At 43.0% G+C, this 72,089-nt stretch overlaps 1 long non-coding RNA gene across 1 annotated transcript; it reads right to left on the reverse strand.

Moving 5' to 3' along the window:
• Positions 1 to 23,238: 23,238 nt before the first annotated feature.
• Positions 23,239 to 52,764, reverse strand: LOC120513176. Its single transcript, XR_005630211.1, has 4 exons — positions 52,713 to 52,764; positions 32,544 to 32,604; positions 23,654 to 23,804; positions 23,239 to 23,346 (listed from the first exon to the last, which is right to left on the reverse strand). It is a non-coding gene; the product is annotated as an uncharacterized LOC120513176 (long non-coding RNA).
• Between the last annotated feature and the right edge of the window lie 19,325 nt (positions 52,765 to 72,089).

The following is a 72,089-nucleotide window of genomic DNA, read 5'->3' on the forward strand; positions in this document are numbered from 1 at the left end:
AGGAAAGAGTTCCCCAGAGGGTAGAGGTCAACAGCTGCCTCTGCTGTTGGGGCCAGGATGAGACCAAGGCAAGGAAGTGAGAGATGCTGCTGAGATAAATCTTGGTTGCTGAGGTTGCTTTGGTGATAACCTGGCCTGTGGTGTCCCCATTGCTGTAGGTGGCTGATGACATGCCTTGGGAGGCACAGCGAGTCATAGCCAGGTTCTCATGGACTTTGATCCTGAGCCACGGCACAGAGGCTTGGGCTGCTCTCAGCTGCTGATCATCTTTTCAGCAAGGCAGTCCTGACCCTGACTTCCAACTCTCTTTTGAAACTAGGTCTTGAGATCTGAGATTAACATTTCCCAAGATACCTAAATGGTTTAGGGGCCTATTTTCTGGTATTAATGTATTTTAGCAAAAACAGTTGTAGATTGGTTCGTGACTAAGAAATTAGCTAGCTAAATCCTACAAAAGGCTGTTTGGAACTACTTCTGAATTTCCAAGGGGTTTTGGTTCCTTATTCTCTCCGTGGGATCTGTGGTTCTCCATCCCTATGGAACAGGCAACCACCCATCTTTTCTTGATGGCTATGTAGATAAGGTCCCAAATTTTTCCCCCTTGACGTATGGGATCACGGCACAGAAGAGGCTGAGAACTACTGGTCTATATTTAAAATTTCTTATTTTGTGCCAATCCTGTTATCCTTCTCTTAATATACTGCAGTTTTGTCTTCCCAGGGGGATACTTCCTTTAAAATATTTTCTTATTTTTTTCTTCTTTGCATTTTTTTTGTACTGAGATAATCTGATTGGACACAAACCTTTTTATTTTGTTTTATATAAAACTGACATTTTTAAAGAAAGATATTGCTACATTTCCTAGGACTTTATTGTATTTAGGTCTAATTGTTTACTTAAAATCCATGGCTAAATTCCTGTTGACCCAATAAAAATAAATTATATCAAGAAAAAGATATATTTATAGGATTATGAAAAGAATGGATTATTGCATAAGCTTTTTGTGTAAAGGAAAGACATAATTAACCAATCAAACTGGGTTTGTATGGCCTATTTATCCATTAGGTATTGTGGATGTTTCAATATATTTCCTCTCTTCATTTCTCATTCCCTGCTGAGCCAATAATATTTCCAAAAATACTTAGGCAGAGGGTGAATTCGTAGGTGTCCTACTAAGTGAGAGCTTGTCTGTATTTTTATGATCCACTCACAGTAGGAAAGTTCACATCATTTGAAAAAAAATTAAGAAAAAAGATGCTGAAACCTATGCAATTGTTCTCCTGCAATATCTGGGGCAGAGAGCACAAATCACACCCAGAAACCTCCTGGGACAGGCAGGTGGAGGAGCAGGAAATCAAAGAGCAGCAGTGCTGTGCTGTGCCGATAATGACAATCACTCTGAGGACCTCTGACATCACCAGTCACTCCCAAACATGCAGTTAATAAATATCTGTGATGAAATTATTGCTGAGTCACTGCTCAGCAGTGTTCATCGCCTTTGGCCTCCTCAGGCAAGCAGGAGCTGATCTTGGCCATGCAGATGTTGGTCTAAACCAGTTTGCCATTAAGCAGATTGCCATAAATGAATTCCTTGTGGGAGGGTACTCGGAGACAAACTTTGGCTCCAGTGACTGCATCAGGCGTTTACTGTGTGGCTGTAGGTGCTGCCAAGCTGGTTTGCTACTGATAACCAGAGCGGGATTAGAGGCAGCTGGGAAAAAAAACTTTGGAAATGCCTAGATGGGGAGCAGATATCCATTTTCCATTGAAGAGTAATTCATTAGGACACTGATAAATTTTCTCTTTCCCACTTGTCATTCAGGCCTGTTATTGGGGTGAGGAGCTGTCAGCTCCAAGGATCAGTGGGTCCCTGCCTTTTGTGCCTGTGATCTGCCCTGATATGAGTAGTTACTAGTGAGGGCAGTGAGTGGGTAACGGTGAGAACAGTGACTGGGTAACGGTGAGAGCAGTGAGAGGGTAATGGTGAGAGCAGTGACTGGGTAATGGTGAGAGCAGTGAGTAGGTAACGGTGAGAACAGTGGGTAGGTAATGCTGAGAGCAGTGAGTGGTTAATGGTGAGAGCAGTGAGAGGGTAATGGTGAGAGCACTGACTGGTTAATGGTGAGAGAGCAACAAGCAGACTTCAGATGGTCACAGCCCAAAATGCAGCCCTTGCCCCAGAGATGCTGTGTTGCAAAGGAGACACCACGTTGCTCAATGTCCTTGGTGACTGCTGGCTTTCAGAACGTTGTAGCAATAATCAGTGTTTGGAGGCAGCTGGGCTGAGAGCTGATTTACCCTTTCCATGTGTGGGGATAGGTCTGCCTGTGTCTTTTGTTCTAATTTTTCATTCTTCTCTGATAATGTCAGCCACATTTGGATGACCAGGACACAACTTGACGGTGTAGCCCTAAGGACAGAGCTGCTTTTGACTCAGGGCCAGACATTTTTGATTTTATTTTATTTTTCTGGACTAACACTGTAAGAAGTCAGCATGAAGCAAAGTCATGTCACTGGTTCAATGCATTCCCAGTATGTTCTTCAAGCAGGTTTTGTTTATTTCTCATGGAGGTGTTCACACACACAAGAACATCAAGTGTCGAGGTGCCAACACTGAAACTTTTCCAAAATATCTGTCAGTCCTTTTGTCCTTCTCCCTTCTCCCACCCCTCACCATTCCTTAAGCCTCCAGAGAAATGATGCAGTGAAAGTTTGCACAGAAAACAAGGAAGGAGCTGTAGACAATGCTTTCACCTGCTGTGATGTGCACAATAGCCAGAGGCTGAAAAAACTCTCTTCGTTCTTCTAGGGGGAGAGTCTCATGTGAGCTCTCAAAATAGGGTTTAGCAAGCCAGAGCTGAATTTCATCCAGCCCCACTCTCTGCTGGAGAAGGAAAATCTTGATATTATTAACGTAAGAGGTGAGGTTAGCTCAGGAATCCGTGCCAGAAGGGGCTGAAATCCCTGCTGTACGTTTTGGAGAGCTGGAGCCTGATGGTTGCAGGCCGGGGTAGGTGCCCAGTTCTGTGGAGTTTCAGCTGGAACCAAATGGCTGATGTGCCCTTGAAAATCCCAGCCTGCAATTCCTCCCCTCTGCAGTTACAACAGCACAAAGACAATGTGGTAATGTCTGCTGCGTTACAGAATCCCTTTATCTGGGGAAAAAAAAGTCCTGTCAGACTAATCAGGGAATTAGCAGTATTACAAAAGTGCTCCTCACAAATGCTAAAATACAGACATGACTCAGATTAATTTTCAGATCAGGAAACTTATCTTTCTAGTGTGCAGCACTAGTCTGTGTGAGAGGATTCTGGCTTTAATATGGATTTGTTTGGTGGCACTTGGCAGAGAAACAGAGGGCTTTTAAAAAAAATTATTATTTCAAAATCTACTGGAAAGGATTTAGCAGCCTTTTGGAAACATTATATTTTCTCTATTTTTGGGGAGCTTTTTGACCTTTTTTAAAGAATTTAATTACCCAGAATTGTCACATCTGATTTCTTTAAATACCCATAAGAGGAAAAACTCACAAAGCAAATGAAAGGTTGGTGAACTTTGCTTTATTTTGCTCACAATGCGAACTTTCAAACGATTGGAAAATTATTTCCTTCTATTTTGAATGACAGAAGTTAAAGATAGGAATGACCTATTAGATCACTGCGAGCATTTCCTTGACAATCGCGGTTCTGTTTCATTAACGGGAAGAAAGGAGCCCAAATTTCACCCAGTGAGCAGCTCCAAGGGCCAGCAGCGGGGTGTGGAGACCCTCATGGTGAGGAAGACCTGAGCCAAGGCAGGGGGGCCGGATGCCTTCAGCACCCAGCTTCTGTTTGGTGGCCCCGTGAGATGAATGAGCTGCGTCTGTCCGACGTGGAGGGCCCGGGCATGAATAGCACAAAAAGCACAACTATGACTGCTCCATTTATTGGCCGTTTTGGCAGCATGGCTGAATAGCAAATGGATGTGGAAAACTGCTCGGAAACTCCCAAACAGGGACCCAGCTATGTGGGGGAACCTGCACTTCCTTCACCCTTTGACATTTTATTATTAACTACTAATTTTGCAATCCATAGCCCATTGGAGGAGCACAAAGAGAGCCAGCTTAGCACAATAATCATCTTCTTGGTTAAAAGCACCCATCTATGCTCCAGTGCTCACATGACAAAATTTGTTTTCCACAATGTTTCCTGGGCATGGCTTAACCACAGTAATTTTTAAATAGGGTATTTTTCCCCCCCTTTCTTTCCTTAAACCAGTATTATACTAGTAGGATGTATTTCAGATGGCAGGAAAAGACTTGTTCTTGTCCGGCTTGGAAGTAATCATGGAAAAGTCTCTTATTCTATCTCAAATGGAACAAATTGTTTGGAGCTCCTGCCCACTGGCTCTGCAGTAGCTCCTTGGGACAATCTCATCCAGCTCGAGGATTTTCCATGGCCACTCTGCCCTGGAATTTAAAGGTCCTTGAGCAGTGCCAGAGAGTTTTTTTTCCTCTACATCTCCAGAGGGTGACAGACACAATTACTGCTGTTCCAGTTGCAATTTATCCTGAATCTTTGTGGCACTTTATTGACTTTGGCTGAGGGTGGCTCAGAGCTCCCGTGCAGCAGGGTGATGGATGAGGCACATGCTGCAGTTTGTCACTGCAGGGCTCTCCCAGAGCTATGATGGCACCTCCCAGTAAGCTGAGAGTTGGGTATTCAAACACTATTAATGTTCATCTTCAGAGAGATGCTGAGATCTACCTCTTCTTCACATGGATCCAGAATAAAATCCTCTTCTTTCAGGAGCTGGGAGAGCAGTCAGACCCTGTCCCAAGTGTGCCAGGGGTAGGGAGAATTTAGTGAGAGTCAAACTGTCATAATGTCCTGGTTCCTGCCAAAGGCAGGAGTTGCAGAAGCTGCTGGTTCCTTATCAGAGATGTGAGTGTTATATGCAGAGTTTGGATATGCAGTACAGCTGTAGAGGATCACATCTGGAATGGAGGCAAATCTGAAGAGGTTGTTTGGGCATCATTTTGTCACTGGGAATGTCCTGTCAGGTTAAATCCAGGTGTGTGGCCCCACACTGCATCTGCAAACACAGAGGAAAGAAGAGGTAAAAGGGGGAAGTCTGCTGAGGGCTGGGCATGAGGAGGATGGTGTCCAACTGCTGTGTCCAAGCCCAAGTGACCCCCTAAACAGGACACAACCACCCTGGCTCCACACATCCCTCACAGGCCCTCCTCTGTGGGGCTTCTCTTTCTGAAAGTGGTCTTTCCTCAGTGGCCGCCACCTTGGTGTCACTGCTGGCTCTAAGTGGGGCAGTTACCTGTGCTCTGCAAGGTCCAGCTGATGTAGAACTTTTGCACCTCCCAGGTTCTCCTCCACAATAGTCAAATCCAGGTCCTGGTTGAAAGGTGAAGCAGATTCCCATGTGCTGAACCCTGTGGGAGCTGCAGAGCTACAGGGATTGAGCCTCCTGCTGTCTCAGGTATCAGACCCCTTAGTCCCCCACTGATTTTAGATATTAATTTCTGTCTGTCCCCTCTGTCTCTGTGTCTCTTGAGTGTGGCACCGGAGAAATCCAAGCAGATGCTGTTACAAGGCAGGAAGCTGGGCTCCTCTGAAGCTCTGGGTCTTGTGGGGTGTCAGTCCAGGTTTGTCCTGAGGCTGGGAAGACAAATCCACTTGTTCCTGGAGCACTTGACAGTCTTGTTGTGGGGCAAATGGAGGGGATTTATTTCCATGTCTGTAATGTCTCCTTAAAGGACTCAGATGGAAGAAACAAACCTAATAGGAGAACAAACCCTGTGAGCCTGTGTGTGCCTATTTCTATGCCTGAATAGAAGTGCCCAGTGACTTTTGAGATGCCTTTGAAACTTTAGCCAAACTATTTCTTAAAAGGCCTTATAAAGAGTTCAGTTTGACTCGGTTTTCCCAGCATGGTCTTAGTTGCAGAATATTTAATTATTTTGAAACAGGTAGAGTTTATTTAAACCCTTCTGTATTTGTGGAATTTTCCTGGAGAAATCTCTCTATTTTCTAGATTTTGAGAATGCTGTTCTCTAATAAACTGCAGCTATATTTATCTCAGCACTTGTATTTTCTCCTTGTTATTCTTTGCTCTGACACAAGCTGTCCTGACACAAGGCACAGTTTGAGCTCTCTTGCTTTCCCTCTGTTTCCCAGTGTTTCTTTTGAAATTATATGCAAGAGCACACATTCCACCTTGGCATTTGGCAGCCCCTTCCCTTCTTATCTTCTATTCATGAGCTTTTAGAAATGTCCTGCAGTAGCCCTGCCTGGCTGCTGGGTGTCTAAGGCTTTTAATAGTTCTGCTAAGTTTAATTGTACTTGATTTTGCTGCTTCATTTTTATATGCATGCCAGACAGCTCATCCCCTCAAGAATGTCCTGAAGGCATCCTCTGCCATAATAAATAACAGAAGTGATAGTTAAAGTATACATGTATAAATAAAGTTTGCTCTGATGTGTGAGTTTGCCTAGCAAATATGAAAATGTGACCGAGGGCCTGCACCTCTGCATTCAAATCCTTGCTCTACAGTGAAATGAACTGGAATGTGCTACAGTGATTTTCTTTGATAATGTCTGGCTTATAATTTACTTTTGGCTGAAGCAATCAGTGAGGGAAATCCATTTGAATAGCTTTGTAAGAACGCTTTATTTTTCTGGTGCTGCAGGCTGCAACTTTCACACTCTGAGACTAAATCCCTTTCGCATCGTCCAGGTCCTGGGGAGAGACATTTATTTAAAAGTAGCTGAAATGAAGCACAGAAACAAACTGTAAGTGATTTTTGGCATTACAAGTGCAGTGACTGTAAAGCAGTGGCTCGGCTCCATACTTTAATAGGCTTTAACGTATCAATTATAGTGCTGAGTAGTAATTAGGGCTATAGAGCAAAATGCAGAGTGACCTCTAAACTGTTCCAAAGCTGTGGGAACTGGTGGGAAGGGGGATTTGGGAGCAGACTGAATTCTGGTAATCATACCACAGGGTGCAAAAGAGCAAATGTGACTATTAAAAGTTGAATTTTGTTTCAGCAACGCAGGCAAGCCTTGCCTACTCTCTGAAGGTGAATCTTCCCACAGCATGGAGCTAAGTGGGCTGAGCAGTGAATAACTCCTCTGGGACCATGGGCAGCAGCATGCTGGTCCTGCCAGCCTGCCCACTCCATTAAATAAATTGTGTCTAAAATCCCTGCACTGCTCTGCTGTGCTCAGCTGCTTGGGAGCCTCTCAGGAGGAAGGTGAAAGCTGAGAGCTGGGGAATGCTGCTTCTCCTTACAGTGTGGCCTAAAGACACCCCCAAAAATTCCATGGTACAAAGGAGATGCCTGGCTTCCAGCTACACTCCTTCCACCCTGCACTCAGCTGGTGAAAATATGCTTGTCCTGGCTTAGAAAGGGCACTCCAAAATTTTGGAGGACAGAGGCACTGAACCCCCCCTTCATAGTAATAACAATAATAAAAATAATGGTAAGAGCAATGCAAACCACAAAATTACAAGTTTTCTTCCCTTTCTGGTTGTTTGCTGCTCAAATTGCCCTGGAGACAGAGTGAAATGTCCAGTGGTACTGTGGATGTTTGGTTGTAGGGATGGCAACCTATATCCTCATGTGCCTTGTTAGTGCCATAAACCTGAATGAGCCAAGCCCCAAACCTCCTCTTGTTTTCAGGGTGGAGTTAAAGCCACAAAATACTTCTGCAATGTTTGTAGCCAGTGATCAATTGTAAACTAAAGAAATATTTATTCTGAAGCGTAAACTGAGCAGTGTGAATTTCTTTGCCCAGGATATTCCTCTTGATGTTACTATTTTGATATGCCTAAGTTCATTGGTATAAATAGGGTGCAGTTGTCATCACATTTAACTATAAAAAGCCCTCCTCAGCTGACAGCATAGGTATCATAAAGTCACATCACCCCCTACTAAGCAATTTTCACTTGAGCCATATGCAAGCCTCTGAATGACAATTCTGCCTTTCTAGCTTTGGCTGGCATATAACTTAAGAGCAAGGGAAGGATTTCAGAAACAAAGATTTGTAGGCTTGACACAGCACCAATGAATCATATACTTGAAAACTTTATCCACCATAGCTGAAAACAAAAATCACATACAAGCCAAAAATGCAAAGTGGGCCCCATGGATGTGACATGGTTTGGCTCCCCTCCAGGAGGCTTCAGTAATCTTCTAGCATGGTTGGAAACATGCCAGCAAGTGTCCTTCACCAGGCTGGAGGGAGTGAAACATTCACAAGAACTAATTTCTTCATGTGAGATCCCACAAAGAGAAATGGCTGCTTTACCCTCGTGAAGAGCAAGATGAAAGTTTATCCCATTTTAGGACTTGGTTTTGTCTATTCAGCAAAGTGCTTATATGGGCTCCATGCTGTCCTGCCTGGGCCGGTCGTGGTCTTTAACACATTTATTTTTGCGGGTAGAGGAAGGGCTGATATTTGTGCTTCAGCTGGGGAAGGCATGAATGGCAATGCAGCGTTCCACCCCACACTGGGAGAATGGAAATTAGCACTGCTTGTCTCAGCAGCAGAGCGAGTCAGGAGGAGCTTTACTTGAGCATGAAAAACTAGAGAGAGGAGAGTCAGTCTGTGCGAGGTAGGGAGAACTGCCAAGACTCAACTGGATAAGTAACACGCAGTAAATGCTTAGAGTCACCTTGCCAGACAAATATTTGCCTTTCACTTTGAATGAAGACCAAATCATGTTCTAACTAGTAGGACCAAGAAATTCCACGCATTTTAGTAAGTCGAGTGTCCTGCAGAAACTCCCATGGTAAGCGTATGAGGGCAGACTTTGGGGGATTGCTGGACAGGCAGGAGGAAAAAAAAAACCTTGGGAAGATATTTCAGTGTAGGAAAAAGATCAGAGGGAATGCTGGGAACAGAGTGGAAAAAAGCTTTGTAAATGAGATTGGTGAAATACACCACCACATTCAGTGGATAGCCTTCATATTTATGGTGGTCAGAGGGGTGGAATCCAGGAGCTGAAGAGGTCAAAATCTCTGGGGAAACACTGGAGACAAAACTATGTCTCCTCCCTAAGACCGATTATCTCTGAAAAATATGTTATGCGAAGAATTAAAATCTAGAGTAAAGACCACAGTCCCTGGGCATTTCCAGTCATTTCTAACAGCCATGTAAACTTCCCTCTCTTGTTCAGTGAACCAAATGCAGAAGACAATGGCAGACAAAAGACAGCAGTAGAATTGTCCTCTTGGTGACTGATGTGGCCTTGGTATCATTATTTAAGGACTACACTTATAGGCAATCCTCATTGTTCTCAGGCCATTTGCTCTGTCTGCTGTAATAGCCTTTTATGACCAATTTTTGGAAACAACTGATTTTATCAGCTCTTACTAGATTGTTACTAGTTTAGCAGCTCTGGTTGGATTTCAGTGCATCTATCAGTTTTAATGAAAATAGAAAAAATAAAGAAGGAAAGCTGAGATCGACCAGATCCTCGATCACTGGGCTGTGCAAGAGCAGAATTCAGACCCTGGTTGTGACCCCTCTAAGTGCAGACTACTCTTCCACTTTTTTTCTGTGTATCTTTTTTTTTATTTCAAAGTGAGCCAGAAATGACACCTTCACAATTTCCCTTGGGAAACCTGGGATCCAGAGCTCTCTGCATTCAGTAAGAATCTTTCCATTGACTTTGATGTCCTTTGGACTAGAACTTATATTTCCATGGCATTTCTGGGACGTGTGTCTGAAATTCACTTGCTTCCCTCACTCTTTCTCATGCATCATTCTGGCCAACACATCTCCTGCCATAAATACAGCCCTGAGCACGCTCAGGAGTCCTCCAGTTTTCAGTCAGTAGCAAACACTGTCTGATACCTGTCTAATTTTCCTTCCTAGTTTAATCTCATTCCAGCTGTCTGTATCCCCTTGGGCCCCTGTGGTTCCTCTCCATTCCAGCACCTTTGCAATCATGTTTTGTGACCTTGTATCATGTATGTAAACACGGAAAAGCTTAATTAAAATGAGCAAATTTATCAAAGTATATAATCTACATACAGTCTATGTACTTATATACTTTTCAAAGGCATATCAGAAGCACCTGAATAAAGCCCTGTTTAGTAACTATTAATTAAGTGATGTTCATACAATGCTTTGAACATGTAAAATGGTCAGAGCTTCTGAGTATATCATGAACATCGTTATCACTGGTATACAAAAATCAGGAATGTACTGAAATTCTCTTAATCCCACCCAATTACCGAGGACTGTGAGTTGAAGGGAATCAGCCATGACAAACTAACAGATAGTCTTTCTTCCAGCTGGGCTGTCCTTTTGTCTCCAGAAAATGGTATAAAGTGTAACTCCTTTTACCCATCTTGTTTATTTAAGCACATTTGTCAAAGCCTACCACAGAATGGTTATTCCAGCTTAAAGAAATCCTTCCGGGTCAGAAAGTCCTTTGGATGTCTCACATCCAACTGCTCTCCCTTCCCATTCCCCTCTTTTAAGTCCTTGAAAGTCTGTCAAAGTCTGGGCTGAATTCCTGGAGCCAGTTGGAGTGTAGCTCTCCTTTTGTTCCCCACTGCCAACTGCAGAAAGCTGCGTTCACTGGGTTTTGTAGTCACCAGCTTTAAAATCCCTAAGTCCCATTGCTTCCTTTGAATGGCCAGATGCAAAGCAACGCTTTAAACCTAGGAATGACTTTACAGAGCTTTTCACTTGCCATGTTGGATGGGTGCTGTGCTGTCTCTGATTTCAAGGAAGAATGCCTTAAGCAGCCTGTCTGTTTCTTAAGACTATCAGAGGTAAGGCTAAAACTTGCAAAATAACATCTGGAAAGTCCAGATCGTTCTCTAATATAGAAATAGTATTTTCATCCTTGAGGTCTGCAGGCTATAAATATAGTTCTATCAATGTAATTAATTCAGCTTAAAGGGATGTCTTCCGTTTTTAAGGTATATACATTTAAACATGGTTTAAATGGCAAACTGCTTCAAGTGCTGTAGGGCTGCTAAGTTTTACTGCACTTGAAGGTACAAGATGTTTGGGTAATTTTTGTCCTCTTACTATTCATCAGTGAATTAATTTACTGTTCTGCTTACGGATAGAAGTACAATCCAATACATTAATCATATTGAGATTTTTAAACCTGCACTAGTCTGTTATGACTTGTTCTTCATAAGGCTGAAAAATATTTCTTTCATCAGAATGGCTTAATGCCTATAAACATGTCCTAATTATATTTTCTTGGAATTAATCAAGTTCATTATGTAAAGTTTGGGATCTACATCTGAAGTGAATTTGAATTGTGAGCATCTGCCACATTCCCTTCAGACATTACTGATAAGAATAGTGGTGTGGGATTTTCAGAAATACTCAGTTTTGGCCTAATCCTGTTCCTCCTAATGTCACTTGGAGTTTTACCACTCTTTCAGTGGTGTGGATTTCAGTCAAACCAGAGCACTTCTCAAAACCTTACAGTTTGGACAAATTTATCAAACAACTTGAGAGAAGAAGTCTACACAAGGTGTCACTTCATTTAGAAGAAGATGTAGTTATCTCTGTTTGGTTGGTGGTTTGAGTTTTTTCTCTGTATTTTTTCCCCCTAAAATAGAGGTTTACTGAGCACTTTGGATGAAAAGTGATTAAATAGTTTGCTGTCAGAGACTTAGAGGTTTTTTGCATGAGAAAATCCTTCAGAAACCTACAGAATCCCTCAAAATCACTCAAAAAGTCAATGGGCTTATACAAAGAAGCCCCACTTGTACGGGAACTAAGTCATTCTCTTTGATTTAAAGCCCTCTGAGAGGGTGATCTTTATCTCATTAGTTCAACCACAGTTGTTTCCATTGCAGTTTATTCACAAGAACCAAATCTTGAGGTACTTAATTCAGTTTGGTCAGGTCAAAGAAAGCTTTTTCCTGAGCAATGGTTGCAGGATATGACCAATTTTTGACTCCTGATCTTCCCACTGAAGATAAATGAAATAATGCTTTCAGAACTGTTTGATATTGAGGACTGTAAAAAAAGGAAAGGGTTGAAAATTAAGGAGGAAACTCTTTATCCACCAATCCATCGATATTTTAGCAAGCCCAACCTTCTGAGGTGGTCAGGCAATGTCCACAAACACAGTACCTACCAATTTAAAGGTTTCTTACCCTTGGTTCTCTTTGGTTTAAGTGCTGTGGAGTCAGCAGGGGAATGGGATGCAAGGAGGTGCAATTCTGAGACTTCAAGGAGCCAAAAAATTCCCTCAGACAATTGTGCCTGTCAGCATTTATGAATCTTGCTAATTGAAGGCGCCCTCCCTGCGATCACTGCCTGCACAGTAGCAGGTACATGGGATGGGTTTGCTCTCCCTCCACAGTCTCAGAATTGGCTGTCTGGCTGCAGGTGGGTGTCTAGACTTCCATCATAACCTGTGGAGTTATCCCTGCTCCCAGGAGCCAGCTCACCTATCCAGCCTGCAGCCATGTGATGAATCACCCTCTGGCTGTGCTTGCCTCTCTCTGCTGATGACAGGGAAAGCCCAGATGGGTGACACCCATTCTTGACTTAAGAAGCTGAAATAGGATGAGACGGATCCCACCCACATTGCTCACACACTGCTAATTGCAGTGTCAAAAGATCTGGTGTGTATTTAAAAATACACATATTTAAAATAGCCAGTTCTGGCGCTGCAGGGTGGGCAATGTGATGTGGGGGGTAGGTTTGGGTGCCTGGCCTGAATCCAGCAGTTGTTGTTGTGGGCCACAGTGAGAATGTCCAGCTGACCTTCCTCAAAGTCAACACAACCACCTGGCCAGGAGCTGTGCAGCTTGTGGAGCTGCAGGGGCCTTGGAGGGACCATTCCTCATAGGCAGGGAGGAGAGGGACAGCCAGGGGGGAGGAGAGGAGCAAAGAGCTCATCTACAAGGAGGGACAATGACAGCAGAGCCAAACCCCTCAGCTGTAACCAGCAGAAAAGGCTTTGCCTAAGTGGCAGGACAGTTTCAGCCAAACCAAGAGCTCCCAGGATGAAAACTCTCGTCCTGATCTTCCCAACATCCGTCTTAAAAGTGGCTTGGCTGCAAACAGCTTCTACAGCTGATGCATAATTAAAAAGCCATTTTCATTCATTGCACAGGCAGTGCACAGATCTCTCAAATGTCCATTTGTTGCACACTATCACCAATAGACCATTAAACTTGGCCCTGGGCTGTACTTCTGTGTCTGCCTTTTTGTTAAGCACATGTGCTTCGTCTGTCAATAATTACAAGGAATTGAATCTTGGCTCTTCTTTTCTGGGAACTGCCCTGCTGCTGGAAAAAAGCTAACAGAAACATACTAGTGCAGAGTTTTCAACATTGTGACACTGCTTGGCATGAGAGATAGCTCCTTGTGACAAGTTAAATGCTAATTTTTATTGAAGGCAACAGTAAAATGGGAAATTGGTCTCTGCACTTCACTTAGGCAAGAAATTAGGAAGAAGTCTGCCAGAAATTGCTGTTTCAACACTATAAACTTTGCTTTACAACATGCTGCTGGACCAAAAAAAACCCTTTGATTATTGGAAATCCATGTGGATTGCTGATCACTGGGGAAAATATGTTATTTTCTCCCCTGCACACAGAGACAAATACACATTTCTTGTGGGGAGCTGAGGCAGGCATTATCACAGCCATTGCCGTGGGCAGTGCAGTAAGCCTGGGCCTGGAAGCCAAGATTTTAATCAATCAATGGCAATTCTTTCTGCAGCAGGAATAAAGTTTAAAGGCACAATCAGCACCAAGGAGTTTGGTAACTGTGGCTGACACAAAGTCCTTGGAAATCAGTGACCATCGATTGACCTGTGTGCTGGGGGGTGTGGCTGCTCAAAAAACCTCATATACTCAGAAAAACCTCAAAATACTCATCCAAATTCTGCCAGTCTAATGCCCAAACACTTATTTTATTTTGCATTTTGGTAATTTGCAATGAATATTCATATCTCATCTGGCAGGTGTCCAAACACATGAGATGAGCTTAGAGAATGGCGACAATAAATACAGAGTACAAAGGATGGGGTTTTTTAAAATCAGCTTCTGGGTTGTTAGAAACATTTTTCAGGTTTTTCTTCATAGGCACCAAGACTTAAAAACTTACAATTTCTTCTATTTTAAGGAAAAGCCCTGAACCTCATGCAATCACTTGTCTCCAGGGAGACCATTTAAGAAAAACAAAATACTGAGAGATGAGGGACGATTCAGAATAGTTAGAAGCAATGTATTTGCATTAGAAATATTGATTGGTGTTTTTGGAATTTAATTTTCTGCTCAGCACTCCAAAGGCCTTAGGTACTGAAAGGTGCTCTATTACTCATTTTATCTATAAAGCTCTCCCCCTCAACACATCCTGTAAAAGCACTCAGGGTGTTGCATGGTAATTAAAAGGTGATATTAATATTTCCTGACACGCACTATAAAACATCTTCAATTAGCTTCCTGTAACTATCACACACACAGGAAAGGAAAAGGAATGTATAATAAGAAGAGAAAAAAAAAATATTGGGAAGGTGGTTGCTTTGACTTTCTGCTTGGGTGTCCTTTTTTTTCCACAAAAAAAGTAAATCATCTTTGTTTTCCTGTCTGCTTTCCCAGTTAGACCAAGGCAGCTAAAATCCGCAGATGCTGAGGTTTTTCAGGCTTCTTTCCCACTTGGAGCCTCATAGGCAAATTACACTGTCATACAAAGATTTCCTGTAAGAAAACAGGGGAATTTATTCCTCAGAGTACAGATTCCCCCAGCCTTTGTGCTGTCCCAGCCACTGGCATCAATGACACCTGATTTGAAGTACAGCAGTAATTTTTTGTGCTTCTGTTGTGACATTTTGTAATGTGGGCTGTAGGCAGGGTCACCTGGCAGATGTTTGCATCACTTGTCCTTCCTAAAGGGGAGACAGAGATGTCTCCAAGGGCAGTGCTCTGTGCGGAGAACATGCTTATAAATCAAGGTACCAAACTGGTGAAAAATCCATTCTTGCACAAAGACTCTAGGGCTGTGCAGTGCCATTGAAGGTGATTTTTTGCTGTGGGATTTGAATTTCTGCATTTTCTTTGGGTTTCCTGCTTGTCTTATTGCCTCTCTGGTATTTTTCTCCCTACAAGAAGTTTGGTATCTGCAGCCTCCTCTGTCCTGGTCTCTTCCATGGGACCTGCATGACATCTGTCTGTCAGAAATTTGTAGGCAGAATGATGCCAAGATTAGAAAAAGAACTGAAAGACATCTCAACAGATCCAGGAGAGGTTTGGGTACAGAGAGAGGTGTGTGAAAACCTGGACCACACATAAATATACAGACCCCCCCTGAGCTGATGTTTCTGCTCTGTATTTCAGGACATAGTTAAGATCTCACTTTAATCAGCATCAAGTGGAACAGGGTATTTAGAAAACATGAGCTATAGTTCAGAGTATATTATAGACATGGAAGTTGTCTCACTGGGCTAATTTTACCATATCAAGCCAACCTTCCCTAATGCAGCACTGTGCTCCAAGCAGCACCCATTAATTGCAGGAGAAGACGGAGATTGAAATAAATTCAGGGCATATATTTAAGTGCTGAAACTGTTATCGGATTTTTTACATACAAAGGTTCAAAAGAAGAGCCACAGGGATGGATGCTCACAGCAGTTCAGTGTGAATCTGACAGTGGTTGGTAGAAAAAGCTTCAGAGTGATGTGAGGGATCCAAACAGAGGCTGCTGTGAGATTACCTGCACTCCTTCCTCATTTCCTTGCGTGTTGCACCTTTCCTTCTAGCCATTAGAAATTGGCTCAAGCCCTGGAGAAGGATGCTGAGTAAGCACATCATAATTTTCCCTCTTGGTATTATTTCTGTCACTCTCTGGATACCCTTGGAAATATTCAACCCCTTGTTTGATACTGCTAAGCCCTGTGTAGCTTTCTGTGGAGGTGATGTGCATAAATTCATTGCACCTGCATTTAATCCATGCTTCCTTTGATTGGTTTTGGATTTGTTGCATTTCCACTGCACTTAATGTCACCTTGCTGTGTGGCAGCAGCACGGAGGGCAGAGCACCTGCCCTGAGCCCTGGGAATTTCACAGATACCAGAGATACCCACCCAGGATTGTTTCTAATCCTCCCAGTCTCTTTTATTCACCTGGGATTTTCAGCCATCCCTTGAACATTGTTTTCCTTTGAGCATTGTCTTCCCTCCCACCACCCTTCCCCAAATCCCTCTTTCTTCCAGGCTTAATTCTGTGCTTTGGGTTTGTGCTCTGCCATGATTCATGTGTCAAGCCCAACTCCACGCTCAGCAGTTCAGCAAAGCACTTAGGCCCATGGTAATCTTTAAACTCAGAACATGCTGAAGTGCTCCACTTAACAGAGATCAGATCATTCATGTGCTTAAAGATAAGCATTTGCTTAAGTACTTTGCTGAATTCAGGCCTAAACACACACATTAAATTCATCAGCTAGGACCCTTGACAAATTTTGCCACAAAGGTGCCTATCTCGCCATGGACTATAAACGGAGACTAGATGACTAGTTTAAACTAGATAGCTAATCTTTAGACAGCTAAAATGAGGTGAGAGGAATCCCACCCTCTGTACCTATCTATGGTGTCAGGCACTGATCTCTGTTGGGGGCCCTCCATTCTATTGAGAGGCAATTAATGAGCACCAAAACTGGGGATGAGCCCAGAAGGTGATGGGGAGGGAATTTCTGGGTGCCTGCCTCCAGCAGAGCAGCACCCAGGTGCAGCAGGTTGGAAAGTTAATGGTTTATTTCATTCTCAGACCTGAATTCTGCCCTGCAACAACAACTGGGCAGGTTTTAAATGATCCCTTGTCAGAGATGAGATTTTGAAGTCCGTGTGCTTTGAAGTGAGCTACGTGGCTGTCCTGCTGAAAAATTCCCCAGGAAACCTTCAGCCTTGACCTAGTGGTTCAAAGTTACAGAGATTGAGCTGAAACGTGACTTTAGTGTTATCTGGGCTTTTTGTTTCAGTTTTGATCATTAAACTCGGGGTTGCCACATAGTCAGGAGTGATATTGGGTTTCTGCCAGACCTGCCAGTGGCACGAACACTTGAGCCATTACGTACACAGTAACCCAAGAGTGCTGTAAATGCTCATGTGCCTGCAGAGTTGCCATGTCCCTAATGTGAAGTGCAAGTGAGAGCTGTCAGCTGCATACTAAAATGTCCCTGTGTGGAATAGCCTGGCTTCACAGTAAACAAGGTTTGCACCTTGAGGCCCAGGCTGAGGGTCTGGAGTAGCTGATGGAAATGTTAGGTCCATATCTGCCCTCTCTGCCTGTAGGATGATACATTATGCTCATGAAGCCGATGAATTGGTGTCTGCTTTTTTTCCCCACATTTCATGAGATCAAAGGAAATTAAAAAAAAAAAAAATCCAAACCAAACCAAGACATGGTGTATGTCTCCCTACCTGGCTTCTGTCATTTTGATACCATTTTCCTTGGGAAATTTATTGTAGCTCAAGCCTTGACTACCAAATCCTAATTTTGCCTAGCATGGTCTGCTTGACCATGAGCACAAGAGGCTAATTCTGGTGTGAAGAAAAAGATATTTCTGAAGATATTGCCATTATTCTGCTGAGTTACTTTTTGAGGAATAACATATCTTATTAAGCTTCCAGTGATGTGGACAGTTCCTTCATCTGGGGCTGCTGACCAGCTCACCTTTCAGCAGGACTGTGAGTCCCTGGGCTGTCACCAGGCACAGAACCAAAGCCAAGGCTTTTCAGCCATGCTGAGAAGGACCAAATCCAGATCTGTCTGGCACAGGGACAGAGGAGGAGCCCTTCCTGCATGGCAGCTTCTGTGCTACGCATGCCCTGTGTGCAAAGTCTCTGTCATTGGAGTCCACAGAATTCTTTTAGTCTCTCTTTCCCTTTCCTTGACTCATTCCTCTTATCTGTGTGTCTCTGTTCTTTGTATTCACTCCCTGCATTTGTCCTCCAAACCAGGAGGCTCCAAACAAAGCAGGCTCCAAACAGGAGCCTTTTTTCTGTGAGCATCCCAAATCTAGAGAGGATGCTCTTCACCCTGCTCATCCTGGGCAGAGACCCTCCCCACATCTCTGGCTGGTTACCCCCAGAGAACACAGCAGCACCCTCAGCTTGGATCTGAGATAGCATTTTGACCTCCAGGAAACTCTGCTCTTCTCATGTGATATTCAGTGTTCCCCACCTAAATGTCACTAAAAATAATGGCAGTCCTTGGAGTGGAAAGTCTTGGGATTTCCACCATGCAGTGGTTCATTTAAAAATAAAAATGAATCAGAAGCTCACACTTTTCGAAGCCAAGAACATTATGTTGGCACTGGTGCCTCAGAAGGGAATTAGGAAAGTCTCTCCTGGGCTGGAGTGCTTCCTGGCTGATCTGCAGGATTCCTGTGTGTTCTCCACAGGGACCTGCCCCAGACACAAGCAGGGTAATTCAACAGTGGAGGATTGGATCACTCAGTCTGTGCCCTAGGAAAGAAAAGTTTGTGTCCTGACAATGTGTTTGAGCAGCAGAGTCTGGGCAATACATTGAGGCATTAAGCTCTGCAAGAAATGGAATGCCATAATTACTCAGATTTGGGGGAAAAAAAATAAAATCAGCTAGTGAAAAGCTACATCCCCCTCCAAAAAGCATGTCATTTCTTAACAGTGCCTCTGAAGTGTTAGTTTGCTTTTGGCATTTTTCCCCTTTATCTCAACCCCTCAAATAAGCCATAATGACAGCCAGGGTTGCATGTTACTTCGTGTACTGCCTTGCAAAGCACTGGAATTCCTTAGGTGTCTTAAATTATGGGCTTCTTTAGGACAAATGACTTATATTCTGCCTGATATTGACCAATATGCTGAAAACAGCACAAATATTGGATAGAGTTCATATTGTTATTGCACAGACATTTGTTAGACTATGCAAAGTTAAAGCTTCATGTGTTTTATTGAAAATAGATTTAACAGTCTAATGGGCTCTCATGTGGGACAAATACAATACAATGTGAATACTTGTAGATCTGTATGTCACAACCAGAAAATATAACTCTATAAATCTCTGCCAAAGCTTCACCTCTAATTTAATCTCCTTCATTCACCTGAAATAATTTTTGATAGCAAATTCTTAACATTTCCTTTAATTTTTCTAGTTGGATCCTTTTTCTTAATCTTGTGGACAAGTCTAACAAAACCTTTTTGTCAGCACACTTTCATTGTGTTGTTGACTAGAATTTATGAGAAATACAAGAAAATCTAATCTCAGTGATCTTTTCTTCCTGGGAAAAAGCAAAAGATCTGAGGAGTTTCAGTTAAACAAGTACTGTTACAGGGTGATTCTCCCCTGGCCTGTAATAGGTTTTGTCATTTAAACTTTTGGAAACTGGGAAAGCAGGAATATTTCTGTGCTGCAATAGAAATTTATGTCTCCTTTGCACATGTCTAAATGAGCACAGGAGGGAGGCAGTGGTGGGAATCTGGACTGTGGATCTTGCACAGTCTGGACCACTAAGCTTTTTCACTGATTCCCAGAGTGAGGAATGATTGCTCTGACATTTTTTTCCCTCCTTTCAGTACTGAAATTCTTATGAGAAATCCAAAGCTGCTATTTTTGGCAGGCATGAACAGTATGATTTTTGGTACCTTACTTCAAAATGTAATCTATTTTCTTTTAATTGCCACAACAGCTTTATGGTCCTCAGCGCTATTAAAATGTTTCAGGCATTAAAAAATAAGGCTGTAAAATAATGAAGAGGGCCTTTCATGCAACATCCCGCTCTCCACAAAAGCATAATCACACAGAATATTGAATCCTAAGAGATCATACACTTACCACTTTCCCTGAAAGGAAGCCAGATTCTGCTCTCATTTGAACTGCATCAAATTTAGGCCAGTAAACATGAAAAATAACCCAAACCTCAGTTTTTATGCAAATGCAAATAAGTCATAATATGTGAGTGATCTTTCCAAATGTGTGTACTACTTCTTGACCTCTTCTTTTTGACTTTGTTCCTAATCCAGTAACATTGTAGCATGACTGCAACTGTATGAAGTTGCCAGATCTAAGAACTTATGTAATGAAAAATGCTGTTGTTTTATTCTGGATCTATCTTTATTTTAAATTAAAACAAACAAACAAACAAACAATGGGACAAGCACATAATTTGAATGGAAGCAATTGCTTATGCACTGTGCTGTGCTGATTTGGGCTAAATGGGAATCTCAGGAAATTGCCATTTGTGGACATTGACATTTTCTGAGGTATTTGTAGGTGAACTTTTATTAACAGCTCTGTCCTTCAATAGAGGTTAATAAATCACTGGTGAATTTGCAGGCACTCTCAGAATAGATAGGAAGCCAATTCCTCTGAAAGATTACTCCTCTATTTGTTTAGCCACTGGCTCTTTGCTTGTAACTGATAGGTTTAAGAGCTGGGAATGCTGCATTTCCCTGTATGCTTTAGCTGACTTGGTAGAGATGTTTGTGTTTGATAAACGAGAGGATGATGAGGGGCTGGCTAAATGCAACAGGGTTTTTTTTTTTTTAATCTGCAATGGTTAGAGATGGGAATTCCTCAAGTAGGCAAAGCCACTGGCTTCTGGCAATGAGTAACTGTTTTTTGTCTTGGATGCAACCTGAGCTCGTTAGTGCTCTCTCTTCCTTTCACACATGCACACACACCCTCTTGGGTCAGCTCCAGCCCCCGTGATGGCTCAGGGGGAGCCAAACTGCTGCTTCTCTTCACTTGGCTTAGAAGTCTCAAAATGTGTAAAATGCACGTGTGTGTCAGTGAACCCCCAGCTGCTTGAAAACACACTTGATTGAACTGGGAAAACTTCAAGTGGAAATGTGCTAAATGTGTGAAAAGTGGAAAACATGGGGAGAGTGGGGGAGCCTGTCTGAGACAGCCACTCTGCAGTTTAAAAAGGGTCAAAATGGACCAGGGAAGTTCAGAGGCCAGATTTGTGTTCATGTTGGGTAAACACATGGGAAATTACATTTGGTTTGCTGCAGCAGTAAACAGAGAATAGGTATTAGAACAGGACATAAATATCTGTGTGCACTTGGTTCCTCTGTCCTGACTGGATAGGGCTCATCTGTGGGTACCCAAATATATTGTATGGATAAATTATTTACAAAGAGTAATCTGTTTTTTTATGGAAGTCTGTAGCTAAGTGCACATCACATTTCAGTTTTAAAATCCTGTTGCAATGCTGAGTTTCCAGGCAATATCTCTCTGCTCTGTCCTTGCAGATTTATATTTATGGTATCCATTAGCCAAGGTGTCCATAGGCATTCCAATTGGACTGGCTGATACCCAGGGGTGCCATCCAACCTCAACTATTCTTTGATTCTGTGGCCTCTCTCTTGGACATTGCTGTAGTGTGAGATGGTTTCAATTTGCAAGCTGACTTCAGTTTGGCTTTTCTGCCTTGCATAGAGGTTATTTTACAAAAGTGCTTAATCTAAAAATAATGATTTGAATGTAATGATTAGAAGTGGGTCAAAGAAGCTGGGATGTGAATTGTACCATGGGAGTGTTTGGAGCTTGCATGTGAGCTGGTAGCTCCCCAAAGGCTCTTTGAATGGACAAGCAAAAGGGTTGATGGTTTAGCAATCAAAGTGGCCAGTGATCAAAAGTTGCCCCCTCTCATTATTGGTGGAAAGGAATGGCTTGGGCAATGCTGGGCTGCCTTAATTGTAATCTGTCTTAATGAAGAGTAAATGCTCAGTGTGAAAAATGAAATAAACCAGCTTCTTTTCCCTTAGGCTTACACAACAAAGATTATTTCCCCGTGGAAAGCAGATGTTTAATTGCCCAAGACCAGAAGCAGGATAACACATGGCTGCTGTACCTGTTACAGCTGCGTGTGCTGCATGCTCAAGCTGCTGTGTCACAGCTACAGCTGCACACTGGGTCTGTTCACAAGGTAACTGTGAGAGCTGTCACACTGCCTAAAATCAGACTCAGCTGGTGCAGCAGGGTAACAGGGAAGGGAGTGCAATTGCCATTATTGTTAATACCTGCACAGAAAGAGTGGAAGTAAGTCTGGTATGGAGCCAAAGGCTCCCTCTGTGCAGTACAATTCAATCACCTCAGTGCGCGATACAGAGAAATTGTTTGAAATCTCTCTCCAATCCCACTGTTGCTCCATGAGTCTTTGGTTGTTCTGCCTGGAGGCTGGGGCTCTGCTCCCAGCCTGGGGGTGCATTTCAGCTCTCTGAAACTCCTCCACCAGCAGGAACTTCCCTGGGGATCACAGGACTGTGGGGCAGTGCTGCTGAGCTCATGGGGTGTGTCAGAGCAGAGGAAGGAGAAGGCCCTTCCTTGAGATGGGTAACGTGGTCAGGTCTCAGAAAGTCCTGCATTGGTTAGAACTGGTATTAGCAGTTTGCACTTGGGTTAATCTGGCAGCTGAGCTGCAGCCCCTGCTGTTCTTGTTTGCAATGGACAATGGCTGGTAGAGCCAGCAGTTCCCAAGGCAGGATTTCCATGCCAAATATATTCCCCCTTTATTTCTTCTGTGTCTCTCAGGGCAGGGAAGGGAGGAGAAGTCACTCCACTCTCTGTGCAGCTGGCAATGACATTACAAGAAGCTCAGGGACATTTTGGCACCCTGTATGACTCCTGCAGGGACCAAGCCAGTAAAGATTAACACCTGTTTCCAACAACCACGTTCTTAACTAGCAACTTCCTTCCACAAGACTAACTTTATTTTCTTAGTCTCTCTTTTTGTTTTGTTTCTAGCAACACACAGTTTTGTTGACAGTGAAGTATGAGTGATGTCCCATGTGCCCTGGTGGGTCTTTCAAATGAGCAAGCAGACAAGCTTCCCCTCAGAAACTCCTCCAAGGTGAGACACTCAGGCCACTTGGGATGTCATTGGGACACAAGATTCATGGAATGGGGAATCTGGACTTCAGATCCAGCATACAAAGAACTTCCCCAAACCTACACTTTATAAAGAAACCCCCAAACAAACAACTGTTTGAATCCATTTGAGAAATAAGCTGTCTGTTTTTATTTGAAAATTCTGTCTAGCTTGCTTGAGTCTGAACCCCCAGCAGAGCCTCAAGAAAAAAGGTACAGGAACGGGGAAAAAAAAACACCTGAAAGACTCTCAAGGTTGAGAGTCACAAATGAGGGAAAATATCTAATATTCACTTATTTCTGGTTGCAGAGCTTATTTTTATTAATGCACAGTCCCATTAGCTGGTTGCCATGATACAGGGCAGCTGAGAGGAGGTGCAGAGTAAGGAGGTGAATAGAACTCAGAGCACTCCAGGGAAATGTGAGCTTTTCATGGTTTTTCAACATCTGACCTCCTGAAGTCTCTCTCTTTGTGTTGCCTTTGATGGATGGACATGAAGCTCCCTGCAGAAGTTAGATGTAATTGGCATTGCTTTGGCTTGAGAACTGCCCTCCCAAGTCCCCTGGGGTTAATAGGGACAATTAATATTTGGATTAATACAAATAGCACCAAGCCTGAGAGCGCAGTGGGTGTTATAAGGAGTGTCTGCTTCTGCAGGAACTTGGGAGGGTGGTGATAGGAAGGAAGTGGTGATGGGAAGGGAGGAATATCTCCAGGAGATAATGGGAGCACTGCCCTGCCATGCTTTAATGACAGACACATTTATTCTGAAACAATAGGATGCTTTGGCTGGCATCCCTCTAGACTTACTCCTAGGGTTTTCAATCTCCAGGTGGCATTAATGGCAAGGAAAGCAGCTCCTTCTGGCTTGCCATGAAAGCCTGCTGCTTCTCTGTAGGAGAGTATCTGGCCATGCCCTTGGAAAATTCATCAAAGCTGCCCCGTACACTGATAGCTGGATCTGGAAATGAAGGAAATAGCAAAGAAGGAAGTTTCAGAAATAATGGAAGTTGACACCTCACTTTCTCAGTGTCTTTCTGCTCCCTCCCAAGGTCACTGCTTGTGACAGCCCAACATCTTCACCATGCCCTTTAAGCTTTTGAGTAAGCTCATCGTCTCAGAGACCACTCACATCTTTCCCACCCTTCCATGAGGGAGTTTTTCTGCAGCCCTGTCTCTTTCTGCTCCAGCCTCAGCTGGAAGCCTCTCAGGACTTGCCTTTCCCCTACCAGTGCAATCCTGCTCTCAATGAAATCAGGACACAGAAATCCTCCTCTCAACGTGGCCTCTCCTTTCAGCCTCTCCCTGGCGTGCACACTTGCAAATGGCTCAATTTCCTGCTGGCTCAGTGCAAATTTTTCAGCATGGGGATTTCTGTCTGGTGTTGCTTTGCAGCATGAAGCTGACAGGGATTTATGGCTCAGAAGGGACAGAAACGCTGCCAGGTTAAACTTCAGATGTGTGATCCCACCATGTGTCAATCAAAATCACTCTGCAGACTGATTTACTCTGCATTTCCCCCCCATGATGACCATGGTTGCACCCCATCAAATGGGCACTGAGATGCTTCAAATTCTCCAGCCCCCTATGTAGAGAAAGAGCAAAAATATCTGATATCAGTGGAGCAGGGAAAGGGTAGTGCAAGGAAATTTTGCTGACGAATGCAACTCATTGTGCAATTAACTGGCATAGCCTGATACCCTGTATTCATTTGCATATGTTTAAATGAATTAGGCAAGTCCTAATGCTGAAGTTGGCACCCAGACATTTGGGCTCATACAAGCACACCCAGCTTTGCTAAAAATGTCATAACTTTCAGCTCAGACATTTGTCTCTTTCATTTGATCACACCTATCTCTTCCTATATTGTTTTAAGTTATTTACAGAATATACCTCAATCCTTATGATATTTCCAAATGAATCACAAAATCAAACATTGTCTTACATATTTTAAAACACAAAAGCTCCATTACTATTTTATAATTGCTAATTAACAGATAAATGTTTCATACTCCCACATTTTTTATCCTCCAGATACAGCAAAACAAACAGATTAACAGAGGAAACCTGAGGACTGCAATATCTGTTTTATGATAAGAGCATTTAGTAACTTAATCCCTACTATGCTCAGCTCTCAAAGACAATGTACTGGTGGCTATGTGATACACAATAATGAACCAGTACAGCACATTTGTGTTGTTCTCCAGTTAGTGTGGGAGCTGAAATTTAGCCTGTTTGTTTTGGTTTTTCCCCCCCTGGGCTTGCTACTAATTTAAATGTCTTGTCTAAGGATGTAGAATGATTTCAAGCATTTTATAAGCCTTATGCTGTGAAATGGAGAAAATGCATGAACCCCTCTCAGTTGTGCACCCTTGTGTATCATTGTATGGGGACACCATGGTTATTAGACTGACACAGCAACCTAATGCAAATGTCTGGTATAAAAAATAATGACAATTAGCAGCAGCAGAGGATGGCAAATAATCATCTTCAGGTGACAAATGCGGGAAACCTGAGAAGTACCAGAGGGTAGTGGGACTTCTCCAGTTGCTCCTTAGGACTAATTACCTAATAAAACCAGGATGTGATGGTAAGATACTGAGTCATAGATTCAATGTGAGACGCTGTGCTATATTAGAAGATGAAGTAAAAAGGTATTTTGAGTCTCTCTGGCTGGAAGTAAATGTCTTATCTAAAAAACCACATACATTATGGTTTCAGATATCTGCATTTTTCCAGCCTAATTCTTGATTATTGCAGAGGAGGTATTTGTTTAGCATGGGACTCTTCCCAAAGTATCACCATTTAAATTCTCCAGCTTGCAGCAACACACTTTCTATTTTGGCAAGATGAATCTTCTGGTATCTGCATACCTCTCCTGTTCCTTCCTTCCTGTAATTAGGGGTAAATCTGCTCCAGGACCTGTTCTTTTGTAGAAGACACCATTTTTAGAGCAATACATCATTGGCAAGTCATGACACTAACAGATCCTTGGAGAGGGCTGCCTCTCTGAAGAGGTGTAGTATCACCTTGATCCCTGCTAGACACTGCTCAGTAAAGAGCTCCATCAGTTGGTGAAAAAGCAGGAATAAACTCGTTTTAGCTATAAGGATGCAGGTGGAACCTACTTTTCAATTAAATATCCTCGACAAAGTATCTCTTTTTTATCTTGTCCTATTTCCCCTCAACAGTCCCCTAACCTTATTTTGATTTTAGGGATTCAAGCTGAGCTGGATGGATGAATAATGATGGGGTTTTTTCCCCCCCAGAAATATTTACTTGCATCTGGAAATGAATCACTTCTATTTTTGCACTTGCCTCTGCTTTCCATGGACATTGGTCTGATAGTTTTGTATGGATCAACACAGAGCAGAAACATCAGAAAGAGTTGTGTTTGTACCTCCTTTCGTGGTACTGGGGATTTGCTGGTGTTTACATACCATGGCTCTTTTTCTCAGTCCAAACACTTGCCCATATAGAGGGTGTGAATTACAGATTGATCTCAGCCTTGTTAAGCTGTGGATGAGAATCCAGTGGTGTCAGAACCTGCTGGTCCACAGACCAGTCTGGTCCCCAGAGCTTGTGTTTCTTTATTCAAGAAGAAGATCAGCTGGTTGAGGTGCTGAAAATGAACCACATGACAAAATGGACCCATTTATCAGCACAACAGAGACTATTGCCCAGGAGCCAGAAGGCATGAAAAATATTCAAAATAAGACTGAAGAAACTAGTATAAATAAATGTGAATAGAGCCACAGGTCTGTTCATCAGGTAATAGCATTTTTTGGGGGCAATTCAGAATACCTAAATGGCCATCCTCAGAGGAGGTTGCTTAAGGAGCTCAGTCTGAGAGACAAAATTAGATGTCCAAAGCTAGAGACTGAATGCTGCCAACGTGTTGGCAAACTTGGCCTTGTCTTTAGTTACTCAGTACCCTCTTGAGGAAGTGGATGCTGGAAAGTGAAACCTTCTCTCTGTTACGATGATATTTCCCCTTCTTACTGGTACCCGGAAGGAAACCTGGTGGATTTACACTTTGGTTGTAGTGTCAGATGATTCACGGGGTGATGCCTGCTCTGGTCCTGCCGTGTGCATTGCTGTTCCATCAGCTGCACTGCCCTGCTGTCCGTCAATCCATCCATCCATCCATCCATCCATCCATCCATCCATCCATCCCTGTCCATCCATCCATCATCCATCCATCCATCCATCCATCCATCCATCCATCCATCCATCCATCCACCATCCATCCATCCATCATTCCATCCCTCTCTGTCCATCCCTGCCCGTTTATCCCTTTCCATCCATCCACGCCCCCAGAGCCCTGGTTTGTTGCATTGTTCTCAGAGCAGCTCGGAAGCAGCACTCAGAGCCGGGATTTCCTCCGTGTCAGCACACACAGGGGCTCTCCACTGACTCACTGGACTGCTCCCAAAAATAGCAACTTCAGAATAGAAACCTTCGTGCCCTTTCTGTCCTGGAGAACAATGTCTTGAACAATTTTTTCCTCCCTGAGTATAAAATAAATCCCCTTTGTGCTTCCAGCTTGGCAGGGTTAAGATGGAAGGGCTTGGTTCAGTGCTCAGAGCACCTGACTGTGCTTTCAAGGAGAGGAGTTAATCACTGGGACTGTTATTTACTTAATTCTCAGCAGAGACATTATTTATTTCATTTTCATCAAGTCTTTCTGGTTTTTGTCTGGGGAAATGGAGACTTAAAATGGAGAGAGATTCAAGCAAACACCCCTCTTCACAGCCTGGGCTTTTTTTGTCTTTCTTCAGGGCAGAAACCAGACAGAACAATCAATGAATCCAACAGGAAGGACAAGGAATGTTAATGAAGTGTAGGATCCTTCAAACAACTAAAGTGCCCAAGGATTTTTGGAGTGTTTCCTTATTTTCTGTTATTATTTAAAAAATGCCTAAACATCTGCCAAGCCCATCTGAGAAAGAGCAAGACCCTTCTATGTATAACTGTGTGTCAGTGCTTTACAAACCCAGTAGCCAAATCTCTGTGGGTTGGCAGCTGCTGGTGGTCTCTGTGCAGCTCAATTCCTGTTGGGCTGTGAGGGAATCCTCAGGGAACAGCACTGGCAGTGGGACCCCAACCTGTCAGCCTTCTGTTCCTGGCACCCATCACTCGTGCAGCCTGGCTCCTCTGCAAGCTGGCAGCATCCTGATTTTGGGAACTGATCTGCTGGATTTTAGTCACTTACTGTCAGCAAGGGCCTTATCCAAACTGCATCTCTGCAGCTGAAGACAGACTGGGCTGCTGGGCTAAGCTGTGCACTCTCCAAGGGCTGGGTAGGCAGCCTGATAATTTCAGAGATAATTTTCACAGTTTCAGATAATTTTCAGAGCTTCATGTCTTCAGTTTTTCTGATAATCCAGGTCTAGCAACCCCATGTGGGAACACTTTCAGGGAGCCAGGCTGTTTCCTCAGCAGAGGTTGTGACTACTGAGAAATATCGGAAATTTTGCTCCAACAAGAAGTAATCACAAATACTGGAAAAAGGTGTTTAAATATACGACTTCCTGAAAAGTAGGAGAGGTGGGATTCAACTGGTTTGCTTTGTACAGAGAAAACCCCAAATCATCTTCTCCAAAGTATGTGTTGAGCTTTTGAAAATCTTCTTCCCCCTCCTCCCTGCCCGTCTCTACAATAAGTACAATTGTTAGACAAGGCAGGTCTTTGTGCTCCAAATTTAATACATAGTTTTTGACCCATGGAATGATAAGCTGGAAAATAAATGGCTGGATTTTCCCCAGTGCTGAAGAACTCCTTTCAGATTGACTTGGGAACTTGCCTATTCTCGTCTGCCCACCTGGCTTTCACTTTGATATCCCTAACATTATCATAACTTTTATTATGTTTTCATGTCAGTCAAGCCTTCTTCACTAAATTACTTTCATTTATACATCCTCTCCTGCTATTTGGTCTCATCATCATCTAAGATTTAAGGTGAAAAAGTTTCTTCTATTTGACAGGGTGGGAGGTGGAAATTACTATGTGAACAGTAAACTACAGGTTACATAAATAATGTGTCATTGTATATCACCCAGTGGAGCCTTAAATCAATTCATTAGTTTGTATAAAGCCTTTGTCTGCTTTTTAACTGCATCATATCCAAGTTGATTACACATTTGCCCTGAGTTTGGTTCTTTTCCTTTCTTTATGTCATCAGCTTTCAGGATTCTTATATAGTTACGCAGAGTGTGTTTCTAAAGATTGTTTTTCTTTCTTGAGAGGCTTGGTTTATGTTTTTTCCTCTGCTTCTCGACACATCCCTAGCCCAAGGCAAAAGTGTGCATTTTGTTCATGAAAGGTAGACACAGGGATATTCTTCCCTGTGAAAGAGTGAAAAGGCAAGCTGAGATATGCTGGATTACTGAGAGAAGAACTGAAAAGCAGCTGGTTGATCCAGAGTGAGCCATTCACTTGCTTTTATGCTGCTTAATAGAAAAAAAAAATCCATAGTCTGGACTGTACTATTTATACTAACACCAAGAGTATCCTAGTCTTTTCATAGGTTAACTTTTTTTTACAGGCATGCCAGAAGAGATTGCTTTTTAGTTGAAGGTGAGATCATGGTAACCCAGAAGAACCTTGTTTTGGAAAAGGACAGAATTGAATAATATTTTTTTACAGTCTTTACTGAAAATCTTAAGAAGATACTAGTTTGGGGAAACAAGAAAGAGAGAAGCAACATTTTATTACATTGTCAGTAACTGCCCATGCTGAAAACTGGTCTAGCCTGACTGCAAAGCAAAAACAGACATTGCTTTGATACAATGATCGATTTTATTATTCCAGCTGAGATTTTTCTCTTTCATTTTTCTGCAGATCTCCTCTGGTCAGTAAATAAGGAACTGTACAAAAGTCCTTTACAATGCAGACTTGATGTTCAACAATATTAAGCAAGAAAATATTCCAAAAGTCATGAAACAGCCATCAAAAGTACTGCTCCTTTTTTCAATCCCTGCAAGAAATCAAAACCTTTCAAGCAGAGCCAGATTTTAACGAAGGGTGGCTGTTTAAAGCAGAGTTGCCAAAAGCCTTGGCTGTGCCTGGACTTTTATTTTAAGTATTTGTACCATTAAATATTAATATAGGTCAAATAGCTGATCCCCCTGAGCAGATGAAATCTGCACAATGAAAACAAACACACTGTAAAACATGAGCCAACGTTACCCTTAATGTTACTGCATAAATATGCAAATACAGACCCCGATTTTCCTGAACAAGTTTTCTTATTGACGTTCTGGGAGAATGAGAAGGAAAATATAAAAATTAAATAATAGTCACAGCCCTGAAACTTTTAAGAGCTGATCCAAGGCTCATTGGCTCAAGGGAGGTTTGCCTCTACTACCTTAAAGAGCTGCAGTGCTGCAGAACCTGAAGCACACACAGGGAAATCACAACGTGGTGCCACACAGAAAAGGCAATGTCACATTTGACAGCAGATATATCCTTAAGGACATATTGCTATAGGAATGACAAAGAAGAATTTGGAGCAGTTCTGCTCATTTTTTTTACTGGCATTGTCCTGCATAGTTTTACTCCAGGCTCCCAATTTCTGCAGCAATCCTGGCTTCAGCTCAGCTCAGCCAGGCAGGCTCTGGAGCCACGAATTGGGGTTTGCACCTTGGACAACTGATGGTGATAGGAAATATGGGGGAACCTTCAAGAATGTGGGTCATTGTCACAGTCATATTTTCTGGAAAAATCCCTTTGCCCAGGAGTCTTCTCCTAGGAAGCTGAGAAGCCTCAGAGAAAAATGAAAACAATAATTGCCTGATTTGCTTCTCCTGTGTTTTGCTGCTTTGGAATGTGTTTAGACATTGTTCACCAACAGGTGATTGTTTTATTGGTTTCATGTGAATTGTTTTGGCTTATTAGCCAATCAAGGTCAAGCTGTGTTGAGGCTCTAAAAAGAGTAATGAGTTTTCATTATTATCTTTTTAGGCTTCTATAAGTATCCTTTCTGTATTCTTTAGTATAGTTTAGTATTCCTTAATATAATATAGTATCATAAAATATTCTAAATATTAAGTAAAGACATTTACATAAAAATATTGGATTAGAAAGTAAGCTCTGAAAAAAAACCTAAATGTTCAAGAAAATCTCATCTGATAGAAATTTTCCACGTAGTCTGATTTTTTTGATACAATCTTTTCACCTTGTTGAAATCTGTATTTAAGGAAACGCTTCTCATTCCTTGTATTTTGATTAAAATTTTAAATAATGTTTTTCTACTGATGTGCACCATTCTGGAGACTGCTTCTAAAAATCTAGCCCAAAATGCTCACATTAGAGTGCTGATGTGAAGGAGACAAAGCAAGCCTGGCTTCAGCCCAAGTGCTCAGCCCTTCCAAAGCACACTGATTGGAGTCATAACCATCCGGCTAAATGGAAGCTGGTAATTAAAAATATGCAAAAGGGTTTGGAAATAATGTGAATCTCTCTGAATGTGGATTTTGAATATGGGTGTCTCTCACATGGGTAAAGTGGATAATTGCCTGCCTATCCTGCCTCTATTCATTGCGAATAATTGAGTTGTTGTCAAACACTTCCAACACTGCCTATCACAATAAATATGAGAAGACAGAGGGGCTCTTTGAATAATCTCATTTTTTGTGGCAGAGGAAGCTGTTCCTTTTGTACTTGCCTGGGGAATGGCATAGCAACAGGAAATGAGAAAGGCAGAAAGAATGGAGAAAGCACTGCAGACTTTGCTTTATTTTTAAATTTCATATCTCTGCATTGCATCTCAGACTCCAGCCCCACACCTCTGTTCCTCCAGGGGCTTCCTTTGTACAAAACCCCATGGCTTGCTCTCACAGGGGCAGTGGGATGAGCTGGGTGATGGGGACATCAGGCTGGGGACCAGGGATGTCAGACATCCAAGGGGAGCTTAGCACAGGTCCCCAGCTAAGGCAGCTGTGGGTGCTTGCCAGAGAAGTGGGGCATGTTTGGGTAAGGACTGAAGGGACACCCTCACAGGCTGCACAGGCTGCACGATGTCATTAGTGTCACCAAAGCCCTTTGGAGCACACTGGGAATTTGTCTGCATGTGACAAATCAGCCTGACTGATGGAGGGGGTGTCACTACTCCAGACAAGCTCAGGTGCTGCTCTGGACTTTCCCTGGTCCTTGGGTCCTGCAGAAGGGCTCAGGTGACACTTTTCATTGCTGGGGCTCCAGCTATGGCCCATCTCTTACAGACCCCCAGCTCTGCTTCTCAGCAGCCTGTCCCAAAACACCTCCCCCTGCACACCCTTCCACCACCCTGCTACTTCAGCAGCCTTCCCTAAGCCCCGTTTCCCACACTGTCACAGCTCTCCATATGCCACTGCAGCTCCCTTTCCCCCATATTTTCATCCTTCCCTTCCTACAGCAGACATTCCCTGCTGATTCCCCCTTGCAGTTTCCACTGTGCTGCTGCTTTGGGGGTTATTGTGGTTTGTACCCTTGGACTTCTGCACAGAGACATGCAGGGGATGTGAGCCTGGAGCACTGAAAAGGTGAGAATGGTGCTCCAAGAATTTTGACAGATGGATTTTTTTGCTGCCATTTGAGACTCACTGGCACAGTGTGGGAAGGACAGGACCTTGTCTCAAAAGAGCTGCAGCAGGTGGTGCCTGCTCCTTTCTGCCTGCTCCTTGAAGGAACACTGACCTGCATGCCCCCTCCTTCTTACCTCACTTCTGAATCTCAGTTTTGCTCAGGGTGTGTGCTCTCCAGTCTCTTTCAGACAGTTTCTGAAATGATAATGCAGGCTGAGCTGGAGGAACAGCCCCAGAAAGAATTGGTCTCACGTCTCAGTCCTCAGATTTTCCTGAGGATCAGGATCCTGCCTGGGGTATTTCTGGACACACAGTGATGAGTTTCTCAAAAATTCCCTTTAACCATTAGGACCTAGACATTTCTGCTGCCACCTTTAATGTCAGGCAGAGGTTAACCCAGAGATGCTGCAGCAGAAAGCTTTGCACATTGCAGCAAGCAGAACAAACCTTTGATATCTGAGGGCTGATCCAGCTGCTGCCTTCTAAGGGCTCTTGCCATCACACAAGCTTTGCCACAGTAATAATGCAGCAGTCTGAGAGCCCAGAGATGGTTTTGCCTGTGCAGCATTGCTCTTGCAGTGAATAAGACGCACTTGGGACCTATTACAGTCCCGGGTAATTAGACAGTTCAGCATCTCCACAATGCCATTGTCCAGGCAAATTAATTAATCCTGTGCCCCTGGGACAAGGATTGTTCCTGCCCTATCTGAGTGTGCTGGCAGTCCTGGGCTGCTGGGGAGAGGGGAGGGGGCTGAGGCCACCTTTCACCTGGGTAACTCCACTCCTGGAAGCCAAATGACTTCTAGAGGCCACACTGAAATGTGTGGCACTGCCATCCCTGGAGTTCAACCAAAGCCTGGCTGAAGGCAACAGGCCACATCTCTTTCCATACTCTAATTGTTGGTGTGTTGGAATCAATTCCTGCAGGGACACGTGCCATATAAAATGTGTGAGTCAAACAAACCAGAAAGCAGATCAGCTTTGCACTGTCATTTATACTGGAAGGGTAGGCATGTTAAATCCCTTTTCCCACAAATCCCCTCGCTGTAAATCAGTTTTGGAGCAATGGAGCTGGGTGTCAGGTGCTTTGCTGGTGCTGTGCTCTCAATGACTCTCTGTGCTAAGGGATGTTCTTTAAAGCTATGCTAAAATACACCAGGCAGTTTTGGAAAAGAGAGGTGTGTATCCAAATAGCTGAAGTGAATGAGTTCATTCTATGTACCAGGGAAATGCACAGTGGGCAAAGAGTGGCCAAAATTATAGGCCAGGTACTTTCAGAATGTTCTTGGCTGGCTTCACAAGCAGGTGTAAATCTGCTGGATGCATTAAAAGCCAGTGCAATTCAGATGCAAAGTGGGAGCCTTTGAGGAGTCCTGGAGGAGACAGCCTGCATTGAAGGAGAGCCTGACTCCAGCTCATTAAATTAGCTGTGCCTGGGAGCTTGCTGGCTCTGGAGGAGCACTGGCAGTGCTTCCTGCAGGGAAAGGTGGGCACCATCTCCTGAAAGCAGGTGTAAAGCTCAGAGCACAACCCAAACCTGCACAAGGCATCCTGGGCGCTGGCAGTGGAGTAAAAGGACCCTGAGGAAAGCATGAAACAAAGGTGATGAGAAACTTGGGCAGCTCACTGTTGTCAAAATATCTTTCACTGGCTCTGTTCTAAGGAATAACCCCCTGTGGCTGCTGAGCAGGAAGACCCCATCCCTTTCCTCAGCCCTCACTCCAGTTTCTCAGGACTTCTCACCTGAGAAAGCAGAATCCCAGGATTTTCTCCTGGCTACAAATGATGTGGGAACATTATCAGTCCCTGTTAATACTCTTTAGGGTAAAATACCTCCGTTTGCAATTTGCTTCTGCTGCCCTCCTGCTTGGCTTGAACGTGCTCAAGCAAGGGGAAGTAGGAGCCAAAGCACCCCATCTAAATCTTGTGGATTTTGGTAAAATTTAGTTTTCTTTACTCGTTTTTTGAACCGTAAAGATTTACATTGCATTCAGTCATGTAACTACTCAAATTAAAAACTCAGCTTGGCAGAGATCACCCCAGAGTCCTTTGCTGGCATCTTTCCTGGAATGCCAGCTGTTCCAGAGAAGCAGAGAGGCCAGGGTCTGCTGATTTCCCTAGCCTTGCAGATACCTGCTCCAGATTTGTTTTTTGAAGAAATAATTTAACATACAGGTGGTTTTTGGGTAGAAAGTCACTGTTTTATTTTGTAGATTGCCAAGACTGATGAGACGTCAGGTTCGGATCCAGCAAGAATGAGGGAGCTGAGCTCCCCTTTTAGCAAAAAGGTATAAAGTTCATCTCTGAATTCAGTGGCAGGTATTTTGGGACAGGAATTAAACCAAGGACTGTTTTCCTCTGAACTGCAGCTTAGATGAAGAAAGTTCTGTATCGGGAACAGGGATTAGTAGAACTGATTTTATTATGGCAAAAAACCCCCAAACATGGCAATGTGAAGTGCCAACACCAAAGCCTGTGAACATTTTCTACTTTTGCATGTTGGAAGTTATATATATTTTTAAATGTTAGACATTTAAAGGGTTTGTATATTCTTGATATAGAGCAGAACACAGAGAATTTCTTTGGATTCATGGGACCACACTCCCCCATAATGCCACTATAAATTAATTGGCTGCATAACCAGTACCTCTGCCTGAAAGTTGTATTTTTGCTTCCCTGAAATGCACTTAGAATTACTGAGGCATATTGAGTGACTCCCTTTACTGAAAGCTTCTATCACATAAGATATATGCAAGAAAATCAGCCCTAAGTGAGAGAGAGGTTAGTGGGGGAGCATGGGAGATAACGGTGATAAATTGAAGGAGGGAAGGTTCCAACTAACAAAAGAGTTACAAAATAAAAAAGATAAAGATTCACCATAAGATCTGTCCATATCAGAAGTTTCACAGAGAGCCTGCATTTGGAGTGTTGGGCTGGACAAAGCCTTGGGCAATCTGAGCTGAATTTGGTGTTTTTCCTGCTCTAAGCAGGAGGCTGGACCAGAAATCTCCTGATGTCCCTTCAATCTGAACTGCTCTGTCCTTCTGTGAGAAATTGTCATGAGCTGGTTTTTGCCATTTTAAAACAAATGACCGGGTTTCCAGGTTTCTATTAGCAGGAGCTCAGCATTTCTAAACAAATCACCATTTTTTGGCAGAAGGGGTGGGAGCCAGTGTTCACTGGGTGACCCTCAGGGTACTCCTACACACCTCCCCACAGCTCTGTCACTCTTTTTGAACTCAAAACTTTTGGTGCACACAGTAGGTTAACCTGCAGCAGGTCAGCTGTGTGTGTTTATCCCATACCCAGGTTTATCTCAGGAGTCCTCCAACCATCTCCTTGACTCCATGGACAGTAGGAGGACCAGGGTGACCTTCAGCAAGCTGCCTGGGTGGAGAGGTCAGCAGACTGATGGAACAGGCAGCTTGTTCTCCACCACCCATCTGCAGCCTCACTCCCTGAGGTGAAGGGGGAACCAGTGCAGGTGCTGCTCTGACTCCCTTCAACATGTACAAGGCTTTTGCAGCTGCTGCTGAGCCATGGAGGAACCACTCAAATCCTCTCCCTATTTTTTTCCTGTTTTCTGCTTGATTTTTTTCTCTGAATTAAACATGCTGATGGGCTGCGTTTGGCAGAATAATAAGGAAGCAACAGGTTGCGATCTAAATATTTGATTCTGATCACCACTGCCATCACTTTATTGTTGCTGTTGAATGAAGAAGTGGGTGAATTCCAGCAGGGAATTTACAATCTACCTCTGTGTTAGTAATTACTGATTGGATTTCCAGGTGTCCTGCAGCTGAGTACTCTCATTTCACATTGAAGTAAGATTTTCATCTTTCCTTGGGAGTTAATTGTGTAACATGCAAACAAGAAATCAGCCATGAAAACATGGAAATTCCCAGGTCTTCATTTCCTCTCTTTTGTTCAAAGTTCTATTGGAAAGGTGGGGTTGGTTGGACACAGCTGGGACAATGTGTCCAATGTGGATTTGTGCAAGCTGAAGCCAACACACAAAGAAAAAACAGGTTAATTGCAAGAGCTTGATTCTGAGTGCCACAGTAAAAAATCTTGGGGGAAGGAGGATGCACAATTTTCAGTCTCTCTGTTTTCCATGCTTATGCAAAAACCCTGTACCACACACCAGCAGAACTGATCAGGATGAGGCTATTTCATACCAGAAAAGTTTGACATAACAGCTTTTAAAAGAAGGAAAATTTCTGTCCATACAGACCAAGTAAATATCTCTTCCTCACAGATAAGAACCCTACCTTCAATATGCAGCACTGTCAGCACAACCAAAACGTCAAGAAGATATCGTGAGAAGTGCACGGAAAAATGGCATGAAATTAATTTTTCATTCCTCAGGATACTTCTTCCCACTGAAGCTATCTATCACTTTTAAAGTGACACTATGACTTTAATGAATGCTTTCTTGCCTTTGGGGCTGCTTTGGGTAGAAACGCAGGTAAGGATTAAACAGGAGGAGGTCCTTGATGTTAATAAAATGATGGCTTTCCAATCTGAAATCCACTCTGCTGCAGCCGAAGGGATGCACCGGGTCCCTCTCCTAATGCCGTGTGAAGGCAAGGAGAAAGCTCAGAAAAGTGACCCATTCCAGAGGCACTTTAGGCAGACCTCTGCAAACAGACACGGCCTTGGACACACAGCAGTGACACACAGCCAAGAAGTAGCTGTTCGCTGCTGAGCCCCAGCGCTGTCCCAGATAAAAACCTGGGCCAGGTTTCTCCCCGAGCGCCTGCTCCGCTCCGCTGCCACCCCCCAGGGCTGCAGCAGAAGTGCTCTCTCTGAGGCCAGCTTTGTGTTGTGCTTGGCACGCGGTGAGGCCCTGAAAATAATCTCTTGTATTAGCTGAAACCCTCTCATGCCAACTTCGTGATCCCTCTGACATATTTGCTGCCAGCTTTTGGTGTCAGTGCATTGGCCCGCGGCTCAAAGCAGTTACATTTTTAATGCTGCACAATGCTTACCTTCTCTCCCTGCATCCCTCTCTAGTGGATGAGCAGGACTTGGGGAATTTGGCTGGAGCATCGTTTTCCCCAGTAAAGACTGGGGACTGATGGAGAAAATGATCTGTGGTCCCCCACAGTGTGTACCAAAATGGCATGTGGTAATTCTCATTCTGATTTCTGAAATGCTGGATAACAGCCAGCGTCTCTGCTCCTCCAGCCCCATACAAACTCTTTGGGACTGTCAGTTCTCCAAGGCCTTATTTGAACAATTCACTGAAGAACTGGAAGGGATAAGGTGATCTGAAAACACAGTGAAATTCTCCAAAAACCCCAGGAAGGTTATTGTGGTTTTTTACCATATTAAGCAATAACTCTAGTCCATAGAAAAATAGTATCAAAGCATTAAAGAGAATTGAAGAGCTGTCCATATGAAAAATAACTTTATAATCACAATCAGCTGAGCACCTTGAATTAAACCTGAGTAAGTGTAGGAAAACAAATGTTTTAATGTCCTCCTGTAACCTCCTTCTCCCAGGTGCCAATTTTCACTCCATCTTTAGAGAAGCCAGGCGTTTTGCCTAGCTGGGTTTTGCTGGGCATTAACAGAGGTCCAGGCAGGAATCCAGTGTGGACAAGCAAAAAAGGCCCTTTAGTTGTTGGGAGGTGGAAACTGGTTCCAGTGCTGTGATGGAGAGCGATTGCAAGGCAGTGAGAGCAGACTTTGCTTTGTCCTGCAGAGCTTTAGTGCCCACCAGGCTGTGCCAGGGGTGCCAGCCATCAGCCTGCCAGGCAGTCTGGGACCTGAGGGGCAGAGACAATTGCTGAAAGAGCAAGTTTTGTAATAACAGCAGCAAAACTCAAAGCAACAGAAGGGAGGGAAGCATCACAACAGTGAAAAATAGAAGGAGGCTGCAGCTATGGCACAAAGCTGTGAGGAGCCTTGGTGACCACACAGTGTTGGACACACACCTGCAGAGCAACCCCAGCCAGTCATCAGCTGCAAAATGGAACAGCATCTGTGCTTTTCTTCAGCTCAGACTGCCTCCTTGTATTCGAGCCCATCACTGAGTATTTTGTTGCAATGGAGGAAAGATCTCAGGTGGCATTTCACTGATGCAACAAAACCAGTGAGAGATGTCCAGTGGTGGAAAAATTCTTCTGACTTAGCATCTCAGCTGTCCTTCATAGTTTTGGTATTTTTCTGTCAATTACCATTTGCTTTCCCAAATTAAGAGATCAATCTCAATTTTGTCCCCACATGGGGAAGTTTTGCTATTTCCATTTTGTCTACAAAATAATAGCAAACTGTAATTTATTTTTTGTGGACAAAAAAATGGGTTTGGGTTCTTTCACTTTTCTTTTGGCATTCCTTCCTGTTGACAGCATGATTTGCACAAAATTACATTCTGTTGATAAAAATGTGCTGAAATGTCTTTTGGTTTCATTGACTGAATGATTTGCAGTAAGAGGTTTGACAAAATGCATGTTGTCGACAGAATGAAATGGGGCGGGAGGAGGAAAGAATATACTTCAGACATATGGAGCAAGCAGTTACACACTCACTTGGTTTGTTAAAAACCCTGCTCAGAGTCTATCAGAAAGAATTTTGTGGGATTCAGATAAGACAATAGTTACTTTGGAAAATCTCATTTGCACAGACACATCTGGCAGTGGGGAAAGGCTTAAAGAAAGTTAACGGGTGCAGAGTTTGGCCAGAGATCATGGCAAGTGCTGTTCTGCTTCCTTAGATGTCTTTCTATCCAAATAAATTTCCTCCATTAAGTTTACAGATTTCCTCATGCAGCTTTTAAGGGAATACTTGTACTGGAAATGAACAAGACAGGGGAAAGAAGTATGTTAAAATTTATGAAAACATCTGTTGGAAGTTCTGAGAAAGATGCTTTTGTTTTAATCATCTAAGCAAGACTGATGGATTTTATCAGGGCTAAGTACTGAAGAGTCCCAAATGGGCTCTTTATCCCAAAGGCAAAGCACTTGAGCATATGCCCAATTTTAAGCATGTGAATAATGGCCTCGTTTACTCCAGTGCAAAACTCAAGTTCCACAATCCAGTGCGTTGGATTCTAAAATCTTTTGCATTAGTGTTAAAATCTTGACCAAATTGTACCAAAAATTAATCTTGAAGGTAACCACACAAAATTATTATAGTTAGGACCAAAATATTTTTGGTAAGAATAAATCACATTAAGTATCTGCATCTTGCATAGGATATTAGGATAGAAAGACAGTTATTGATTAAACAAAGTAAATATTCATTTATTAAATGAGATTGATTTGATAAGCCTTAAGTGACATAGAGATCATTAACCTGGTGGGTAAGGAAAAATCTTTGCAGAGATATTTCTTCATTTTATCCAAACTTTTTTGTTACTCAAGATATTTACTTCTTTAAGTTAATTCTGAAAAGAATTTTAACACCTTTTTTTTCCCTTAGCTGTTTTCTCACAGCAGCATCCTTTTGTTGAGCACCAAGTCTGGCTGTCAGTGCGAGAGGAGGAGGAAGAACAAGAGTCAGATCTGTGCTCTCTTTCAAGAGTGGTTCTGTAGGTGTGGTAATGAGCTGTGGCTTCTTCTGGGAAATTTGGGTTGTGAATTAAGTTGTAGATGGTGTTATGTTTCCATTGCAATGTCCAGCTCAATTTTCTGTTAAGGTTGCTATGGGTATCAGAATGTGGTGCCAAAATACCCTAAAACACTATTCCAGACAATTATTCTCATTTCAGGATGTGAGTGCCTTGATTCCACCCCCACAGTAAAAATCCCACTGGCAGGAGCTGGATCAGGGAATAAACAGTCTCTCTTCATGTGCACACACTCAGTTCATTTCACTCTGCTGTCAAAACTGATTGCATTTTCCTCTTCAAACAACAAACGTATCAAACCAGAGGAAGAGCCTGTGAAAAATGCTGCTTGCAAGGGGACAAGCTGCTGGTGGCTGGGTGTGCTGGGGCACTGCAGGAGCTGGGCAGCAAAGGGGGCTCTGGTGGGTGGGCTGGAGGAAGGGAGAGTCCAGAATGCACCTCACATTAGAGGAGAATTTCAATTGCTCTGGGCTTTTGGTCCTAAAAGAGCTGACTTTTGGGAGTTACAGTCTGACAGAGTGCTCAACCTGAAAGCTGGGGGAATGAGCTTAGGAGGAACCAGTCCTGTGAGCTAAGAGCATCCTCAGGGCACTATCAGCTCTCCTTCTCTGATGAGGAGGTCAGTGCCCATGGTGTTTTTAGACAGGCACTATTCAGGCACCCAAATTACTCATTCCACACTTGCACCTGGTGGATACTGTTTCCTAATTTTGGAAAACTTTCATATACATTGCACATGGCCCTTTTAAATGGAAATGCTATTCAGTGGCGTTTAACAGTGAAAGAGCCACAGCTGGAAGACAAAATGTTTCACAGAAATTTTGGAAATTGCTTCATTTTTTTGGCTATGAAAAAGTTTTTTTTTTTTCTATTTATCTTGAATGATGTCATTATTCTTTTAGCTTTTAAACAGTGTCATCCAACTAACAAAGAGTTGGAAGTGCAGACTTGTCTTCAAACCTAGCAGGGAATGGTGTTTTGTGTTATGAGATGTTCACATCTGTCCACTGAAAATTTGCATGTGCTTAGGGCTGGCTGTACATGTTGGGTAAGATGTGGGTCCCTGTCTCAGGAAAGCAAGAGTCCAGGTAGATTTCTGTCCATGAACTCAAGAAGAAATCAGATGTAGGGAGGATATAATGGAGGTACTATTGTCAAATACAGTTTCTAGAAGGAAATTTGTGTGGGAAAAACAAAGGTACAAAAAAAAAGCTCAGGATTTTCAAAGCCATGGAAAGAAATGGGAGTAGTAAGACTGAAATGAAATGGAGAACTTAGGTCAAATTACTTCACAGCATATGAGCTATAAGCTGCCAAAAGAGGTCCATCAAAGCAAAATTTACTCTTGATTTTAAAACACAGCCAGGCAGATTTTTCTGGAAGAGGGAGAATTGTGAGTACAGTAACCAAGCACAGAGCTGGCATTTATTTAGCCATAGAAAAAGGTAGAGTCTGTCAGAGCATTTTCTAATTCTGTTTCTATTATTTGGGAGTAGAGCAGATGACAAATCTGTTAGTTCAGAGTGTTGACACAATACACTTTTATCACTTTTTGTCAACAGAACATAATTGTGTTCAGATTACTCTATCACAGGGGAATAGCCATAAGATCCTGCTGTCCATAAAAATAAATGTCATGTTCTATTTCTGGGAAGACAAGAGGGAAAGAGGAAAAACAATGCAAGAGAAGAAAACATTGGACAAACTCTATTCTTTGACAGAGTTTTGGTTGCACAGACTCTGTGATGATGAGGAAGTTATTCACTTAAACCTGACACCTTCCTGCACTTCTAATTTGTTTCCCTCCTTGCCACCCCATCCCATTGAACCCAAACACTTCAGTGCTGTCCTCCAAAACTCTTCTGTAAGTGATGCCAACCAAGGGCCGTGAGCAGTGTGTCAAGAGCAGGGATGACAAACCCCAAGGAGGGAGGGCAGTGCTCTTCAGAGCTGGGGGTAGTCAGGCAGTGGAGCAGTGAGGCTGAGATGACAGGGACACCTCCAGTTTGATCAGCCTGGCTGCCTTTGCTGCTGGATTTCAGGGGTCAGGTTCCCGAAAACCAAAATAAAGTACAGCCCCCTGGGGAGGTGGCAGCTGTGGGCTCTCAGCTTCTCTCTCCCAAGCTGGACCCTCTCTGCCTGGGGAAGGGAAGACACTAAATTGCTCTGTGCTCTGCTCCTCCAGAAAATCATTCCACCTCAGGCATTCATTTCCCAGACAAAATGCAAACTCAGCTGCAGGAACATGTCACATTTTTCAAGATTAAGCAAAGCAAGAACTAGTATTTTTAATAAAGCTGTTGGAAATATTCAGTTGGCTCCATTCTAATGGAAATAAAAGTCTGCCCATCCATCATCTTTCCTTGTGACACTCTGGAGACAGCTGTGAGTGGAAATGTGAAGGCTGAAGGGGTTTCAGGCAGGTACTGGTGTTTGTGCACAGCAGACAAAGGGGATTAGTCAGTGTGGGGAGGAACCAGAGACCCTTTGGGCTCCCTCATGGTCCAACACAGGTGCAGTCCCTCCCGATTTCCTGTAGTAATTGCAGAATGAATCACAGCAATGAATTCAGTTATAAAAATAGAAACATATTCTTAAGGGGAAGAAACAAACAGAAAAACAAAGTCCCTTGTCAAAATCCAAATTCCTTCTCCCCTGTCCCTAATTTTATTTTCTCATAAAGTCATGTCACGTCTCACACCTTTCCATTAGTTTTTGACATGCTACTTTACCAACTGAGAGACCCAGAGGGGATGGGGGATGTAGGAGTCTTAAAAAAGAAATAATTAATCTCCACTGAGAGTAACATGCTGCCACATATCACTCAGCATTGCATCAATAGCCTGGTGGCGTCAGGAGAGGTGACTGAGAAGGAAACAGGAACTAGCTCTTGATGTTTGATGATGAAAACTGAGATATTTAAAATCTCCAGTGCCCATTTGCTGTGCAGTCTGCTCAGAGGCATCCAGTGTGATTACAGCACCCAGACAGAAGAGTGTCATCTTCCGTGCTGGTGGTGCCACTTTTATGGCAATTTAGCAAATGATCACACAGAGATGGAAACACTGATTAGTGAACACACAGAGCCTTCGTGTGCTCTGCTCATGCAAAGCTTTGAACTTCTGGAAGCTGTCAGACTGAGGAAATATCCATCCTGCAGGTAGCTGTGATTGTACTGCTGTCACTGTTTAATGTGTGTAAGCTTTGTGCATGAGCCTGAGTGTCACCAGTCCAGAGGGGCAGCTGCATCTCAGCTGCAGAGAAAGTGTTCATTAAAGCCAGAGGCTGTTGGGAGAAACAATGAGTCATAGCCCTCTAATTGCTGTCATATCTGGAAAAGAGGGGCTGATACCATATCTGAGTGTGAAACCCAAGAGGGCTGGTGTTTTGGTTTGAGTTTTCACTTCTGCAGTCCAAAAAGGCAGAGATCCAGAGTGAGAACTGACCCTGGCAACTTCCCACAGGTTCACTGTGAGCAAGAGCACAAATAGACCGTCCTTTCTACATTTCCTAGCCTAGCTCTCCTTCCTGACCCTGCCCACCTCTCTTTTACAGTAGTCTCACACAGTGGTGGAGCCTTCCATGTCACTTTTCAACTCTCCCAGGTCCACTGAAGCTGTTTAGAAAGGGAAATATTTGTTGCTTGCAGAACTGGAACAAGGTAGGAAGAGTAAACAACCCACCCAAAATCTCAAAAGTGGAATAATGAGAAAATTATTGAGATATGAAACAATGTTCATGGCTCTAAAAGGTTTACAGGAGGCACAGCCACAACAGGGAGGAGAGAAGGCTGCACCTGCTTCAAATACCTTGTTCTAACTGACCAGAACCCTTATCCAGTCTGAGTATCTCAGCACACTCCTGTCCAGTGGAACACCCAACCTTGGAGCTTCTTTCTGTGCTCCACAGCCAGATTAATTAGTTTGTTTGCTTCTTCACCATTTCCATAAGCCGCAAAGCAAATGGTGCAATTTTCTCATGGTTCTGGGATTTTTATATGAAAGGATGGGAAAATGGCCATATGCACAGCTAGAAATCCAAAGGAATGCCAGTGGTGGTGGGGATTCAGAGAGTGAGGAGCTGGGAATGAATCTGATGTTTCAGAGAGAGGAGGGCATGATGTGTCATTTGGCCACAGCTGTTCAGCAGCCCAGAGGAAATGCAGAGGGCTTCTCAGGTGGAGCAGGCAGCATAGAGGCACCAAAACATGTTTTCATCTTTGCTTCTGCAGAGTCTGAATGAGACCACAGTGGAGTAGCAGCAACAGATGTTCACTCAAAGCACTGTGTCCACATCCAAAAAATCAGAATGACAGGGAGGTGTCACCCCCTGAAGTATCGTGTTTGACAGAGTGGCCCTGGAGCAGGTGGGCAGCTTCAGAGGATTGTTTTTGCTCCATGATGGGTGAGCAGTGTCCAGGCTCAGGAGGGGCATTTGGGACTGGCTGCCATCTGATCCTGATGAATTGTGGCTGAGCCTTAGCTGGAGCTGGAGCCCTCAAACTGACACTGAGCTGAAATGTCATTTGTGGATTGTGGCAGCTCAACCAAGAGGAATAAAAAGCACAAAAAGTTTTGAGAGTACAACAGCATTACTTGGTATATATTGAGGGAAAAAAAAAAATATATTGAGGAACTTGGTATATATTGAGGAAATATTGGTATATATTGAGGAATATTGGTATATATTGAGGAAAAAAAAAATTCCCCATCTCCAGCTTTTCTGCTTAAAAGGGGAAACTTTCTTTTTAATACATGAAATAAATAATCCTGACTTTCCATTAAGTTTAACTTACTGGAAATTTTAAGCAAAAATTCTAACTCAAAGCTGCTGAACCTAATGTCTTATTTTTGCTTTATCACTGGTGCCAAGTGCTAAAATACAACACACGAAAAAAAATTAGGGGCTTTGAAAATAGCACATTGACATCTCTCTCCAGTTTCACACTCACCATTGTCCTTCTCACCTAATCTCTCTCTTTATTAAAATAGACTGAGTAGTTTTGCTACTTGGTATGAAGCACAACTTATCTTTGTGAAGGCACCAGTGCAAAAGAAAAGGTAAATGGGGAGAGAGAAGGAACTAATAAATGATTCTTCCTGACACCTGGGCTAGCAATTCAAATGTCAACACAGCCACAATTCAGTGAGACACTTACGTATGTGCTTATACTTAAGCAAGTGTTTAAGTCTGCTCAGATTCAGCTTCCTGCCAAGGACACACTTCACTTGTGGGACATATGTGACTTAAGAATATGCTAAGTGTTTCAGTGCTTTGGTACCAGCCCAATAAATGCCCTTCACAAGTAGCTGACTAAGTATGTGCAGTTATTTCTCAGATAAAGTGTTCACAACTGCACGGTTTGGTGGCTGTGCTATCAGCCCTGCTGATCTTCAAGGGTGGCATGGATTGAAGGACACTGAGGGATAGAAGATAGTGTGTCTCTGCATTTATATACCTAGATTTGTCTTTGTGAGCCCTGGAACACCTGCTTTGATATCTGAAAAGAAAATCAGTTGCTGTGCCAATTTGTGAGTTATGGATGGGAATGGAGTGTTCTGTTGGGATGGACTCCAGCACTGGCCAAGAATGCTGTGGTGAGGCGGGGAGAAACATGAGCTGGATGTGTCAAACAAAGGTGTGAACATCTTCAGACAAGGCCTGGGATTTCAGTAAGCACCTTTCCAATGAAGATAACAAGGATCACCGTGAGTTTTCCAGGTGTTTGTGACTTTGATGCTCTGGAAAAGAACATAAGGCCTGCCTTTCTTGCTGCAAAGTGAATTGATGTTCTGGAGCCATTCCTGAGAATTCAAGGATAACTTTGGAAAATGATGGAACTGACTGGAATCATACAGTATAGCAAATGACATTGCTTTTTCTGAGGAAGTCACCCCAAGCTGTGCTTTTTATGTCTCTTTTCCTCTCCAGGGGCCTCAGTGCTGAGTGTGCAGAGGGCCCCGTTGGGCAGCTCTTGGTGGTCCTGCTGCTTGTTAAACACCACAGAGGAGTGGGGGGATGCAGAGTAAATGAGCCCAGCTCATCACAGCCTTTAGGAAGCTAATTGGCTACCAAGTTTTTGAAGGGTCAAATGCTTTAGCATCTAGCCCCACTCTGCTCTTTGAACAGTCAGTGGTCAGGAGCAAGTCTGATTAGCAGGGCTCTTCACTGTCTTCCAGCTCTGATGTTAACTCATGACTGACCTTTTGCTGCTCTGTGTGTGGAGTGCAGAGCCAAAGACACAGTGCCCAGAAATAGCTCACAGGCTGAGTTAAAGGCTGTGCTCAATACTAAGTGCATGTTGTTTTTAAAGTAAATAATTAGGGCTAGGTTTGTGGGTCTGCATTTTACTTAGAAGTTTTGAGCAGATGAAAGGCATGAAATTTGATTTTCAACCCTTCTTTCAGCCATAGAGAGACTTCAATACAGGTGCATTTATAACCAGGCTTCTTCAGTCTGTCGATGGCTGAAAATCCATCAGGATTATTTTTGCAGGATTTATTTTTCACAGTTGCAGACTTTCTTGCTGAATGATGCACTACAGATCAATGCTGCAGCTTCAGAAATGTCCCCTAACTTAACTGGACAGACCCAATTAACAACAATAGGTGAAATTATTTAACTGATTCTTTTCTGAAGAGATGTCAGAACATCTGAATTGGCTCCAGGAAGGCTGCTTACTATTTTGATTTTGAAAATTATTTCTTGTGGCCTGCCTGCAACTGCATGAACTGGTGTCTTGAACATTCCCCAGAACTCAGATAGTTATTTATTATTTAAATAGAAGCTAAGAGCGGGAAACTCTTAAAATTCCCCAACGCTCTCCTCTAAAAATAAAGATCCATTAGTTCATCCTCGATAAATAATTCTTAATTGTTCCCTCAGGTGAAATTGGACTCCTAACTTCTATCTCCTTGAGTTTCCTTCTTGGCTTTCTCTGTCGGTGCAGCATTTTTGTGTTGTTATGCCACTGACATGCAAGTGTTAAAGCCAAACTTTGTGAAGCCATGTGGAGGGCACCACTGGCTCTGATGTCATTCACACAGTAGCCTGGAATGACCCCCATCCACTCATGGTGACTCCTGTTTGTTTTGGACAGTGCCTAGAGCTCGATTTCCCCCCCTCTATCTGGAAGATATCTTGCATATCCTCCCTGTTTATGGTCACATCGCCTCTGATGTTTCCTTGTTAGCATTGCCATCCATCTTCTGGCTTAGACATAAACCCTGCATGCTCCCAGTCACTGAGGACCTGCTGGCACTTTTGACAAAAGGAGATGACTAAACTCCATGGCCTGGCCATGGGCCAACCTGGCTATTTGCACCCTGCCTACCAGAAATTCCTCCAATGGCCACGTTGTTTCTCACTTTTTGTCCCAAGCAGCCATTGAATGGATGCTGTTTTTCTCTCTGTGCTACAGTTCAGCAGCCAGTGGCACTTTGAGCTGGCAGGATTTTTTTCTGCTGGTGAAATGCTCTGGGTCCTGGGGGCATGTGAAGGTGCTACAGTTTGATTTCCAGGAATGGTCTCCAGTTGCTCCATGCCTTGCTGTGGAAGGATCCTGTGCCAATCCCCCAGTACTCCTTACCAGCTATCATTATCTCTAGCTATTCTTATCTTAATAACATTTTATGGAATGATTCCAGTATTTATTCTGTTTCCCATCTTTCTTTTCTTGCTGCCTTTTGAAAGAGGTGCTGGGGAAGGTGCTCAGCTGCTGTGAAACTGCCCATGGACAGAGAGCTCAGAGCTCTGTGCACTTCCAGCTGAGAGAAACCCAGCCAAGGGCTTTTCCCATCTACAGGAGAACTTCTAATATACATGAATGCTATTAACTCTGGTTGTCTTCTCGCTGGTTTTTAGTTTAAAATTAAGACTGACTTTTTCTCAGAGTGGCTTCCAAAAGGATCCAGGGGGCAGGAGACTGTGGTGAGACTTGGCAGGTAGGAGGGCTGCCCCTGTGAAGCCTGCTTGCTCCAGATAGAGTGCTCTGTCTCTCTCACTTTAATAAATATTCACCCTGTTGCCATCTTAAAGACATTTCTCTCAATCAAAGGAGATGTGGTGCAAAACAAAAGGTGCTGGGTCATGCCAAGATGTATTTGGGAAGGGTAGAGAGAATGTGTGAAGCACCAAGATTATATGCCCAGGGACAATCTGATTTGTACCATTTTTTTCTAATCTTTCCTATTCTATTTGATCGTGGTTTGCCAAAATCAACACCACTGATTTTAATACAGGTGCCTTTGTTCCCAGAAATGGTCTGAACGAAACCTGGGATTATGAATTCTTTCCCATGTCACGCTGAACCTTGGGAAGCTTTCCATGCAGCAGGTAATCCTTTGATTATTTATTTTTTCTTTCCCTGTTCGCTGTTATTAACTTCCTCTACCCAGGTTTGACACTGTTGTAGCAGGATTTGCTGTCCCACACCGTGGTGTGACAGAGGGCTGTACCCAATACAGATGGAGCTTGTAAATGTGATTTTGGGTGCTAATGTGCCTTGGAATGTCCAATCCAAATAATATCCAGGATGTGAATATTGCAATTGCTGCATGGTTCGCTGCCAGACTTAGAAGAGTCAAAATTTGGGATCAGGTCTGAAACAGAAAAAGGCTTTGGAAATCTGCAAGTTGCCTTCTATGCAAGCCCTTCAGGCACATTCAAATGTAGAATATGAGAACTAAGTATGAAAATAAAAGTTATGAAAAAGATTGCCTTAGTTTCACTGTTCCTTTAAAACTTGAATCTCAGCCCAAGGTCACAAATTGGTCCTTCCTGTTTTATAGACTTATAAAGAGACCCTGGGCAGTGTTTTGAGTAAACCTGGACTTAGTGCTGGCTTAGTGTTAAAGAAATATGTGAAATCTGTGGTTCTGCAGAGTTCCAATGTGAAAGCTGAGGAAATTTGTTAAAAGGGAAGGGTGGTTGGTGGTTAATCACATACCTGAGGCACAAGCAATGAGGGTCCCTCTCAGAGAGGTTTTCTGGGACAAGTCATGTCACATCCTTCTGTATCAGCTTTATCATAGTAATGACAGGGTGGGAGGATTTATCTGCCCTACCTGCCTGCCTTATTTTCAAAATAGGTTGAAAACCCCTGGAGATGGTGTAATAAATGTTAAAATTACTTCACCCAAAACCATTTAAAGTTTCTGTCTTTGGAGGGGTAGGAGATCTCACCTCTTATAATGTGAAGAGGCAGCAGATGACCTATTAGTTTGCATCCTGCATATAGTGATCCATCAACACCAGGATCAATTTCCTGAAGGTCACTGGCTCTTTTAAATCCTGCCATCCTCTTTGAATTCAGACAGCAGGGATTTGGCTTCTCTCTCCCTCACCTGCATTTTCCCTTCTTTCTCTTTTGATAAACATAGGCATTGCAGCTTTAAGATTTTAAGACCTTTCCCAGATGGAAAAGGTCATTTGTCTTTCACTACTCAACACTTCCTTCATGAGTTCATTTAAACATTGCCAGGCATCAGAAGAACAGAACTCAGCTGTAGGGTTATCTGTGTCTTATTCCCCTTTTGTGTAGGTGGCAAAACTGATCTAGAACAAAACTGTTTGGTTCCCATAGCAATTTACAATGTGCAGAGACCATAATACTGTACTCTTCCCACTCCTTATCTACACCTGTTATGTCTTCCTTTGCCACACTGCTAAGAGCTATAACACTGGCACTATTTTGAATGGCATCAAGCAGGCCATTTTCCCAAATTTCATGCAATTTCTCCCTGTTTCTGGTAAGGACAGGATGTATTTTTAATCCGAGGAGCAAAAAGCAAACATTTTATTAGCCACTTTCAATTGGATTCTCAATGAAATGTTAATTAAAGGAGTGGAATGAAAAGATATTACAGTGCATCTACTAATCTTGGTACATTATTTATATGAAATCAGTCATCAAAATTAGTCATGTGCACTATCTTGCTGTGTGTGGTCTGGTTTGAAATGGTGTGTTTGTTTCCATTCAGCCCCACTGGATACAGTTAAGATACACATTTGATGTGTTATGCAGTTAGATCATATTTTGAAAGTTTATTATGCTCTCTATCTCTCTGTATCTGCAGGCTCAGAGTCAAGGGACCATTAAAAGCTTTCAGCTCAGCTTTGCAGTGTGCCTGAGATGAGACAAGTGACAAAAGTCCTCCTTTCCCGTGAGCTCACAGGCAGGCACAGCTGGCCCCAGCACGTCCTGTCCCAGCCCTTGGCTGTGTTCCCCTGCCAGGTGCTGCTGCTGCCTTGGCTGCTGGGCCAGGGGAGCAGTGGTCCCCAGCCCCGTGTGGCTCTGTGACAGCAAGGACCCTGTGTCCCCCTGGCCGTGGCACTGAGGAGCATCCCTTGCACCCAGCCCCAGGCTGGTCTGCAGAGTGCTGCCTGCTCCATCAAGAATAAATCCCTCTGGTTCTGCTGTCAGAATCTGGGAAACTCTTACCCCCTGCAGGTAAAACAGTGCCTGCTTTGTTTGGCTTTTCTCACTTTTCTCCTTAGTATGTGCACCAAGAAAAATCAGGGCCAACAGAGTAATTTCTGGGTGGTCAAAGAGCTGCTCCTTCCCTCCCTGCCTTGTCTCATCCTCTCCTGCAGAGAGCAGATAGAGTTACAGATCCCAGGAGAGGAGAATAGTGTAATGATCCCTCCTTAAGGTCACTGTCAATGCTGTTGCATGAACTGACCTACTAGGGGCTTCTGTGGGAGCAGTGCTGTTAACTGGGCATGGAGGGGTGTAGCATTACAGAGCAGGGCATGGAAGTCTCCCACTTAAATCATGGAAGCATTTTAATTGGCATTCAGTAACTCTCCTTTTCTAACAGCTGCCTTTAACAGAGTGAGCACTGCTAATGCCAGTCATGGGGCTGCTCTGTGCTCTCTACCACAGCTCCTGCCTGAGCTGCAGGGACAGCTCAGTCCCTGAGAAACGCACCTGAAAATATCATTTATTCACTGCAAAAGGCAAATGTAAGTGCACAGCCACTCACTTGCTCAGCACAAAACAGACTGTGAGCAAGAGCAGCTTGGATGGGAAAAGCTAGGTTAAGAAATAAGAAATAAGTGTCTACACTGGCTGTGGGCTGCTCAGCTCAGGGGTGAGTTGAGGCTCTCTGTGAGTTTTTCCTGGAAGATGGGGAAAGGAGCAGGTCTGCCTGCAGGGAAAGCAATTCAGGGAGGTGGGGAGATATTCCAGCTGATCCCCTTTCCCTTGAGTGCTTCCTCACCTTTCCTCACTGATGTCCTTCAAAATGATTACATTTTTAAACTTGTGAAAGGCTTTTCAAATTTCACATCAGCATCTCCTTCTTTGAAGCCCATACACTTTTAGAGACACTTGATAATGTGGCAATAATTTCATATACCCCAGCCCCTTGCTGCAACAGCAAATCACCAAATACTCTTTTGCCATCACACTGCTTTGCTTACTTGTGGGCAGCTTAAGAGTTGATATAAGGGCATGATAGAAAATCCATCTTGCAGGCTCAGACCAGACATATTGATCCTCTAGAATGAGGATTTGTGCTCTTGAGCATCTCTCCATTAACTATAGCAACAGGAAATGTGTCTATAGCTGCAAAAGGGCAAAATAAAGAGGAGAGTTAATCCCCTGTGAGAGGGCATGGTGAAAGTCCAAAATGTATTTTAGACCAAGATATATTTCTGCTCTCTGAATATATTTTGGAATTTTTTAGTCTGAAAACCAATGCATGTCCCTAGTTGAGCTGCACTATGCCTATGAGGGATTGCAAGGTAGCGGAAGAAACCAAATAAATCTGATTTTTTTGAGCTACAGACAGCCACTCTTGCTCCTGTTGGATAGGACCTTACTCTGGGAACAATCTAATTTTCCCCCACTTTCTTCCGGTGGGTGAAAACTGATTTTTGCTCTGATTCCTTGAATGGGGCAGTTGGGGTAAAATTCTCAGCTACACTGTAAATGAAAGGGGGGATGGCAGATATAAAAAAAGTCTCTTGAAATTTCAGTGCAACTTCTGGCAAAGCTAGGAAGCAAGCCACAGTCTAGATAATTTTCCATATTTTGTTACATATTCTCATTATTTTTCTGGTTACAATGGCTGAACCTGGGTTCAGTGTGTCCAGTTTCTCACAGGAGCATCATTCACTCTGTGTTCCAGAATGAACTAAAGCAGTAATCATAAAATGGATATCTCTTGATCAAGGATGCATCCTCTCTGACTTTTCTCATAAGATATTAATAAGAGAGACATTATCAGATTCCATTTAACAGGTGTGTAGAAGGGGAAATCTCATAATCATTTAATACCTTCTGCAGGAACATCCTTTGTCAGCTTTTGCTAATTATGAAGATGAAGCCATTTTCTATTTTGTTCCCCATTTAAAGCCAAAGACAAAATTCAGGCAACAGCAACAGCAATTTATTTTCTAGGTTTTGCTTTCTTCGTGCAAAGGAATGCCAAGGTAACCTCACAGGGTTGCATTTAAAAACAAGAATTCAGAGGAAAAATACCATGGCTTTAGCCCACTGTCTCTATTAGTTTATTAAAATATTAGTCTTGTAGGTGTGTTAGATTGATTTGCCTTCCATGGTGTTTAAAAATAGCTGTGAGAATAATGGGCTTCATCAAAAATCATTAACTGGGACGTTACTTTCATTTTTTAACCACAGAACAAAGTGTCACAGCCAGATTAAACAAGCCAGAAAGCATTTGGAACGCACACAAACAGCCAGAAATTTATATATATATACCTTAATCATGGAAAATCCTGGAAGATATTAGCTGTCTTCCACTGCAGTTTGGTCAGAATCCCTAAGAAAGGTCAGATTGTTTGAAGTGGCTGGTATTTGTACCAGCTGACATGCAAAGGCTCAGTTATTTATAGTGGTTTGCCTGCATCCCCACAATGCTAAGGGACTGAATGAGATTGCAGAGATGAAAGGAGGGTTCAGTCTAACAACTGCAAATAGCTGTAACTCAGTGAACTTCTAAATTATGATGTTACCAAGCCAGAGAACTGCCGAGCTTAAGCACAGGTTTTAATCCTTATGGGGTAATGGGATCCCAAAAGAGCCCCTTTTTTTGGAGGGGTGCATTTTATTTTGACAAAGTTTAGTTCCCTGTGTAGTACAATCAAACTTTAGGGCTTTCCTTCCAAGTTTCCCTTATGAGCTGTGTCGTCTTTATCTGGTTGTGTCAGCCAGCCCCTCTGATGGAGTTGTTTTTTTTAGCTATAGCACTTGGACAGGGAAAGAAGAAACTGGGGTCATCTGAGGAGAGTGTTGGGACTGGGAAGAAATGTGGATCCAAGTTCATCGGGGTGAATGTTCACCCCTTTTTGCTGAATATTTGGTAGGCAAGTGACCCACCATAGATCAAGAGGGAGAGGAAGAAGACATTTCTGATGAAAAGGAAAACACTGATAAAACTTATGGGAAAAGATAAGGGCAGTGACCATGGCCAAAAAGAGTGAAAACTCCTGTAAACTGGCACAGCAGATCTCTCTTGAAGAAACCACCCACAACTTCCAGTTTTACTGGACTAGTCAGGTCTCTGGGGAGAAAGTGCTTTCTATTAATCTGCAGGTCCCAATCATCAGGGAATGAGAGACATGGAAGGCTGGCCCAAACGGCCAAATGGAGGAAAAAGGCCCTTTCAGTCAGTTCAGCCTCATGGGAAAACTCCCATTTTGCCCCAGAAGCAGCAGGCAGGGAGCAGCTGAGCTGTTGTTTCTTTAAATCAGTTTGGTTTGGTGTGGGATGCCCTTTGGAGCACGGCTGATCAGGCCAAGAGTGAGCAGGGTGTTATCTCTGAACAGCCCACGAGCCTTCCTGAGCAGATAGCCTGGAAAGAGCCCCAGTGACTGGCCCTAATCCTAAAGCCTTCCCTCACACAGATAAACCCCCTACAGCCAGAGGGACAGAGGAAATTGCTGATATTCACTCATCTATTTATATTTAGACAAAAGATTAAACGACTTGGAACTGCCATGCTATGTCCATGGCGAGGCTCCTGCAAACATGAGAGAGCTTGCAAGGCTTCTCTGCACAGGCTTAACTGGAAATGGACTTGGGATTGTGGACACAGCAGTGTGCTTCCTCAATGAACGAAAGTTATGTTTAAAAAGGAAACAGACTGGTTTTTTTAGGGGTGAACTTACCAAGAACCATAATTTTGATGAAAACAAAAGATTCCTGTTGAATTTGTGTTTGTATAAAGCTTTAAACAATTCCACAGACATGAAGCATTGTCACTTTGTGAGGACTACAGGCAGGTTGAAACAAATTGCAGAGGATGTTCTGTTGCTATCAGGGCAAAATCACTCAGGATTTCAATTTCATAGGAAATTTCAATATTTCTTGTTCTTTTTCTGAAAAGGTATGAAAAAAGAAATAATCAGAAGATTGTAATATCCCAGGCTTCAAAGTGAAATTCCAGGTTTCAACCAGCTTTACTAAACCTCCCTCTACTCTTGACTGGCACTAGGCCAGTGCCAAGCTAGGCACCTGACAAATTTTATGGAATTGCCATCACCCTTTCTCCCACATTTCCTCACTAAGAACACCCATTTTGTCAGGTGATTTAAAGACACGTGAGGTGCAGGACCTCTTCTCTGTGTCCTGCCCCATGACACAGCATGGCATGAGCAACCTTTGACCAGTCACCTGGAAATGCTTTGCTCTTCATCCTCATGTTATTGCTGTCAAGTGAGTTGGACAGAGCAACTTCTGGCTTGATTGTGTTTGCATGGGTTTGAGGGATAGTTCCAAGAAGCATCTTCTGGTCATTGCTGTCTGCTCTAAAAATACTTTTAAAGGGGTTTTGGTGTTAGAGAAGACATCAGCAATTGTTTTTCAGGTGTTTCAGCTGTTTTACTGGAGGCTTGCAGAAACTGGACTGGCCTTTATTGATTTGCCTTGTCAGATTGTTGCTGTGCTCTCAGGGCAGTTCCCAGCTCCCCTTTCCCTCACTTTCCCCCCAAGTCCAAGACCTAGACCAATATTCTGTGCTTGGGATTCTCAATATATGAAAATCAAGAGTGACAAGAGGGACACCTGCTCTGTCAGAGGGGCCTGAGCAGGATAAGAGTTTTCTTCAGGATGGCCTGAAAGGATGGCAGGGACCTCTGCAGGAATGCAGCCTCACCACAGAGTGGGTCAGGGTGGAAGGACCACTGGGAGTCACCAGTGCAGCCTCCCTGCTCAGACAAGATTCCTCAGAGCACCCTGCCCAGGACTGTGTCCAGACACCTTTTGGATATCCCAGGGAAGGAGACTCCACAACCTCTCTGAGCACTGTCCTTGTGCTCAGCCACCTGCATGGTAAAGAATTTACTGATATCTTCAGTTTCTTCTTCAAATGCATGGACCTTTAACATGTAAATATAAAGCAAGACCATTCCAATCCAGAAATTCAGAAATCCAGCTTGATGATTCCAGTTTGCCCCATGCCTCACCAAACACGAGGCCACAGCGGAGTTTTCTTCCCCAAGAAGAGATGAGCAAAGAGACTGGTGACAGATGTTAATTAGAGTGTTAAAATCACCTCTGGAAAGAGCTCAGACATGTCGTGGGGCCTCCCAGTATACATCTATTTCCTTGGAACTTGCCTGTTGGTCCCACAATTAGCATGGAGCCCGGCCCTGCAGTGCACAGTGTACTGGAGGTGGCATTAAGGAGGACCTGTTTTCTTAGACTTGTTATTTTCCTCCCTGCTATCTGCAGTGTATATTTATGTTAATTGGAGCAATACATCTGTCCTCAGAGTTTATCAGATTCAAGGAGATAAGATATTGCCATCAAAGCCTACTCTGAGCTGCGAGCTCCTCAGTAAATCAATGTTATATGAATTAAGATTGCCTTGAGATTTTCTCTAGAACATTTCATCTGCCCATATCTGGAAAGAGTTTCTAATCAGAGCTCTGTAAAAAACAGCTTTAGGAATTTTCTCATGCAGCTTACAAACTCTGTGGTCTCAAACAGTCTTTAATTACCAGGGCTTCAATGGCAGCAATTTTATGATGTTTCAGAAGTGAAATGGTTTATACTCTGGTGATAAGGACTTCATAGGAGCCCGTAAAACATAAAGCAGAATTCCACAGCAGGAGATGGATTTTTTAATGGATTTTTTTCAGATAATTCTTAGCCTTTTCCACCAACAGTGAAGATACATAATGTGTTAATGGGCACTTACACTTTTTTATTTTTTACTAGTTTTACCTGGTGTACCTTTTACTTTGCCACATTTAGGTACAAAATCAACTCAATTTCTGTCCATTTGAATACAAAAAAAGCCAAGCATATTTCCACCTACCACAAAAATCTACCTTTTAGGACAGCTGTCACCACAACAGAAGCCCTGCCACAAGCTCCACGTGGATCACAGTGGTTGGCATTCTGCACTCACATGGTGGCCACAAGGGAAGGTAAATATGGAAGGGTGGTCTTGCATGTCAGAGCTGAAGTAAACATGTGGTAGCATTGGGGTAGGTGAAGACTGCCAGTATACACAGGAGTAACTTCAATTATCCAGTGCTGCTGAGTCTGGGCTTCTAGAAGGATAAATATTTACTACTCTAAATGTAATATATATGTCATACAAGTGTTTGTTGCAGTCTGTCTAGGATAGATTAAGGAAGTGTAAAAATTGTGTAGTTGTCACGTGGTCCTTGAACTAAAACTTTTCCTTTGAGCAGACAGGTACTATTTTAAAGTTCTATCACCTGCAGAAATCTTCACCTCAGCCTCATCAGAAATGTTCCAGTTTCTCTAACTGGGGACATTGTTCTTCCGGCAGGCACTGAGGGTCCATGCCCTAATAACTGATGAACCCTAAGTCCTGTCCTTGCCTTTGCCACCAGTCTGTGGGGGGAAAACAGGGGAGCTGTTTGTCCTCTGTGGTAGTACCAACATTACACCTGAAGTGCCAGGCAAACCTTTGCTCAAGACCAAACTTGTCCATGAGATTTGGGTGCAGGTACAGATGAGTCCAAAGCACAGGAAAGAAGACAAGTTTGACTCTGGACTGTGACTTCCTCCACTTTTGCAGTGAAACATCTCCGGGTGCTACTACATACAAATCAAATAATATCACCACAACTTTTACAGCTCAGTTGTACTTTGCTGCAAGGATTGGGTCTGACCCAGTCCCAGCCTGGACAAGCTCTGTCATGTGAAGGTTGCTTTGATTTATGCCTGCACTGAACAGGATCCAGGTGGCCCAAGGAGAGCCTTGGGTTGGGTTGCTCCCTCTCTAGATGAGCTCTGGCTGTTCCTCACCAGGTCACTCAAACACAACATTGGCCAGTCCACAGCACTGTAAATCAGGCTGCAACCCCCCACGTTTGTAAATCAGGCTGCAAACCCTCACGTTTGGTTTTGGAACAGTTAATGTCATTGCCTGGGGCAGTGCCTCAGACACGGCTTTATTTGCTTTGAACAGAATTGAAATGAGAAATAAAAACGCTGCTTTTGACAGCAGTTTAATTTTAAATAGATGGCATATTAAATACTGTTTCTTAGGGCAGCGGGTTAATTATGCAACCTCTTTCCACTGCATCTTGTTTATAGGAATGGACTGAATCACCCCTCCTTGCTGTGCTTCACATCTCTCAGGGCTGGCTTTCATTTTGGCAGAGCAGTCATCCCTTTGCAATATTTTGATATACATCAAAATGTTTTTGTCTGCAAAGCCATGTTATCAGACTGACATTCTCAGACAACCTTTGGGCTGAGTGGGTTTCTGGAGCTTGGCAGCACAGGCATCTTTCTATTTACCACCTTCTCAAAAATACAAGTGGTTGTAGCGAGGATAATTGATCATACTTGAGAAACACACTGGTTTTACCACAACTTCCTTACCCCTTTTGCTGGTTTGGGCACTTCTGTAACCCACAAATTGTTGTGCTTCTATAAAGTATTTTTTAAAAACAGATCTGTGGGGAAGCTCCAAGTGACAGGGAAGCTGCATATGTTGATTTTATGGCAAAGGGAGCCTTGCTAATTAATATCAAAATTTAGTTGGCATGTCTGGTCATAGATTGTAAAGTTATTTCTCCTAAGATAATTCAAAAGAAGTTGTTTTAAAAAGTTAAAGAAGTGGAAGACAATAAAATTACCTGAAAATCATAAGGCTATGGAGTGCTGCACTGAAGATATATATTTTTTAAATGATCTAGAAAGCTGTTCTTGAGTGCCAAGAGCAGCAGCCAAGTGTCTGTGTTTGTACACATATGTACACACCAATGTTTCTGACCCTTTTACAGGGTACCTTCTCTTTTAAGAGCAGTAAGTAAATTGAAAGGGCCTCATTTTCACTGGCTGGAGCTCAGTGTATATTTGCACAAACCAGCTTGTATCAGAATTTGGCCCTGAAAAGCTTTTTTTTCCCCAATGATACATAATAAATCTTCCATCTGAGGGATTTTCAGACACGCTCCTACTTGACTCAGGAGTAGTGTTTATTGGAAAAAAACTTTGATGGAAAGGGTTTTTTCCCCCATCAGTAAAGTGTGGTAGCACTAAAATAATAATAAAAAGAAGTTTGTGAGCTCATGTTGCTTTTGGGGAAATTTAATTTAAAAAAAAATGATGAAAAGTTCCAATGCTGTTGAAACATCCTAAATTAGCTCCATATCTGAAAAAAAGTCAGATATATTATTTTCTTTTAAATGTGTGTCATTTGCTCTTAAAAATAGATACTATATTACATATTAAGGTAGAAAACCATGGGAAATGCAACTTTCAGTTTCTGCCAAATCAAAAATTTTCCATGTGAAAGAAAACAAATTTTGCTCTAAAAGGAAATAATATAATTTCTGTAATCCCTGAATCTATGTGAAATGAAATTCACTGTTTCCTTTTGTTCTTGAGCAAAATTATCAGTATGAAAAGGACCCCCAAAAAGAAAACAATGTACTGATTCATCAAGCAACACATTTCTTTCCTCTGGAGTCCTGCTGCCTTTTGGATTCTGACTTTGCTTGCTTTGTTTTGTTTCAAATGCCTCAGTTAGTATTTTATGGAAAGCTTTTCCCTTCCAGGTTCAAGGTCTGGTGTCTGAAATTTCAGAGAATGCATCAGTTCATTTCCTTCTCTTGACCTCAACATGTTTTCACTTGAGGTCTGCTGTATGAAAATTTTGTGTGTAGTTAATCAGCAAGAAATTGCCCTGGTGATAGATAAATCCACAAGACTTTCTAAATTTTGCAAAAGTAAAAATACTCATTGCAGGTGTGACATTTCCTCCTGTGGTCACAACCTGTGGTTCTTAGCCACAATTAAGAATGTTTTTGTTCATGTTGCTTTGCAGGAATTTGCTCTGTGCTGTGTAGTAGGTAAAGAATGGTGGATCACAAGCAAAATATCCCAAGTAAATCCTGTCAAATGCAATGTGCTTACAAAGATCTACTTCAGGAGAAAATCTGGAGGGACAGCAGACCAGGTGTCACTTGGTTGACCACCATCTTCATTAAACTGCCAGTTCCAGTTTCCTGAGGAGCCTCTTGTGCAAGAATTGGGTGAGTATGGGGAATAAAGAACCCATGAGTTCTTGCTCCAAGCCAGTAGCTTTCTTCCATCTACAGAAAACTGGTGTGACCACACAAGTAGGGATCCCCAATGGTTCCTCCACTGGCAAGAAGGAATAAACATCAGCCAGGGTTGAGGAAACAGCTTTTGTCATCTCTGGGGGAGGGATCTCTTGGGGGGAACAAAACTAGGACATGTTCATCCGAGAACGACAAACGACTTTTGGGAGAAAGATGCAGAGCTTTGTTTCAAAGCTGAGTTTGTACAAACTACACAGCAACAGGAAGAGTTTATAAATGGGAGATACAGGTCAGTGTCTAATTGACGGGACAAGACTTTCACCCTGTCATTAAGAAAAAAAAAAACAAAAAAACCCAAAAAAACCCCCCAAAAAAAACAAAAAAAGAAAAGCCAAACCCAAATAAGAAACGCTTTAATTGAGGGGAAAAAACTTTCCCCCGTTAATAAAAAAAAAAAAAAAAAAAAAACCAAAAAAAAAAGAAAAAAAGAAAAACCAAACCCAAATAAGAAAGGCGCAAAAAGCCTTGAGGTGTTTCTCTTCTGTCTCGACAGGTCTCTCAAGTTCCATGTCCTGGGACTGTAGATGTGTCCTTGTTTTAGAGTGCTGATTTTATGGAATGATATTAGTCTTACTGAAATGTAAAGAAATTGGCATCCTCCTTCTGGAGCAAAAAAAAGAGCTGGTTTAAAAGTATCTCAGCCTCCAATTCTCCTCTGTGGGTAGATGTGTAATAGTTCTCTCTAAACCTTTCAGTTCTTGCAGAGAACAACTCTGCAGGGAAAGACAGCTCACAAATGAGGGCTCTATGGTGAAAGACAAGTCTGGATATCACAGCCAGCTTGCATCAAATGAAGCCTCTGCTGGTGCCATCTAAGTGACTTAATGCTAGTATGCCTTTCTCAGTCCTTGGAGCTGCAAATCAGCAACTTCCAACAGGTTCCTTCCATGTATGTTCTCTTCTTCTACCCCCAGTACTCACCAAAATAAGCTGAGAGAGGATGGAACTTCACAGCTTGTCACCTGAGAGCGAGCCAGTTTTCTTTGCCTGTGTTTTGAGATTAACAGAGACAGAAGAAAACAAAATTGAGAAGTCTACACATTTGATCTAGGAAAATTACTACAGCCAGGGAAGCATCAGTGCTGTGGGAGAGAGCCAAGAGCAAGGACTCTGAGGGTGGGACTGACAGTCTGCACTGCTGCCCTCTCTGCTCCTCTCAGCTCTGGCAGCTGGGGGAAAGGCAACCTGCTCAGGAGGACACTGCACCTTCTTTGGGTTATGCCAACAAACCCAGACTCTGAAGGGTGACTTGTTTTTCTGTTTACTGTTTGTTCTCTGTCCTCTCCACCTTCCCAAAACTACTTCACAGGCAGAATTTCAAGGGCAAAGCATTTGGTTTTTCCAAGTACTGGAGTTTTCTGTGATCCTGCTCCAGTTTGAAGTGGTGTCAGTGGATGCATTAAAACATTCCCTTTTTTGTGTGCTTTCCCATTCTGCTTTGGCAGCAGACCGGCTTAAAAATCGAGACCCGATCCTTCCAGTTGTTGTTTTTGGGCAGACAATGCAAGCATTGTGCATTGCTTAAATGGAGCAGATTCCCATTGTTTACACTTCTTGTGGCATTGTTAGGATTAAGCAATTTGTCTGCTGATAGCCCCATATTAGGAGTTCTCATCTGCAGAATCATTGGAAGATGTGATCAGAACCAGATCTGTGGTGGCAGTCCACATGTCACTGCCAACCCTCTGCACTGATAGACAGCCTCATAAAAAGGCCACAGGGTGAGCTGAGCCAGAGATGTTTGCTAGTCTGGGTGGCACTGTTGTGTATGAATGATTCACATCTGTTGTGAAAGCAAGCACTAAACGTGAAGAGAAGGTAGATAAGGAGAGAGATGTGACAGAACTGCCAGCTGGATTTTCTTTCTTGGACTTTGGAGTGTCTAAGCTGAAATGCATTTGGCTGCTGTATGACACAGTAGTAGTAATAATAATAATAATAATAATAATAATAATAATAATAATAATAATAATCCCTTAAGCCATTTCAGGTGTGTTGGTATTTGTCACCTGCTTTGAACTCTTAATTTTTGCTTCTTTCTCTAGAGAAGGGCATGTGAACAAGAGCAACTTGATATGGCTTTCACTTTGGAAAGGCTTTCTGGGAGATTTCTACTTTCAGAGAGCTTCCTATGAAGCCATGCATATGGTCTAATTAAAAGCTTATGTTGCTGAGGTAGATAAATAAGGGGAGGTTTTATTTGAAAAGAACACTTGCTGCATTTTGTGAGGCTTTCACCTGAAAGACATTTTGATTTGCCACATCCCACAAATGTTTGCACCTCTGTGCTGGCCTGCATACAGGCTGCACTGATTCCTGTTCCCATCCATTTCTGACACGGGGTCTGTCTTCCTGCATGCCTGTTTATGTTTTATAAACTTAAATTCTGCTTCTCCCCAGCATGCTTTGCCTGTGATCAGTCCCTGCTTTGTAGCCCACGATGGAGGCAGCTCACCTTGAGCTTTCAGGCACTCTTTGTTGACCTTGGTCTGCAGGAAGCAAGGATTGCTGGAGCATGGCAGTTCTTTCTGGGAAATAACCCTCTGTGACTGTCACACAGTTTTCCTTGTTTAGCCCCATCTTCACAGCTCATTACAAGTGCAAACCCACTTATTTAAAACACAACTGTGGCCTGTTTCTTGGCATTTACTGAGACAAATTCTGTTTTCTGAGCACCAGCAGAAGTCACAGGGAGTGTGGCACCACTCCACAGCATCAGCTCCTGGTGTCATTCCAGTGGAGCTGGCACCAGCAGAGATCACTACAGCAGCCTGTGTCTTCCTCTTCATGTTTGTCAAAATTACAAGGAGTTGGTAACTAGGCCTTGTAGTGGTCGCTTCTGGAATTTTCCATGCTGAGTGTATTCCTCTCCCTGACTATTTTGGGGAATGTTCTAGCAAAAATAGCTCATTGATTATGAAGGCCTAAAACATGATGAAAAACTAATATGAACAACTCTAAAACAGATTTTTGCAGCTATTTCATCCATAAGCTCGAAGTGCTGTTTTTCATTGGAGCAGGAGCTTGAAAATGAGCTGGCTATGTCACCTGGGGGCCAGGTCATGGCTTTTCAAAAGAGACCTTTTGCAATCCCTGAGCATTGCTGCCTGCACATTCCCAAGCTCTTAAACTCTTTTGAAGACAGTGGCTTCAGCAATCATTTGGAAGTGCTCTTCAAGGAGTCTTTCTCTCACCCAACAGTCTTTCTCACTACTGAAGACAAATGAAGGTGGGAAACCAGAAGAAAATAGCAGGCTGGGGTACAATAGCAGCGGCAGAGGATAAAGATTGGGTGGTTTAACAGGCTTTTGAGATGCCATTATATCCCTCTCTGAATTTTTCCACTGGTGTCTGTCACCTTGCAGACTGCCAACAGCTCATTTTCTTCATCCCCCATCAGTACTTGCCAAGAGAGGAAAATGCTGCTTATATTCTGATATCAGCTCCTCTCTTAGCTCCAAAGGTAGAGATATACCTAATTTCTCTCCAAGTCTAATCCTACTGGTTGGGTAGGTGGAACTCTGTAGCTTTCTTCCAGTGGGAAGCCCTGTTTTTAAAAATTTGTTTCTTAAAACAAAACAAAACCAAACCAAGGGTATTTTGCTAGCAGACATTAGATGATCTGAATTGTAGTGTCTGACATTTTGGCCTCTAGCACTATTTGAGAATGATATTGAGGAAATGAATCATGGTTTATGCTGAAGGAGGCTGTTGTTAGCCAGACCATTGCCTTACACATCCTAGGAGATGGAAACAGACAGTAAATGAGGCAGGCCCTTGGTGAAGAGGTTGAGGCACCTTAATCCCTGACTGACCAGAATCATTGACTTTGCCCTGGAGTGTAGCAGGGACCTCTAATATAATGCTAGAAAAATGGCTTAGAGGAACCTTTCCATATCACCTAACTCTTGGTAAGTTTCTCCTTTACTAAACAACCCTGACAAACAGAATGATCCAGCCTATCAAAAAAAACCACCCCAAAACCACCCCAAAACAATCTCACCTAGACTTGAAACTACACAGGTTTGTATTTGTACTTTTCTACTTTTGTCCTATCAAAGTACAGGATATTTAATCAGCACCTATGTGATTCACATTAGAAAATATGACAAGTTTGGGCTTAATCCTTCTAGGTCTTATCTCCCAGGGCTGTTGTAGAAATTAACTGATGGCTGTGGAATATTGTCAAACTACAGAAGCAATATAATAGGAAACTCATAGAGTATTAGAACACACCTTGGTTCAATACAATGCTTGGATATAGAGAACAGTAGAAAAGACCTGAAAACACTGTTGAAATTACAAGGTTTCAAGAAAATACAAACCACACATGGATTCAGTGAGCCCTAGCCACTCTGTGATAAATATAGAGAGAAAAATAGCACGTGTTAAAGTTCTATAATGGGCACAGAGAAGGGCAAACAACAATTGGACATGAGACTCCAATGGACATTTCCTACTGTGCAAGTGTGAGACCTGCCAGCCTTGGATTTTGGAGGTACAAAACTGTGGGAGGTGGATATTGCAGAAAATGCAGGGATTTTGCTGCAAGCACCGTGGAGCACCTCAAGGTGACCTGGATGTGTTGGCACACAGAGGACTCCCATGTGATGCTGTTCCACAGCCCTCAGGCACTACAGGCCTGTGCCTGTGCTTTATTCCAGCCTCAGAAGAGCCCCTCAGCTGTGGTCTTGTGAGCCATTGAGGCATGATGCATTTTAAAGAAAGTTTCCTCCTTTTGTGGAAGAAATATCCCTGCAAAGCTGAGGGACTCCACCACTCAGGCAGTGCAGAACAAATTCAGGAAAGGACAAGGAAGGGTTTTAGAGGATGGGACTAAAGATTAATTGGTATGACCTGAACAGAGTTTAGGAAGACCTTTTCACAAAATAAATACAACTTATTTTCCCTTGCTAGACTTTCTTGTCCTATACTTTTCATTCACCATGAGCCAAGAGACCAGAATACTAACCCTCAAATTATTGGCAATTTGTTCAGCTCTCTAGAAAAATGCCTCCAATAAACACAAACCCTGCAAGTCAGAGTAGCATTAAATCAAACCTTAAAAGATGAAAAATGCTTCTTTCACTGTTTTATCTGAAGCCAAAAAGGATATTGCTTTACATTTTTTCGAAATAGAAGTGCATAGCTTTACTGCTGCCTTCCAGCATCGAGGGATGTTCCCCCTGGTAAGAGCTCATTAATTTGAGAGTAGGCTTGATTAGACTAGAACTGAACAGACCAAAACATTTCATTTCATTCTTTCACACTAATCTCTTGGCAGAAAAAAACCTTTTTTGCCCATCGCCCCCACTCAAAACACAAACAAAAATAAGAGTTCCCCCTCCTTCAAAATCTGTATGGACAACAAAATAGCCTGAAGAGCCCTTTTGTTATTACCATAAATGCATTACACAAGTGAATAACATAGCTGTTGGTAGCTCAGGTCTATGGGATACTAGTAATCCTATATAATTGCCAACTTGTGGGGTGATTCGTGAAAGAAACCTTAAAGCCTTTTTATTTTATCTTAGTAATGATGAGGGAGTTACCCAAAACATATGAATGCATCTCTCTTCCTTTAGACCATCAAAGGTTCAACAATGAATTCCTTTCTTTGGGAAAGCTGGGCTTTAGTCTGCCATGAAACTCAATCCATGGCCCTCTCATTAATTTTGCTAAATAGATTAGCCAATTGGAGTTGCTGCTTCAGAGGGAAACAGCCTCCAAAACAAGTTTTTCCCCATTCTCAAGGTGAGATGTTTTGCTCACAGGACATCCTTTCAAGTGCACTGGAGTACTTTTAGACTGGATTATCTGAGGCAAATGGATTAGTCTTTGTAGGTATTAGAACCAAGGGCCTTTAAGAAAGGAAAACAAGGTGCCTAGTTTCACCAGTATGCCACTAAAAGCTACTTAGTGCAAACATCCGTAAAACTGTCAAGAATGAGGACTTGTAAAAGCAACTGTAAGCACATCCTCAAGCTAATTGTAAGACACACATTTACACAGAAATATGCAAACTGCAAACACAGCCTGAATAGGGACTGTCACACACGTATCTGTTCTTAGGGAGCACAGGGAATTTTTTACTGGTGTTTCAAAGGTGAAACACTGCAGCATCTGCTAATTTTCCTTCCAAGCAAGTCATTTGATTAAGGCAATAATCCTCTCACAAAGGTAAACCCAAATGACACTCCTCTTTACTGGCTTTCTGAGGGTCCAGCCCAGGGAAGTGCTGAGCTTTGTGATGAGGGGATCCACACATCAGTGGCAATGTGCAGCCATTCAGGGTTGGGCCTGAGACTTATCCCTTCAGTCACTCCTTGTCTAAGTGTGAAACAGTAAACCAGCAGGAGCAGAATGCTTGTCTGAAGCTCAGAAAGTGACTGAGGAAGGCAGGAATTCAAAATACTTCTTTCTCCTAAAAGGTTTCCTCCCTTACCCCAACAAGCATTGACTTGACTGGGCATTAATGAAGGACATGTTCCTATTCCTATAGAAAAGCTTTAAAATACCCCAAACCCCATATTTTAGATGGATAGGCAATACATACCACAAAAAAAAAAAAAAAAAAAAAAAATCAAACAAAACCAAAAACACAACAAAACCACAAGGAAAAATAGTTAAAAAACAGCAGTTACTTGACCTGCTGCTCAAACATCCAAAGGTTATTAAACTCTGTAGAGGGTTCAGACACGGAAGGAGAAACCTTGGCATGCCACTAGGTCATTAAAACTACTGCTTGTGTTGTGCACCTCTCCAAATTACTGCTCCTCACATGTCTCTTGTCCTTGGCTGTAAAGGGGGCAGTTTGTTCCAGGAAACACTTCCATGAGGAACACCTTACTACGTGATGTTCTAAAAGGTGTTTTGCAATTATTCCACTCCTCACTAGAAATACCAGGAAATACTGTTCTGAAGGAACCCAAAGTGCAATGCTTTTCCCTTTTCTTTCAGCTGCACTGATCAAGGAGGGCCTTAATTTAATTAATGCCTGTTCTCATACAGAAGAGAGTATTTTTACGTTTTTCAGGAACTTTCCACTTTTCTGCTTTGTCAGTTGAAATATTATTTTTTCAATGATGCTGGTATTCCTACTGATGTTAAAAAGCAAAGAATGTGGTGAAAGCCTGTCTCATTACCCATCACTGTGGGTAGTAGCCTTTTTTCTGAATGGGCATAGTAATATCATACTTAAATGACAGTATCAAAGTTGTAAATGGAAGAAAAGGAATCCTTGTGAAGGATGGATAATCCTTGGTTTCATTGACCAAAAACATTAAAAGGATGACAATAAATGGTAAATACTAGAAAATAACTTCTTAAATGTAAAAATACTTGAGAATTATTGTGGTTCAATAAATATTCTAGTTAAAAAATCTATGAACAAATACACAAGTTATGAGAGAATGGTAACACCTCACTGAGAATCCTTTAAAAATCTCTTTTGCCAGCTGGGTGAAAGCACACAGAAATGACACACATTTTTGAGAATGTGTTCAAAAGATAATATTCCTTATCTTTTTCATGAGCACTATAGAAATGTCTATAAAATCCACCCAGACACAATGATCTACTGTTCAGTAGCACCTTCCATTCAAGGTCTCACAACTCATTACAATAATTTGCAGAACCTTAACTACTCCCTGAAGAAGAAAGAACATTTTTCTGATCTAGATATGTCCTTTTGGCAGCTGCACTGGGAACAGTTCACTTATCCTGAGGTTATCCTTGGACTTTTGTCTGTTTTCAGAGCTGATCCTGCCACACTCAGTGGGCACAAGGGAAACTGTAAGTGCCTGAACCCCTTCCATAAGCACTGAGATAATCTTCAGGGATTTTATTCATGCAGATATAAATGTTGATATAAATTGTAAATGCTGTTTTCGGAAACACAGAGCACCTACACATCCCACTGAGAGCAGCTGGAGCCTTGAATGCTCAGTACATCTGAAAATCCAGGCCTTTGGGATGCAGTATTCCCTGATGTGACCTACAGACAGCATTACCTTCCAGAACACAGCAACTGAAACAGGGAAATTGCAAAAGGCTTCTGTTGTTGTAGAATCATAGAATGGTTTGCAAGTGGCCTTGGAAGTCAGCTCATTCTAAAACCCCTGCTATGGGCAGGGACATCTTTCACTAGAGCAGGCTGCTTAGAGCTGCATCCATCCTGGCCTTGGGGACTTCCAGGGATTCAGGAGCAGCCACATCTTCCCTGGGCACCCTGTGACAGGGCCTGCCCATGCTCACAGGGAAGAATTTCTTCCTAATATTCAATCTAACCCTGCCCTCTGTCAGTTTTAAGCCATTCTGCCTTGTCCTGTGGCTCCAGGCTCCCTGTCCAGCTCTCTTGTAGCCCCTTTAGGACTGGAAGGTGCTAGAAGGTCCTCCTTGAACCCTCTTGTCTCCAGGCTATCCCATCACTTTGTGTGTGACCATGGTACAGAGAGTTGCCCTCCACAGCATGCTCACATCAGAGCTTTCTCTAGACCTCAGCTGGAGAGGGAAAAAACAGACTGTATTTATGCAGCCAAGCCATCAGGGCTGCTGGAAGTCCAGCAGAATCCCTTATTTCCATGCCTTGTCCAACACCACTTTGTGGGGTGTGAGGAGCAGCCTCACCGTGGCACATCAATGCTGATCCTGACTGCTGACCCCAGTGACAGGAAGAGGCTCTTGGTGGTGCCCTGGAAAGCCACCGTGGAGCTGTTGTGCAGTGCCAGAAATCTGCACCCACAGTTTACCAGCCACGCTGCAGGTCAAGGAGAGCAAGACGTGCCAGATGCAGGCTGATGAGGAGCACAAACACACCGCAGCAGATCTGCTAATAGATCTGATCACAGATCAGGCCAGCAAGCAGGGACAAGTGATAGCAAAGTAACGTGAATGAAGGTAATGAAAACAGACTGGAAGCAGATTTAGGATGAGCATAATTAGAGTTAATGTTAGCACTGAAAGCAGAGATTTGGGGGTTGGCGGTGCCTGGGGCTAGTTGACGTTTATCAGCATAGCTTGACTGTCTCTCTAAGTGGGGTTTTGTACCTGGGAAGGGATTCTGACATTTTGTTCACAATTGGACCACCTGCTCATGTCTCATCATCTAAAAAGAGCTTAAAGGCTTCTTAGCACACGGGAGGTATGGATCAGGCATGCAAAAATATTTTAGTCTTGGATGCAGAACCTCTTAGCCACAGCCACAGATATAGGTGCCTCTTCTTTATGGCTTTATTCAGCATAATTAAGGCATAAATATCTAAATGAAGCCATTTCTAGCTGGAAATACATGAAGAGTTGCTTTATAAGTCTGCAGCTAAAAACATGCTGCAGTGCTGGGGTGCACTGAGCTCTCCCAAGCTCTCATCTCTCCCCACCCCTAACCCTGCTGATATTGTGGTGATCAGCACAGACCAAGGGCCCCACCATGTGTCTGCTCTGATGTGTCCAGTGCCAGCCTGGGGAGTGTGTCACAGCCTCACTTTGGAGTGTAGCCTTGACCTTTAACAGGCCAATATATTGAATATACTGTGTCTCATGCACGTTTGCTTTGCTCTTTGTTCTAAACGTCCAACTCCTGATCTGATGTAGTGGGCAAATCCTTCTGGGATGGTGGTGGCCTGTGTCCCATTGCAAACACAGGTTCTCCTCTGTGGCACCCACAGGACAATTTGGGACAGGATGGTGACTCTGGTTTTGGGAGCACACTGGTTCATGTCACTTTTTCCTTTCTTCATGGTACTTCTTCCTCTTGAAGCTGTTGTGATACTCTCATTTAACAAGAAACCAACTATTATTTTTCAATCCAAACATTGGAATAATGGTATGGGATAGCAATTCTAGCCTTGGCACATTTAACAAATGCACTGGAGCCAAACCAGGCAGATTTGGTTATTTATTTCTGTCAAGGATTGAACAAAAACTTCCACTTGAACCCCTTGAGTCCCTCCCCTCCTCCTTTCCTCTCCTTTCTCCCCCCTACACCCTTCACCAAAGTTCAGCTCAAGTTGATGAAGAATGTGTATTTTTTGAATGGTAAATGCCTGGCAGGCCTAGGAACTATCTACAAGACAGGTGTGTGGCTCAGGCAGCTTCAACTCCCCGCTTGGGACTGATAGTGCCTTTGTAAGAAAGCAGCTTCAATCCTGCCCTGGAAGAAACATTCCTGCCCCTGGGGGACAAGTGATTCATTCACTCAGTGAGGTCAGTCCTGCTGCAGATCTGCCTGAGAGAAGCTGCCAGCTATATTGAGCTTAACTCATAGTCACAAGCCATTGTGGAATTTGTGCTTTCTACCTTTTTGCAAAATGGTAGAAATTGTGACCTTGGACTAAGCTCAGGTCTGAAATTCAGTGTCACCAGGGTGAGCCATCATCACAGCTGGGGTGGGAGAGTAGGGTGTGACAGCAAACCAGCCTGCAAGGGAATGAAACCCCCCAGGACTAGAAGACAAAGGCAGAGAGGAGGAGGAGGAGAACACCTTGAATCATTCAGCAAAGTTTGTGATTGCTGATTCCCAGCTGAACTCTCTGTACTGGGAGGGGATTCTGAGCTGAAAGGGATGCTCAGGAGCAAAGGGGAGTGAGTGAAGAGGAAGGAGACCCTAAAACAAGAGCAACAAGTGGAAAGCTGTGCAGGGTGTGTGATGAATGCACAGCTGGGGTGGGGAGGTGTCTCCAAGAACAGGGGATGTGTCACCACGGCCATGCAAAGAAAGGAAAAATGTGTAAAAAGGAAGAACTGTAGGTCACAGACCCCAGGGAGCTGCTGGGGGATGTCTGAGGCTATCAGGAGTTTGCTCACATCTCTCCTCCAAAGACTTCCCAGGAAGTATTTTTGCCTCATCTCTCACCACCTGCCAACTCCTTTGCAGGAGGACTGTCCCCACAGCAGGTGCCCTCCCTGGCTTGCTTTTCCTCTTCCCCTAGCTGTGGGCTGCATATTTTTCTTCAGGACTAAAACTGTTGTAGAAGGCTCCAACCAAATTAAAAAAAAATAAAATTGCAGTTTTAAAGGGAGCAGTATCATCCTTTAACAGATGTCAATGGGATTAAAACTTTCAACTCTTTCCTGATTTTATCAATTTTCCCCATCCCTCTGAATTATCTTTAACTCAATGGAATTGTAGCAGAGATGACCATTTATCTTGATTTTTGTCAGTTGAAGAAAACCCCCCTTTTTTAAGAGAGCTTAGAATATTTAGAGGATATCTTGCTAGGTAAATTATTTATTGCTGGGTTGCCCAAAAGCTGTGTGGGACTGACAATATCTTGGGAGGAAATTGTATGCAGGTCTGACCTTAAGAGTCTTGGTGCTGAGAGGGTTACACTAATGTCAAACCAGGTAGACATGGTTCTGCTTTTTAACTAGGGTAAAAAAATTCAAATTAACAAAAACACTGAAGCAAGATCAAATTATAAAATTTCTTAAATAGCTGAAAATATACAGAAAAATAGATCTACTAAGACAAGGAGAAATTTAAGGAGCTGTTTGACCTTCCAGCTCTTTTCAGTCAAGGAAACTTTCCCCATCACTGTCTGATTTGTCTTTCTGGTTTGGCCATAACTACCTGGCAGTTTTCTCACAGCAGAGATTTTATTGAAGACTTTGGCTGTAATGTCTCATGAATTTAGACACTTTTGCTTAGAGAGCCAACAGTGAGCAAACCAGAACTCCTTGTGACCAGCCTTTAAAGGGACAATGTGTGGTGTGATGTGATTTATGTATGAGGTACTTTTTCTTTGCAGTGTTTTAGGAAGATCTCTGCCCACTCAACACCCATTACTGACTGCCCTCCTCCCTTTGAGGTTTATCACACATGACCAAATGTGTCAATGGGAAACCACTGGGCAAAAAGGAGTACAAAATTTCCAGATTTACGTTGAAACTGTGGGATGCAACAACATAGGGGGACATCCTGGCTGAGGAAACTGGCCAAGCTAGTTTGGGTCAGAGGAATCTTTCCTTTCTGCTTCTTTGGAAAGACTCTTGTGTCAAAACCATAAGGCTTCCTTGTCCTCTTGACCCCACTCTTAGGAATATGAGCTTTGTTGCTCTCTCTTTTTGAGCAACGAGCAGTGTCACTGTTTCTGTGTGACATGTTCCTTGGCCATGTGTAAGGTGGTGGTTGCACAGTGGCTGTTGGACCATCCTGTGTCCCCTGCTGTCCCCTAGATTGATAACTGTTGATATTTTGGAGTGTAATTCATAGCATAAAAGTCAGGCCAAGTGAGTGAAATAGACAGTACTCTGGGAAATGGGTGTCTGAATTTGCTGTTTCATCATGGTATGAGTCAATGGAAGTCATATGTTTTGCAGAACTCTAAGAAGAATGGAAATGGAGAAGAAAAACAGGAACTGGTTTTAGGGAAGTTTCTTTTACCCACTTTTCCGGAGCAGACAACCACAAGACACTGCATGACATCAATTTTGGGTGCAGCACCTCTGCAGGTGTCTAAAAACAAATTGTTGCCCAATAAAATGGAGCCTTTCAGACAAGCTTCTTGTGCATACCTTCAGA

This window comes from Passer montanus, unplaced genomic scaffold (assembly GCF_014805655.1).
Source record: "Passer montanus isolate IOZ18808 unplaced genomic scaffold, ASM1480565v1 scaffold8, whole genome shotgun sequence".
In the NCBI taxonomy this organism is placed as follows: domain Eukaryota; kingdom Metazoa; phylum Chordata; class Aves; order Passeriformes; family Passeridae; genus Passer; species Passer montanus.